The 70,441-nt window shown below is 41.4% G+C and overlaps 1 protein-coding gene across 1 annotated transcript; it reads right to left on the reverse strand.

Annotated features, from left to right (window-relative positions):
- Positions 1-10,659: 10,659 nt before the first annotated feature.
- Positions 10,660-34,537, reverse strand: LOC100716426 (melanoma-associated antigen 8-like). The gene is made up of 3 exons (XM_003464380.1): positions 34,362-34,537; positions 16,738-16,851; positions 10,660-11,716 (listed from the first exon to the last, which is right to left on the reverse strand). The coding sequence occupies exons 1-3, from the start codon at positions 34,535-34,537 to the stop codon at positions 10,660-10,662; spliced, it is 1,347 nt and encodes a 448-aa protein (XP_003464428.1).
- Positions 34,538-70,441: the final 35,904 nt, after the last annotated feature.

Raw genomic sequence — 70,441 nt, forward strand, 5'->3', positions numbered from 1 at the left:
TGCTTGCTTGGAACTCTGCAGTTCTCGGAGCGCAAGCAGAACAAGGAGGCGGATGTAGGAGCCTCGGACCCCCAGCCACTTCGCTACACCTGGAAGGCTCGAGGGTCCTGAACAGGCTGGACTTGGGGGAGAGTGCGCGGGGCACTTACCCTAGGCAGTGGGGCCTCTGGAACTGGTGATGCTTGCCTGCTTGTATAGAAATCCACCAATAGTATTATTCTCTGTTCAGAGTGATATTAGCTTGCTTGGGTTTGTTCAATCTCAACATAATTGAAGATATGGATAACTGCATGTATGTTTAAGTGTATAGGATTGATAACCATATTTCTAAGTTTTTGTTGAATAGTTGAACAGAAGTGGTTGCAGTCTCCCTGTTTGAATCCCACCTTATTTGCTCCACTTTAGTATCTTGAATAACTATTTGTAAGAGGACAATCTATAATCATCAACTAGTGATTTCTTATTGTTTATTTTTTCTTTGAATGTATGTATTATTTCCACCTGTTTTCTGTTTTGTTTAGTCTTTCTTTAAATAAAATAAAAAAAAGAAAAAAAGAACAATCCAAATCCAAAGCTAGTATGAGAAATGAAATTATGAAGATCACAGCAGAAATAAATGAGAGATTGAGACTAAAAAACAAAACAAGACTCAATGAATCAGAGATGTTTCTTTGAAAGAATAAACAAAATAGAAAAAATCCTAGCCAATTTGACCTAAAAAGAAAAGATCAAATTCTGTGCAAATATAAATGAAAAAAGAGAACTCACAACAGATTCTGCTAAAATACTGAAGATCATTGTTAAATACTATGAGAACCTGTTTCTCATAAAATTAACAATTCAAAGCTGTATATACATTCCTAGACATATGAACTACGAAAGGTGAACCAAGAACATATAAAAATTCTGAATAATATCATATCAGCCAATGAAACTTAAGAAGTAATATAACATTACCAACTAAAAAAAGCCCAGGTACTGATGACTTCTTTACAAAATTATACAAGAACTTTACAGAGATCCAACATTAACACGCCTCAAATTCTTTAATAAAATTGAGAGGAAGTTGAATTCCCAAAGTCTTTCATGGATGCAAGCACTAGCCTGATCCCAAAAGCAAACCAAAATGCATAATAGATACGGTGAAATAGGAAGAAATCGTTCAAAAAGGAAGAGCAACTTAGAAGGGGGAGAGAGAAAAGAAGAAAGGGAAAACAAAAGCTTAGAAAAAAGTATAAAATGGAAACAAACTGTAAATTAAGGAAAAGAAAGGGGTTGAAGGAAGGCGAGGAGAATGGGGAAAAAAGAAGAATCAAGATAGGTCATGTCCAAGTACAAATTCCCTATGATGAATGTAATTGTTATGTATACCTAAGATATACTGCTAAACCTATAAAAAAATGAGACATAGTAAATGCTATCTTTTGGCTTTGAATTTGAATTACTATAATATTAACCTAGTAATATTAACACTGCATAAGTAACTTGGTAATTAAGGAAAAACTCAATGTTTTTTCACATTTAAAAATCTCAATTGGAATTATTTTGTATATCACTAACTTTAATTTAATTATTTTTTATATCCATATTTTAATTCTATATATACTAGTGTAAGTAATGATTCAAATATATAAAAGTATGTGGTAATCATGATTCCCCATTATGTGGCCTTGAAGCCTTATAGAGTTTTCACTTATTAATTGGAATGGCTTTATTCTGGGCTGCTTGATATTATTGCCTGTGATGAAATAAACAGCTATTTTGAAGAAAATAAGTCATCATAATAGCTAGTGCTGATTTACTATCATCTTGTTTTGAAGCCCCACCAAACTATGGCTCTTCTGTCTCCAGTGGTTTTATCATGATATATCTTGCTGGATTTTATTAGATGTGATAGTGACAAAAATTGTTATAGGCAAAGTGATAATATAGAAACCATTGTTCATTTTCTGTTAGCTGGTTCTAAATACCCTACAATGCTTTCATCCACTTGAATGGTTTTACACTGTCTTGATATGTTTTAAGCTATAGTATATGAAGTTATATTCAAATATTTCAAGGAAAAAGACACTATGGTAACTACTATTAAGTCGGGTTATTTGGTGGTGAAGCACTAGGTTGCCGAAACTGTCATGCTTTGACGTGTATTTTTATGTTGTTATGTCCTCTTTTATCTCAATCTCTCCCTTATTCATTAAAAAATTATTTTTTATGATTTTTTTAATTAAGGGGAAAAAATTAGCCAGATATATTATAGTAACTTTTTTGATTTCCTATTAACTTGATTTGAAGTCCTGTATTACCCCTACTATCTTGTTTTGACTGATTAGACTCTGTTCGTTCTGTATGATAGTATCAAGTTTGAGGGTATAGGCAACTACTTTGAAGGCAATAAGATTCACTATGATGCCCATTCTGGTTTAACTATTATCTTCTTTGGAAGTCCTGTAATGTTTACGATGTTTAGGTTTTATTGGTCTTGTTCTCTACTGTTTTGTTCAACTTTATAATACCTAATGAGATAGACAATTCTTTTTAAGAAAGCAAGAGGCATTATGGTAACCATTGTTGATAACCTTGTACTCTGTTTTTACATCATGTGCTATGTCTATCCTTGATTTTGACTAACAGCTTTGTTTTGCCATATTTGATTTTATTCTCTTCCAAAAAAAAGAGTAATAAGAACTATGGGAGTAATAAAACCCAAAATGTGTAAATTCCATTGTAAAAAAGAGAGAGAAAAAAAGTGCTCTAAAGGATACAACTGCAAGTGTGATTATGGTGTTAAAGGTAGATGACCATATTAATGTTTTTGGTTGGATCACTGAACACAACTGTTTGCAGTCTCACTGTTTGAATGTCCACTTTGTATGCTCTGATCCTGTGACTTGAGCAACTATCTCTATGATGATAATGTGCAATCTATTAACTGGTGATTTCTTACTGAGTTTTTTGTAGTTCTGTATTACTTGTACCCTTACACCACTTTGTTTTGTTTTGTTTTTTTCTCTTTTTCCTTTTAAATAAAATTTTAAAAATAATCAAGAATTACATATGATTTTATTTGGCATCACTGACTTTTATTAACTAAATAACTAGTTGATAAATAAATTCCTAAAATTTATAGAGGGAATATGCAAGGAAAAGACACGGTATCATATAAAATTTTGCATGAAAGTAAAAAAAAAAGTAAAGAACGTAACAAAAAAGAGAAAATAAAGCCAAAATCTTTAAGAAATGCGGATAGAAAAGCCTTCAATAAGATACTGGCAAATATAAAGCAAGAAATCATCAAAAAGATCATACATCATGACCAATCAGGATTCATCCCAGGGAAATAGGGATGTTTCAACATGTGCATATCAATAAATATAATATAACATATAAACAGATGCATTGACAAAAATCACATGATAATACCACCAGATACAGAAGAAACATTTAACAAAATTCAACCTTCATTCATGATGTAAACCATGAAGAGAATAGGCAGAGAATAAACTTATCTAAATTTGATAAAAGTCATCTGTGACAAAGCAATGGAAAACATCATAATGAATGGTGCAAGCTGAAAGCTGTTCCTTTGAATTCAGCAAGAAGGCAAGGACATTCATTATCACCACTCGTACCCAATATAGGTTTCAAAGCGTTAGCCAACACAGTCAGGCAGATGACAGAAATGAACAGTAACTGCATAGAGAAGGGAAGAAGTAAAATCATCATTACTTGCAGATGACATGATCATATACATAGAACATTCTCAAAACTGTACTATAATTCTCCTAAAACTAATAACCAAATTTAAGAGCATAGCAAGGTAGAAAGTCCACATACAAAAATCAAAGATGTTACTATATAACAATAACAAACACACCATGGAAGAAATTAGGTGGCTGATACTTTTGAAGAAAAATTCAATTCATAGGAATTAACCTACAAGAAAGTGAAAAACCTGTACAATGAAAACTAGAATATTCTTTAAAAAGAAAAAAAGGAGAGATTGAAAAGGATATCAGGAAATGAAAAAATATCCCAGCTTCCTGGATATGCAGAATGAAAATAGTCAAAATGGCCACAATCCCAAAACAGTTCTACAGATTTAAAGCAATCCTTTTGAAAATATCAATAACTTTCCTCACAATGAGCTACAGAAAAAAAAAAAAAAACAAATTCATATAGAACCAGAAGACAACTAGAACATCAAAACCAATCTCAGACTGCAAGAGCAAGGCAGCACATATCATAGTTTCAGTCTTGAATTATAGTACAAAGCTACAGTGATAAAAAACAGCATGGTACTGGCAAATACACACAATTCCAAAACCAACTAACCAATGAAACATAAAACTCCAGACTACTACAGAAACAAATCGTGGCACACTCACTCAGCTTACCTTTGGCAAGATCATCAGGTAGTTTTGCTAGAGGAAAGACAGCCTTTGTAACAAATAGTGCTGGGAGATATCGGTAGCACATGCCAAGGATTGAGCCTTGATCCATATTTATTACCATGCATTAAAAAATCAAAATAGAAAAAAAGATCTGAGGATTAAAACATAAAAATGTTAATATGCTGAAAGCCAAAATAGTAAAATGTGGGAGACACAGGGTAGGCAATGACTTTCTGAACAGAACTATGCTTACACAAAAAATAGTATCAAGAATCAACAAATGAAACCATATGAAACTAAAAATCTTCTGCACAGCAAAGGAATCCACCAACAGAGTGAAAGAGACAACATATAGAATGGAAAAACGTGTTTTATTTATTTGTTTATTTGAGACTGAGAATTGAATTTAGGGCCTTGTACTTGCAAGACAGGCACTGTGCTGCTAAGCTACATCCCCTGACACTGGAAAAACATTTTGTAGTCTACTCTTCAGACAATGGACTAATATCTAGACTATTAAAAAGTACTCTAAAAACAACCCAGGTGTGGTGATGTACTCCCATAATCCTAGCACTTGAGAGGCTGAGGCAGGTAAACTGCTTGCAATTTCACTACCAGCCTGGACTACAAAGTGGGCTCAAGACCAACCTGAACTGTGTAGCAAGACCCTGACTCAAAAGGCCAAAAAAAAAAAAAAAAAAAAAAAAAAAAAAAAAAAAAAACACTGTAAAAATTAGGCCTCCAAAATTTAAAGACTCAATGAAAAACTGGGCACCAGAAATGAATAGGCACACTTCTCAGATGAAGAAATACAAATAGCTAATAAATACATCAAAAGATGTTCAGGACTGCTTTCCATTCAAGAAATGAAAAAAAGCAACACTAAGATTTCATCTCACTCCATAAAGAATGAATGAAAAAAATTCAAATATTAGCAAGTGCTGATGAGACTGCGAAAAAAATGACTGCTTTTCTGTTGCTGGTGAGAGGTGAACTGGTACAAGCACTGTGGGGGCAGGTGTGGAGACGGCTTCAACCACTAACACTGGGAATTACATTTGACCAGGGAATTACATTTTTCCCTCCAAAGTACCTTCCCTAAATGATTAAAGGCATCACACCACAGCATCCATGTGTACCCAGATTTACAGCAGCACAGTTCCCAGCAGCTAAATCTTGGAAGAAACCTGCATATCCAACATCAGATGAATGTATATAGAAACTGTGCTATATGGAGACAGTGGAGCACTGCTGTGCCATAAAGAAGGACAAACTTAAATTATTGATAGGAAAATAGATGCAAATCAAGACCATCTTGTTAAAAGAAGTAAAGAGACACAAGCTTAAATATTGCCTGGCTTCTTTTAGATGAGAAACTCCAATGTAAAGATCATAAAGTCACTATGAGCATTGCAATCACTATGTTCTACAACAAAACATATATATGTGTATTCACAGACTATATTTATATTTATATTTGTTATTTATCTCCGAGGCAAGGTATCCAACAGATGCTTGGAGTGGGATAAAGAGTGGGGAAAGAGATTAAAAAGCAAGAATTAAAGTATGTCCTGTACATGTAACAACTCTCCTCTTTGAAGGTAAACATTATGTATTACAGCAAAATCCTTTTCAGTCCTCCCCCAAGGCCTGCTGGCAGGGTCTGGCTTCCTCCCTCTGTGGATCAGGCGTGGCTCCTCCTCTGCCCTGGTGACCCTCTGCTCACCAAGGCGAGATCTCCCTGTGCTCAAGCAGACAGACATGAGACGCAGCACTTCCACACCCCTCCATGGGCCTCCCCCAGGGTCTGACCAGAAGGAGGAGGTCACAGAAGCGCTCCTTCCTCTGCAGCGTGCCCAGGGGCCCCCATTCTCCCCTGCTGACCTGTGCATGCATCATGGCACCTACAGCCACCATCTCCGTGACCCCAGAGGTGCAAGCCTGAGGGGAGGTGGCTGTGAGGTCTTCACTGCTTTGGGAGGGTGGTCCCCTTGCTGCTCACTCAGAGATTTCACTTGTCTCCTCTCACCTTGAACCCTAAGTGTGTCTGGATCCTTTCTGCTCCCCTCCCCTGAACCAGGAGCTCAGATAAAGTTCCTCACTCAGCTCTGCTGGGACCATGCCACAGTCAGAAAGAGTCACATCTGGGAATGGGTCAGCAGGTGCAGAAAATGGTTCTTTAGGTCCCTTTCATCCTCCCGGGGGTCGTCTTCTTGGTTCCTGGTAGATCCTGGACTCACTTGGCTATGTGCATCAAATTATTCACCTTGGACCAACGACCTGATGCCCCAAGTCCCGTGAGGCTGAAGGAGAGACTCGCCTTAGGTTATGGAATAACTAATACTTCTCTCCATTATTTACTCTTATACTTGCTATTTTGTTTACATTGCATTCTTTATACTTTGTAAAAATAAGAATTGTTTTGAAAACCAAGCCTCACACATTGGGATGGCTTCAGATGGTACTAGTACAGTTTTCAAATCTGTAACAATATTTCCATTTTTCTGCTGTACTGATGTGTACCCTGGACCACTGTTATCTCTGGGTTGAGGTGCTACCTTAGACTATGCAGTTCTGTAGAGTCATGAGTATTAAAAATGTCCCCCAGATCATGCTGTTATGGCTCACCAATGCTTGTCTCAGTCTCCCGCCCACTTAGCCTGCCCTTTCCCAAACACAATTACCACATCAGAAGATTTCACTCTCCCCTGGTTCTTCCTCAGGTTTTGATGCTTACATTTATTTACTTATGTGTGTTTGTAGATTTTGTTTGCTTCACATTCTCTCTTCTGTTGATTCTCAGGATAAATGTAAGATGTAAAATACAGTAGCCTAAAATTATTTATCATTTTTTTACTATATGGAATTTAAGGCAGTTGAGAGATCTTGTTATTCTCTTGCTCATAAATGAATGTGCAATGAGTGTGTATGGCTCTATGTGTAGCAGAGAATCTTGACCTGACAATATAAGTAGAGTTTTATAGTTGAGAGTCAAGAGCAAAGAGCCCAGCAGAATGATTCAAACACGAGTTTGGCTAGAAAGGAATGTCCAGTAAAACTGTGGATTGCAAAGGTAGAGACGAGACCTTGATTTCTGAGAAATAACAGGAGAATAGAAAAGGTAGCCTGAGGATATCACAATAAGCAGCAGGACTCCACATTTTGCACTCTCAAAATTGGAAAAGTCAAAGACTTTGCTTTGAGAAGAAAACCTCAGAGCACCATGTTCCATAATGGGCCTGACATAGAGGAGTTTTTCCTTAGAATTTGGTTTACAAGCAATGGACTCCTACATCTAAGAGAAGGAAGCCTGGCTACTGTTATGATGGAGCTAGACTTTGGCATCATGCATGTGGTACTGCTTTTAGGTGATGCAGACTGGGAGAGTTGTGGGTTTGGGAAGACTTCCATGCAGATCTCAGCAGACCTGGGAGGCAAGGCAGTTTGTTTCTTAGACTGCAGTGTATATGAAGCTGTTAGTGTGAACTCAAAGGTGCAGTGGAGAACCCAGAAGTTTGGAGAAACAAAAATGTGAATTTTCTGGGGAAAATTGCAAGGAAGGAGTAGAGTTGGCCTCAGATAAAAGCCGCAGCAGTTACATCTGCTGGCAGTGTTGTGGAGGCTAGGCCACTCAAGCCTTTGGAGTTCACAGCTTGTTGCAGATTTTCAGGGACACTGGAAAAGGAACCGTGGAATTTAATGTTTTCCTTGATGGATTCTGGTCTTGCTTAAGTCCCATTCATATGCATCTCTCTGTTTGTAACTTTTGGAATGAGAATGTCTATTTTGTATTGCTGAGTATTGTAAATGTTTAATTTTCTTTTCATTTGTATAGCATCTTGCAGTTAAGAATTTGACACAAATCTCAGAGAAGACTTGGGACTTGAATTTCTCAGCAATGCTGAAACCTTTTGGACACTGGGAACTCTTGGAGATGGTCTAAATGCTTTAATACATAAAGGGATAAGCATGAGTATTTTGCAGGTCAGGGGCAGAATGTTACGGCTTCTATTTAGATATCACCTAAAGCCTCGTGCAATCATAGGTCAGGTTTTTTGGACATGGCTAGATATAGAGTGTGTGATGCAAAATTGATTTATGGGGCAATGTTAGGCTCAAGTGCACTAGAATTAAGGGTGTGAGTGCTACCTGCTCTAAGTAGCCTGGATAACATAAAAAGGGTAGAAAGATGCTACTAAGGTTCCTTGTTGCTTACTATATTCTGCCTAATATGAACTGTTTCTTCATTATGATGCCTGCTTTCTGTGCCACTGTACATTTGATCTAACCAATCATGAACAGAAATGTCAAAATGTGAGTTAAATAACCTTTCTCCCTTTACCCTTGGGTGTTGAGTATTTTTTCTTAGCAATGAGAAAAGTAGCTGAGACACTGAGAGTCTAACAATTTTTTTTTTCTGCAAAATTAGTGTGTGTTTCCCAGGGAAGTTAGGTCATTAAGAAACTCATTAGGAAAGCAAGCAAAAATGCTACCCAGTAAACATTCCTCCAGTATGTTCTCTCCAAAAATAAGTATTAGTTGATTAGATGATGGGGAATCTGTCCCTGTTGGGGCCACTAAACTACAGAAAATGGCGCAGCATTTGGGTAAAGAACCATATTCTCCTCCCTTCCTGCTTCCCTTCCAATGGAACAACTATTTTCTTTCATAACATCTTCAACAGAATTCTGGCCTTGGTATTCATGAGGCCTCTGTGACAATGCGACATAATATCCTGGCCAACTCAGTGACAAGGCCACTTGAGCACAAATGCAGTTCCAAGAAACTTCAAGCAAAATCACATGCACTGAAAAAACTAGCGGAAAGTTCTTTCAGAAAGAAAGTATTGAAAACTGGCCCAGTTGAGTCCTACCATAAGATAGGTAAGACATTTGAGAACACTGAGAAGGGAAAAGCACTTGGGCAGGCAGTCATCTTGCCATTTGTATAACTGGTCAGATCTTCCTGGATAACATGTGAGAGTGTTGAATCAAACTAGACTCACAAGTAGAAGTTGTGCCCAGCAAAGCAGTCAAGTGATTACTATAAGACTCTGGAAAGTGGACACCTCCAGCAGAGGGCAAAGCACCTGGTCAAGGACTGTAGGGCCTCACTTCACCTGAAAGTCATCCTTATCTCTCAGGAAATCATTGCAGAGGCTGGGCATAATTCCTGTGGTCCCTGTCCTGTGTCGGACTACTTTTGTTATAGTTGTCTCACTTGAACATCCTCTCAGTGCTGCTCAGAAGTCTTCTGTCCTTCAGATTTAATCTCAGGACCAACACACCTAGTCTGAGGGTATGGCCTGGACCACCATGCAGCTGCATTACAATCAGTGTGCAGAAGGAACTGTAGTTACCCAAACCCAAAACTTTCCTAGATCTGCACTCACTCATGGCTGTTCTGCTTGACTCCACCCCTCAGGGCTCTGCTACCTTCCCTTTAGTGCTGAGGCCCTTTGAGGCCATCTCTATGTCATGACACTGGGGGTAGTCCTGGACTCCAGCATCCCATGGGGTAGTTTTGATCTTTCTCACTCTGGTGTACACATATCTCCACCACAGACACAGGGCCTTCTAAAGAAGCACACAATGCAATTCAGGTTTGGCAGTCAGTGTGGTGCTGAGCATATGGAGTCCTTTATTGACAGTAAATTTCCCTAATGCATTTAAAGAAATCAAGTACATTCAGGTATACATATTTTTTAATTCTATGGATCAACATGGGAAAAGACGTAAGAAGCCATAAATTGAGCCTCTTTTTGGAGTCCATCTAATTTGACATAAAAATCTTTCATATTTGCAAGGAGATTCCTAATCCAACCTTATATTTTCATAAATCAAATGAAATTTTTTCTTATTTTTTCACAAAATGAGGAAAGCTTATACAATTGGTGTAAAAGTCAAAATTTACATGTGATTAATGTAACACAGAATCACCTTCACATAGAAAGCATAATCAAATGTTAATCACAGAACACTAAAATATATGTGATATTAATACCATGTTTCAAATAAAAAATTGCTAGCTATTTCAAAGTTACAAAACAGAAACAAGACTTCAAAGGATCATAAGCTAAACGCATATCCATTTCCTAGTAGGCCAAATAGAAGAGATATCAAGATCGCATGCATGATATTTTGCCCCCTCTCTTGTCCCTTCACTGCTTAGAATACTACCTGCTTTCCAGAAACAAACACAAACTGGACCTCGTTTCACACGGAGTGAAAATTAAACCTCTGGTCTGGTTGTGGAATTCTTGTCCTTGTCACACCTCTTGCCCCTCAATAACCCTGTTTATACTTTGCTCCTCTCTTGAAGCCTCCACATATAGATATGGGTAAGACCTGGGAGACGCCCTTTCAAGCTGGGCCACATGCTCTAGGACTTTCATCTTGCTGGTTTCAGCATGAGCCCTTGGTCCCCACAGGAACTCATAGCATGCAGGATCGCTGTTAGGAATCTGCCGATACTCCAAGTACCCTTCCCGTACCAAATCCTCAGTGATGAATTTCCAGGGCTCTTCAGTAAAAATGCACTTCCTCTCAGCTATTACCTTCCTTCTTCTCAGTAGTTCCTTTAGGTCTTCTTCACTAACATGGTTGCCTTTTATGAATATTACACTCAGGATGAATATCAGGAGGTCGATTTTGGGAATGATCTGATCATCATTATCATCCAGTATGCCATTAAAAGTGAGTCCCAAGATGGGAACAAGGACATATGTGTGGCCAAGGGGATCCACTTCCCTCACTTCAATGCCAAAGCCAGGGCAAATACAGTAACAGAGTTTCCTGAAGATCAGAAGGAAATGCTCACGACAATCCTCTTCCACATTACGCAGCATTTCTTCCTTGGTGATCTGCTCTTTCTTTTGATACTTGCGGAGTAAGAATCGTATTAAGTTACCCAACTTGTCATCTAGGAACCTGCGGTTCATGATCTGAGTGACGTTCACCTCCTGTGAGGTGCATGAACCCTCTGGATCTTGCCTGACAGAGCACTCATTAGTTAGGGTCATTTGACCAGAAACCATGGCAGTGGGGGTGGCACAGAGTCCCTGAACATCCTGAGGACAACTTGGTATACCAGCTCCATGCTCTTCTCTTGCTGTGGTTCCAATTACAGTATAGGAGGAAGAGGATACGGAGGACGCAGTGACTGCTGCTTCTTCTCCCTCTTCCTTGAGACCCTGCACACCCATGAAGACCTGTGCACTACTCTGGCCCGGATGGCCTCCCTCTAGCTTGCTGTCTTGGTTCCTCTGACCACGGAGCATCATGATTTTCTGTGCAACAGCAAGACCTTGTTGAATACTTAGATGCCTGGAGGAGAGAGGGAGACTATTAGTGTTCTCAGCTGAGAACAACACACTTGTTGCCTCCCACAAAGGCCCATTATAGGTCTTCTCTTTGGGGGATGCCTTATGACTTTAGAATCCTGTCCTCCTGCATGCAGAGTCCGCAAGATCCTGCGACATTAAATGAAGCTGCTTTTCAGGCTGCAGTTGAACTGCATAGCACAAGGCTCTAGGGAAGACAGTATAGCGTACAGAGCCTGGGGACTATGGAAACCCTGCTCTGAGGCAGGTGAAATCCAAGGTTCACATCAGGACACATATCTCACCTTGACTTCTGACACCGCCAGGGACTAACTTGCTGTGTGAACTGAGGACACTGCTTCCCAAGGAAATGTTCAGCGTCTGGATCCTGCAGTTCCTGTAAGACACACAGAAAGCCCCTCAGCCTGCAGACCCCAAGCACAGTCAGGCTCCTTCCACACTCACAGGAAAGGTGACCTGTACTCTGTGAGCTCTTAATTGTTCTGGGTTGTTGTCCCCTCCCTGCTCACTAATGCCTTGAGCAGGGCCTAGACCCTCATCTTCTGCTGGCCTGAAACAGGTTTTAAGAAAAGGCATTTTCCTCCTTGATAGGGAACTAAAGGCAGGAAGACAACACATCTGACCACAACTGCCTGGGGGCAACAGCTGGAGGTGGAAAACTTCAGTGGTGTCCATGTGCACCCCGAGAGGGAACCTGCTCCATCTTTATCTTGATAAATGGCTAAGTCTGGGACCCTCTCTACAAGGACAGGGTCACCTTCTTTTAACTACATCAGTATTGCTGTGAGACACTCAAAGAGGAAGTGGAAGAAAACTTTTCCACCTATGTTCTCTGGGTCTGCCACAAGGGAAGTGTTAAGGCTATTGTATTGCATATTCAGGTGAGTGTGTGCCCTCTGTCTCATCTAGACCCTTGAAGGATCCTGAGATCCTACTTATGCTCTCCTGGTTCCTGCCCCATTGTACCAAAGTCTTCAACTCACTGGGACCAATGATGTACGACACACACACACACACACACACACACACACACACACACAGAAACAGGGAGAGAGATGAGAGGAGAGTAGGAGAGAGACAGGGAGACAGAGAGGAGCCTCAGCTGAAAAAAACTCATGGGATTCCTATGATGATGAAAGCACAGATTGGATGTCAGAGGAACACCCACCCATGTGTGTCCAGATAAGGACTATCCTAAATTCTCACTCAGGAGTCTCATATTAAATTTTGGCAGATATAGGAACCACAGTGTGTCTCCTCATCAGATGGAAATCCTGTGCCAACCTGCAACACCATCTCAGATCCAGTGTCTCACTTCCCTGAGATCGCCAAGATTCTCAAAAGAAGTGAGAAGCCACTCATCCTGTCACTCAACATTGGGACTTTAGTGCTGACAGCAAGACCTGTGCCCATCACTTCTGTGATTCAGAACCAGTCTTACGGTTTAATCTAGATTTCTCTGGAAAGTTCCATGGGATCATAGGCAGGAGCTTTGGAAGGTGACTGGATTATGGGGGCTCAAATCTGGCTTGCACTGAGAAGTTAGAGCCTTTTCCAAAGAGGAGGATCTCTGCGCGTGTGACGGGGCAGGTGTCATCTCCCTTTCAGGCTTCTCCCTTCACCTTCTGCTTCCTGAAAGACAACTTTGGTGAGTGGGTTTTCTCCTACCAGGCCCTGCCAGTCGCTGTTCTGCTTTGCAGCTTGCTGACTATGGACAGAAATTTCTATAAATTATGAGCGCAAATCAATTTTGCTTTCATTAAACTGCATGTGTCAGATACTGTGTTTCCGTAATAAGCTCTTAAGTAAGGTAATCCCTGTGTGTTTCTGCAGTTTTTCCATCTGTCTCCTGTCAGTGCCTGCTCTTCCTCAGCTGCACTCTCCCCAAGATGAGCTGATTTCTCCCTTTGAGTCCTAGACCTCATCTCACTGATACCTCCCTTCCAGCTCCTGGTGGAAGTGAGCATGCTAATTAGGGCCTCCTGGGGCAGACCTGGGGGACAGGTAGACTCTATTGTTCATGGGCTGCAGGAACTGGCAGTTCCCAGGAAGGAGGTCCTCCGTTTACTAACCATATATATCTCCCTCTACTGACTTGTGGTCACTTCCTGGACCAAAGGTACTCACCTCCCTGAGTTTTCCCACCTGTAACCACTTAGGAGAATTTCAAGCAGTTCACATACAGCCACCCTCACAAGGATCTCCAGACTGATAACAGGGGATACCAGGTTCGGGGAGGGTGTTTAGCTTGTGGGTATGGGTTACCTTCAAATCATCAGTGCTAAAAAAAAAAAAAAATTAGCAGAATGGTGACCAATAGGGATTTGGCCCTTCAAAATTTCTGATTCAGGATGCTAAAAAATAGCATTTGATGGAGGAAAAAAAGTGGGAAAAAAGATAAGGATCCTGTGAGTTCTAAAGTTCAAATATGACATTATTTCTGCTGTATGAGAAACACAATTTTAGATGAGTAAAATTAAGGATAACCTTAAAGAAGTAGAAAGAACCTATTCAGTTAGGAAGGGGTGAGTGGGAGGGAACAAACAGTATTAAAATGTAATATATGTATGAAGAAATTCTCATAATGAATGTAATCATTATGTACTGCAAATATGTACTAATAAAAAAACCTACAAAAATATTAAAGACACAAACTACATTGCAGATAAGGGAAGAATCAGTCTAGGGTTCTTCCTTGGCTCCTGGATCTTGAGAAAAGAATGAAATGTGTAGAAGCAAAATGAAACCTGGAGAGTTCAGGAGGTCCCAGGAAGAAAAAGCAGTGTTTCAATGGACTGGGAGTTGCTCCAATCTTCAGGGACATTGTGGAGTTCTGCTCCCACAGAGTCCTTACAAGGATTCAGCAGGGAACTGAACTCTGTGAGGGTGCCTGCCATATCCATGGAGCGTGCAAGGGCTTAGCTTCCCTTCCAGGAAAGGGTTGCGAAAACCTGGGACTCAGATGAGCCACAGGACCACTTCACTTTGAGGTTGCTACTGTTACACTTCCGCAGTGGCTGGGTGAGAAATAGTTCAGGGAACAGCTGTGGAAGGCAATCACACTAGAAAAAGATGCCAAGAAGATTTGAGTTCAGTTGGGAAGCAAGCGCACAGATCCTGCCCCTGTAGTCAGAGCCTAGGGCAAGGCTGAATTGCTCTGGATTTCAAAATCTAGGCACTGATTTTTCCAGGTGTTGCAGAGATTAAAAAAAAAAAAAACAAATTGAAGAGTTTGTTCTTTGAAAGAATAAACAAAATTGACAAACCTCCAACTATTCCTACAAAAAGAATGAAAAAACAGACCCAAATCAAAGCAATTAGAAATGTAAACGTTGAAGTCTGCCAAAATTCAGATCATTTTAACTACTTTAACAACTTAGTAAAATGGAGAATTCAGAAGAAATGTATAACTTCCTATGCATATATGAACTCCAAAAGCTGAAAAAGTATATAAAATCTGAATAATCAAATATCAGTCAATGAAATTAAAGACTTTTTATAGAAAAGAACTACCCAAAAATCCCAGGCCCTGACAGATTCGTTGGCAAGTTCTGTGAAAACACTAGAGAAGATCCAACGCCAGTACACCTCGAACTCCTTAATGAAATTGAACGGGAAGCAGGATTCCCAAAGTCATTCCTGGAAGCAAGCATGGCCATGGTCCCCAAGCTACAAAGGAATACAAACAGAAAAGAACAACAGGCCAATCATTTTTGTGAATAAAGAGTAAGAATGCAGTAAGTCATCTGGGTGGAATAGGGTTCACTCCACCTATGCAGGAGCAAAAGAGGTAAAACGGGAAGACACGGTCTTAGCAAGGTCTTTATAAACAGAATCACAGGTACATAATAAATCATATCCAGAATCAACAAATATGATCAAATCAGATTAAAAAGCTTCTCAACAGCAAGGTGACACCCAGCATAGTGAAGAGATAATCTACAGAATGACAAATATTTGCCAGCTAATCCTCAGAGAGCGGACAGTATACTTAGAATATATACAACACAAAAAATTTAGGCTCCCAAACTTAAAAGACCCAAACAAGAGTTGGGCTTCTGAAAAGGATGGCACTTCTCAGATGAAAAAGTACATATAGCCAATGAATACCTAGAAAACTGTTCAACACTGCTGGTCATTCAATACGTGAAGGTTAAAATAACACAGATTTCATCTCCCTCCAGAAAAAATGGCTATCCTCAAGAAATCAAATAAGAGCAAGTGCTGGCGAGCCTTTGTGGAGAAAAGGAACACTTCTTCATAATTGGTGGGCATGTAAACTGGTACAATCAAGTGGAATTCAGTATGGCAAGTATTTTAAAAATTAACCCTTGAAAGTATATTCAGCTGAAATGTTTCCCTTCTAAGTTTCTTTCCAAAAGAATTAAAGACATCATAATACAGTGGAACATATATACTCATGTTTTTAGCAGTGGCACCTATAAATCTTGGAAGGAGTCTATATGTTCATCAATAAATGTATGGATAAAGAAAATGTGGCAATTACAATGGAGTACCAGTGTCCTATAAAAAAGGATAAATTCATTATTTGTAGAAAAGTGTATACATCTCAAGATCATAATGTTAAGTGAAATAAATCAGATATACAAACTTCAATATTAAATGGTTTCTTTTATATGAAACATCCCCTGTTTTGAATAAAGTCCAAAAAAATATAGACAGTAGTAAATACTGAGATAGATCTTTATCATATGGGAGGGAATGAAGAGATGGAGGGGGTGGGAAATGGGAGCTATGTCAATAAAAGGGGAAAAGGAGCTGTTTGCCCATGAGGAATATGATCCTTTTGCATTTCAAATATGTATAATATATACATACACATATGCAAATTTTCAAGACTTGCAGGGAGGGGATAGGAAGGACAAGGGAAAAGGATAAAAAGAATGAACATGTGTCATGTACTGTTTTCAACTCCCCTGATGAATGTAATCATTATGTATTATAAACATACAGCAATAAGAAGAAATCACTTTCACTTCTCACCTGGGGTCCTCTCCGTGATTCCCAGCAGACCCTGGCTTGCTCCCTTTGCTGACAGGATACGTCTTGTCCCGTGAGCTGGTGAAGACTGTCACAGCAAGGCCACCTCCCTGAGACCTGGGAGACAAAATGCAGCACATCTAGCACCTCTGTAAGGGTTTCCCCAGGCTGACCGAGGACGAGAATCCAGAGGCCTCCCGTGCCTGGTGCAGACCCAGGTGTTCATGCTTCCCCACTGCTGACCTGCAGATGCATCTTGCAGATCAAGGCCACTGTCTCCCCAGCATAGCAGAGGTGCAAGTATGGGGCAGGGTGACTCTTGTATGCAGCCCTGCCCGAGGCTGTCACAGCCTGCCAGCAGGGCCAGGCTTCCCATGACTTGGATCTGCTGACCTGAGGTCACACTCCTCAGACTGAGGTTCTCATTCATGACACTAAGAGCCAGTCATAAGGGTGCTGACATCTGAGAGAAGGTTACCCCTCTAATGTAGGGTGCAACGTCCCCTCAAGTCACCATGAATCTTTCCTTTGAGTCCTGAATGCAGGCCCACCTTTCCGTGTCCTGAGTTCTCCTCTCTCAGAATCCAGATAGGAATGCAGGACAGCACGGAGGTTGACAGAACAAGCCACCCAGATTCCATCTGTCATGTGTCCTGGGTCTCACAGTCCTGCCTCATTTCTCATCTTGACTGAGAAAGAGCCCATGTCTTCCTTTACCTGAGGCCTTTCTCTTTCGTCAAAGACCCTGAGGTCCATCAGACACTGTTGAAGGGGTCAAGAATCACCCACCTAATAAGCCTGCGTAGGGTTTTGCTAGACTCAAGAGCAGGGGCAGTTTTCTCTGGGGTCCTCTCTGCTCTGGAATGCAAGGCACCTTCATCCAAGAACAAGAGTGCTGCCACTCTCAGGCCTTACCTCTAATCCCCAGGTACCACGCCTAGAGCATGCTGGGCCTGATACCTGGGGTAGTGAAGGCCTCCAGGGCCTATTCCAGTTGGGGGCGGGTGGCCCCCCTCATTCCTTCTTCTGGGTCCTGACCCTGGTTCTTGGCAGTCTGATCCTTATCCTTGTTACATCATCGTCAAAGAATGGAGAGGATTCATTCTTGCAAGCCTGCCTCTGTTGGGTCCAGGACCAATGACAGAGATGGATCTAGATGGATCTTATTGTTCACAGACAGTTTTGCTGGCCTGAGGTTTCCTTACCCCCTTCAGGACCTCACCTGGAGTGGGAACAGGTTCTCTCTGCTCCTGTCACATGAAGGACAGACATCAGAGAGGCCCTCACATCTATCTGATGCCAGAGGCTGACTTGAGTGGTTGTCTCACCCAGACCTTCACAGAGCTGACAGGAAGTTCTAAAAGTAATTATTTCAGGGCCCTCTGTGCTCCCTCAGACCTCAGCTTGGTCTCTGCCAAAGCCTAAATGTCTGACACTCATGGATTACTAAAGCACAAAAGTCACCATGGGCATGGGAAGAGGAAGTGGAGTACCCTGGCAAGTGTGTCCCAAGTACAGGTCTGACAACATAGGCGGGTGTGTATTATTTGGAGACTTGCATCCTGGCTCAGGGCTTACACACTTACCCCACAGCTCCTAAATTTGACCTAGCTCAGTCCAGGTCCTCTCTGCTGCTCTCATCTTAAGCCTGGAACCCAGAACCAGGTTCTAGATTCTGTGAGTACCCTAATGCAAAACAAAGTGTTCACCTGAAAGCTTTCTACTGTATAGTGCAAGGCTGTCAACCGAGGGTTATTTTTTGGCCTCTGAATCTGGAATGGGGCTTTCTCTTTCAACCTCAGCTTTTGAACTAATCCAAGTAATCTGGGATTCTATATTGCCAGCCTACCTGAAGGGTACACTTCAGAAGAAGGCTGTGATATTCGGGGTCCGCTGTGACAGAGGCTCATCCTGACATATCTGTTACTGCGTGCTGCAGGACATATCTACTGTCTGTGTACAGCAGAGGTAGATCTGGATTTCTCTGTGATCTGAGGCTTCAGCAATGACACACAGCCTGTCACCGTGATCTAATTGAGCCCTGTTCTCGCTACTTCCTACACTCAAAGCACACAGGTCTCAGAGTAAGGCTCTGGCGTTCCTCTCTTGGTGCCCTGATACCGGGATGATGTCTTGAAAACTCCTCCCCCCAGGTACTGAGTGGTAACAGAGGTGATCTGGGTTGTTTGCAGATCTTCCCCCTGGCTTGGGGCTTCCTCACTGTGCCCTCAGGGCCTCTTCTTGGCCTAAATTATCCCGGATCTTCTTTGCTCCTCTTAGCTGAAGCACAGTCCTCAGAACTCGGTCCTGACTCTTCTGTGACTGCCCTGAGACATTTTTCCCATAATGCAGGGATCCCTTGAGCCACCTGACCCCAGGCCTGTTGCTCCTCCCACCTCAAGCACAGGCTTTAGTAAAAGGCTCTGATTCTCAGTTCCCACTTGAGGAGAAAAGGGGTTCTCTCCTGAGGATTCTGAACTGTGAGGGGCAAGAACAGCAAGAGAGAGTTTTTTGAACACTCTGAGATCCTCTCACTGGGGTGGAGATTCCGGAGTATCACCAAGAGCCCCTCAACTGGACCTAACTGATCCTAGGTTTTTGTGTTCTTTTTGCCATAGTTTGGTCCTCAGAACAAGGCTCTGATATTATCTAAGGGTCCAGCTAGGAAAAGAGGGCTCTCTTTTGAGAATTCTGTACCTTCTGGGGCAAAGCAGGAAACAGGCTTTACTGCTGCGTTCTGGCACCTCTCTCTGAGGTGAGGCTTCATGAATTTTCCAACAGCATTCAACTTGAATCAACTGACCCCAGGTCCTCCCTACTCCTCCTTCCTGAAGCCAGGCCCTCAGCACAAGACTTTGACTCCGAACTCTGTGTCCCCTGTGGCAAAATCAAGACCTCAAGAGAAGCCTTCCCAGGAGTGTAACGTTTAAGAACAGGGTAAAACAGGGTTGTTCCTGGTCCTGGTTTTTGCTGTGGGCCGTGTTCACTCACCACACAGCCCCTCAATGTGACCCCTAACTGAGCTCAACTCTCTCTAATCTCCTCAAGTAAAACACACAGCTCAGAGCAGGACCTCTTGTTGCTCTAATCCAAAACAGTGCTAGTGAGTGGATATCATATCTTGTAACACGCACAGGGTCTCAAAGGCTTGACAGCCTGAGACAAAAGGAATTTTGGGGGGCCCTTCCTCCTTAAGGATCAATGTCTTGGTTCCTGGCAGAGCCTATGCCCCAGCTCACTATGGACCTGATTCTGTTCCCCATTGTCCAAGCTCTATCTCATGGGCCTCTGCGGCTGCAGCTCACTGTAATAAATCAGCCCTCTGTGTTCCAGGGCTGACAGGAGAGTGTGGAGACAGCAGCCCATAGTCATGCAAAAAGGATAAAATAGCATTTCACCCAGTTTGATAAAATAAAAAAAAAAAAAACTAACAGGGAATCTTACTAAAGGTTATTTCTCCTTTGCAAATTAGACTCCAGCAATTAGAAAGACAGACAGAGAGAGAGAGAGAGAGAGAGAGAGAGAGAGAGAGAGACAGAGAGACAGAGACAGAGAGACAGAAGACAGAGAGACAGGAGACAGAGACAGAGCGCCAGGTAACACATTATCAAAAAATTTATTAAAAGTGACAGGCTAAGTGGGATGTAGCGAAGAACAGGAAAGCCCTCTGTCTCCTGATAAAACACCAACCTAAGGGCTCTGATTTAAAATATAAACACTCACATTTCTCTTTTACTTAATCATGAACAATAGCTTTACTTTCCATAAGGTGACTCCCACACACTTTCCCATCACAAAAAGACAGGAGGTAATCAGAGAGCCAAAAAGAATACAGATAGAAAGTGCTCAGGTTGGAAGAGCTCAGGCTCAAAGCCAGAGAACAAAAGAAAAGGTGAAAGGTCAAAGGCCTCCCCTCCCCCGCCACCCCTTTCGGGAGGGGAAGTGTTCTCTATGCCTAAAAAAAAAAAAAAAAAAAAAAGCTGAAGACAAATATACACAGGTATTCTACTTTCGATGCCCCCTAATCAGTTCTCCCAAGATAGCTGTCTCCTTCCTTTTCTCTCTTTTTCAATATTGACCCCCTACTTTTATTTTGAACTCTGCCTCTTTATTCATTACTGAAGCTGAGCGTAACATTCCTGGCAATTACGTCTCTTTCTCCACGGAAAGTGCGTGCATCTCACTACACCACAAGAGAAACATCTGGACAGTTTGGGGACCCTCTCTCTAGTTGGGCAATCTCTACTCTCCCCACAGCCCATCACCTTGACCCCCAACTGAGCCCCAAGCTTTCTAGTCCTTTCACCTGAAGCCTGATCTTCCACAGGCCCTCCTGTGGTTCTAATCCAGTGAGACCGTCAGTGGGTGCCGCATCCAGCCCCAGCCCCGTGCCTGGAGTTTGACAGCAGGGTTTTAGGCAGGCCTCTCCACTGGCCCCTCACCCTCCCTGGGAATTCTCACCTTGGTTCCTGGCAGCACCGGGATCCTTGTTTCTGTGGGTCTGAATCTGTTCCTCTTAGACCAAGAATCTGACTCTCGCTCCGCTCCCTTGGGTTACAGACTGATCTGGGTTGAAAATCATTCCTTGCAGCTCAGGAAAGACAAAACAGGATAATCTGGATTGTTCGGTGACACTCTCACTGGGTTGGGATTTTTACACTCTCACCTAGACCCTAACAGAGCTGGAGTTCTCCCTGAAGCAGGAAAAAGGCTATCACAGCTCTCTGACCCCGAGTGCTGGAAGGCAGAGGACATTACATCCCTCAGTGTGCCCAGAGTGTGACCGGAGAGGAATATCTGGAATCCAAGGGTTGCATTTGTCTTTCATAGAGATCATCACTTTGGTTCTTGGCAGAGCCTAGACCCCTGTCCTCCATGAACCTGAGAATGTTCACCTCACAGGAAGGATCTAACTAGGGGTCTGTGGGGCAGGAGGGAAGAGATTCTTATATGATTATAGAGTAACTACTGTTACCATGCAAGCTTCTCAACTACAATTTCTCCCACATTTTTTTGCATTCTTTATGTTCTGTTAACTAGCAATTGTGTTGAAAGTCAGCCCTCACCCACCAGGGTGGTTTCAGGTGCTTATTAGTAGAATCTCTGCAAACAGATTAGCTCAGGTTTCTTGGTGTCCTGCTGTTACAAGTAGGTCACTGGAATCTCTGGTATGAGTGTTGCTTCAGACTTTGTAGAGGCAGGAGTTTTAAAACTTTCTTCCATGCTGTCATGGGCCACCCGTGCGTGCTTCAGTGCAGACCCTCTCCTTCCCTGCCCCTCTCAACCACAGATCCCAGGTCAACAGTCTTCAGGCTCACCCAGGGCTTCTTCATGTTTTGATGTTTTCATTTAGTTGCTCCTGTGCATTTGCTAAGGCTTCATTCCCTCTGTCTTTTGTTTTTCAGGGTTAATTTAGCCACAAGGCTTTAGCCTAACTTGTTTGTTATTTTGGCATCTAAGAATAAGGCACCTATTTATTAAAAAATATGTAAAATCGAAATTTTTAGCACATTATTTCTTTTCAATAAATATGTTTTACTTCTTCGTTTATGTTAGAATACTTTTCTTTGATCCTGCCCGTCATTCATTTACTAATCATGTAGCGCCCTCTACTGACTTGTGGTCACCTCTAAGAACAAAGTCCTCAGCTTGGTGGGTTCTCCAATCTGCAGCCACTTAGAGTTGTGAGCAGTTTTTATACAAACACCATCACCAGAAAATCAGGGCTGAAAGTAGGAGAAGCCAGGCTCTGTGGGGTCCTTTTGGTTAGGGATGTTTGGTTACCTTTAAACCTTCACTACTGGAAAATAGCAGAGCGATGACCAATGGGAATGCAGCCTCTCCAAGATTTACAATGTAGCCTCTGGGAATTCACAACTTGGAGAAAGAGAGAGAGGCCTATACTTTCAAATTTGGTACTACCAAGCAAAACAGAATTGAGGAAAATTAGTCAAAACAAGATGGTGAGAGTAATACAGAGTTTCAAATCAAGTTAATAGGAAATCAAAGTGGGTTACTATAACATATCCTGCTATTTTTTATTTATTTTTCCCGTAATTAAAAGGATAAAAATAAAAAAGTAAATAATAAAATGGAGATTGAGATAAAAGAGGGCATAACAACAAAACAGGTCAAAGTGCAGGTCAAAGCATAACCATTTAAGCAAAATAGTGTTTCACCACAAGATAATCCCGACATAAAAGTAGTTCCCATAGTGTCTCTTTCCGTTAAATCTTGGAGTGTAACTTCGTATACTATAGCATCAAACATATCAAAACAATGTAAAACCATTCAAGGGAATGACAGTACTACAGGGTATTTAGAATCAACTAACAGAAAATGAACAATGGTTTCTGTATAATCTCCTTGTCTATAAAAGTTTTTGTTTATATTATCACATATAATAAAATCCAATAAGATACAACATGTTAAGACCTATGGAGACAGAAGAACAAAAGCTTGATGGGACTTGAAAACAAGATGATATTAAATCAGTACTGGCTATTATGATGTCTTGTTTTTTCCAAAATAGCTGTTCCTACCATCTAACCTTCTCTGCCTCATTTCTGGTGAGCTCTTTTTCTGTCATTAGTTGTCAGTTTGTCTTCATTTCATTTTCTGCTTCATTCATTGTGACCACTATTCATTCATTCATTCTCTGCCACTATTTCTGGAATCTTGGTATTTTTCTTTTTTAGAATATCCTGCAGTATTCTCTGTAGAGTTGAACTGGTGGTTGCAAATTCCCCTAGCTCCTCTTTATCCTTGAAGCACCTTGTTTTCCCATCAATTTCTAGGGGTAGTTGTGCAGGATATATCAATCTTGGCTGGAGGTTATTATCTTTCAAAGCTTGAATTATTTCCCCCCATGCTCTTCGTGATTTGATGGTTTGTGCCGAGAAGTCTGCTGTAATTCTGATGGGTGTTCCCTTGTAAGTGATCTGTTGCTTGTCTCTGATGGCTTTTAAGATTCTGTTCTTATATTGGATTTCTGGAATTTTGATTATTATATGCCTGGGTGTAGCTCTGTTTGGGTTGTAGGTGGCTGGGGTCCTGTATTCCTCATACATCTGAGTATCTTTACTTTTTGCTAAATTAGGGAAATTCTCCTGGATTATTTCTGTGAATAGCTTTTGTAGTCCATTTGTGTCCCTACTTCTTCTTTTATGTTCTTAATTCTTAAGTTATAAATCCTCTTATCTAAGCACTAAGGAGTAATAAAATCCAAGATGTGTAAATTTTGTTGTAAAAAAGAGAGGGAAAAAAAAAAGAAAAAGATCTCTAACGGATATAACAGCAAGTGTGTTTGGGGGTGTTAAATAGCTGACTTTATCAATGTTTTTGGAACATTGAACACAGCTGTTTGCAGTCTCCCTGTTTGAATGTCCACCTTGTGTTCTTTGATACTGTGATTTGAGGAACTATTTTCAAGAAAATAGTGTGTAATCTACTAGCAGGTAATTTCTTACTGTTATGGTTTTTTGTTTTGTTTTGTTTTGTTGTGTTTTGTAGTTCTGTATTGCGTGTACCCTTACGCCGCTTTGGTTTGTTTTGTGTTTTTCTCTTTTTCCTCTTAAATAAAAAAAAATCCTCTTATCATCTTCTAGCCTTTGCATTATTGCTTTTTTTTTTTTGTTATTTTCAAGAAGTTTTTCATTTCATGCTCCCACTTTACAAATCTGTCCTCCAGTTCAGATAATCTATCCTTAGTTTCTTTCAAGCTGTTATGTCAGCTTTCAATAGAGTTTTCAGTTTCCTGGTCATCTCTTTGAATCTGTTTCATGTATTCTGTGTTTTCCCTATTTTCTCCATCAAACAATTCTCCCCTTTTTTTCTGTTCTTCCATTCCACCATCTGTTTTTTTCTTGGGCAGTGCTTAGCATATCTCTAACTATTCTAATTATAGCTTGCTTTATTTCATTAAATACTTCACTTTTGAACTCATTTATGAGGCTCTGGAGATATCGCTTTATGTCTATTGGTGCCGGTCTGATATTGCATGTTTTCTGTCCTCATTCTCCTTTGTATTTACCTTTCCTGTATCAGTGTTCTCAGGATTGGGGGCCAAGGACTCTTTCTTGTTGCTCCCTCTTCCCATATTTTTTGTTTCTTCTATACAAGTGTAAATAGGAGGCCCAGTTTTTTTTTTTTTTTTTTTCTTTGTCGGTTACAGTTTGTTTGAATCCGCCAGCTAGGTGTTCCCACCCACTGCAGTGTACTAGGAAGACACAGATCTGGGCAGCCTCTGCTGGGCCCACCCCTCCAGGTCAACCTACTGAAGGCTTCACTGCTAGGGTGCACCGCCAGGCACTGGGACCTGGTTTGGGCTAGCCTACTGGGTCTTAGTCTGTGGCGTCACCCAGGCCAAGCGCTCCCCATCAATTCCACTTGAGAGGGGAATATGTGACTAAAATCACTGCAGCGACCTGTTCTGGCTAGTCTGCCCGTTCCCAGAATGTTCTCTGTTGGAGCCTCCTAGTCCATGGAAGAGTCCCCATTACCCTCACTCACTGCAGGTCAATGCAGGGCTCCCCACCTGTCCCGCTCTCAAGTCCATTCGCCAACACATCAATTTTGTAGCAGCACAATTTGTGATAGCTAAATCCTGGAAAGTGCCTGTATACATATCAACAGATACTGGATAAAGAAAATGTGGTATCTATGTATAATGGAACACTACTTAGCTATAAAGGATGAAAAATATGAGACATTTGTGTGAAAATTGATGCAACTGAAAAATATAATTTTGAGTAAAATAAACTAGACACACAAGTTTAAATACCTATGGTATAACTCCTTTGAGTGAGGTACAGTAAAAAGAAAAAGAATAATAAAGTATGGATAGACGAAGAAAAGGGAAATGGATCTTTATAATAGAGAAGTGGTCCAAGAGAACAAAGGTGTATTGTAAAGAGGAGAAGAAGAGAAAATGAACAGAATAAAGATATGCAATGTGCAGGAACCTAACAACAACAATGATATTATATGCCACAGTATGAACTAGGATTAATAAAATCAACAAGAATGGAAATATAGATAGAAAAATTAGAAGAAGAAGGAGAGAGAATGGAGGTAAGGTGATTTATTTATTTATTTTTTATTTTAAAGAGAATAAAACAAAAAAGGACAGAACAAATCAAATCAGAACAGAACAATGTAAACAACACAGCATAACAAGACAACCAGATATTAACAGTAGCTACCACCATGTCTCTTTCTTTGAAATAGTTGAGCATACCTTCACACACAATAATATCAAACATAACAAAATAGTATAAAACCATTCAAGAGAATAAAAGTATTACAGGGAATTCAGAACCAAATAACAGAAAATGAACAATGGCTTCTACAATATCTCATGTTCCATAAAATATTTGTTTATGCTATCACACATATTAAAATCCAATAAGACACAATATGATAGAACCAATATGATAGAACCAATGGAAATAGAAGAACAAAAGCATGGTAGGACTTCAAAGCAAGATGATATTAAATCGGCAATGGCTGCATAATGTCTTGTTTTCTTTAAAGTAGCCATTCATACCATCACACATAAGATAATCAAACAAAACAGAATAAAACCATTCTAACCAATGACTATAACCATTATAAGGCTTCAAAACAGTATAACAAAGAACCATGATTACCATGAAATCTTTATGTACTCTCCCATTTCTTATACTAGGGAGACTACAAGGTATTTTAAAAAACTAGTTGTACTATGTACATGCACCGACTTCCAAAGATGACTATAACCTTATATATTACAAAAAATACTAACAATATTTTTAAAATTTTAAAAAGAACATCAAAAAATAGAGAATTCAGAAGAAATTTATAAATCCTTAGACATACATGAACCCTCAACTGAAACAAGTACATATAAAATTAGTCAGTATCAGTCAGTGAAATTGAAGGATTTACATAGAAAAGCTGCCAAATAAGAAACACCAATGTCCCAGTGGACTCACTGACCGATTCTACAAGAACTTCAGAGAAGATCTAATACCAACACTCTTAATACCCTTAAAGAAGTTGAATGGAAAGCAGAATTTCAAAAGCAATTCCTAGAAGCAAATATTACCCTGACAAAACCAGAAAAGAATCCAGTCAAAGGAGATTATTACAGGCCAATCACTTTAATGAACATGAAGACAAAATTCATAGCAAGATATTAGCAAATAGAATGCAACAAATCATCAAAAAGAACACACATAATGATGAAGCAGGTTGTACTCCAGTGATGGTACAGCATGCACAAATCAAAAATTAAATGCATCCCAATAGAGAAGCAAGGACAAAAACACATGATAATATAAATAGGCATAGGAAAGCACTTGATAAAATCTAACATCAACTCAAGATAAAATCCCTGAAGAAAAATTGGTATAGGAAAACCTAATCTTAATCTTATAAGAGCCATCCTTGACAACCTAATCACCAAATTCATACTAAATGGAGAGAAGCCCAAAGCTTTCTTGCTAAAATCAGGAAAAAGACAAGGATGCTCACTCTCACCAGGCCTTTTCAACGTAATTGTCCAAACCATAGGAAGAGCAGGCAACAGAGCACCTGACCAGGGACATTGGTAGTCATTTTGCCTCAGTGTGCTCTTTATCTCTCAGGAAAACTTTGCAGATTCTGGGGATAAGTCCCCTGCTTCTTGCCCTGTGGAGGACCATTTTTCGCATCACTGTCTCAGGTGAGGATTCCTCTCAGCTTCAACTGTCATTTAAAAGTGCTGCTTAGAGGAGTCTTCCATCCTCTCAGGTTTTTATCTCAGGCCCAAGACAACTCACCTGAGGCTCTGATCCTGGGAAATTTGTAGCTTCATTAAGTCTTCCTGCAGAAGAATTGCATTTACAACACTCAAACTGCCATGGGTCCCCACTCGCCCAGGGCTGCTTTCTGCTAGACTCCAACCTGTCAAGCCTCTTTTTTATGACCTTCCACAAAGCCATCTCTCTATCTCTTGACATTGGTAGTATTCCTGAACAACACCATCCTACGCGTGGGTTTGATCCTGCCTGGCCTATTTTACCTCTGTTTCCATCACAGACAGAAATCCTTCCAAAGAGCACACGTGCAATTAAGGCTTGGGGATCATTGTGTCTATGAGCAGATAAGTTTCTTTATTGAAAGGGAATTTCTCTAGCATAATTGAAGAAACCAAGCAGATTCAGGTATACATATATTTTAATACTATCGGATCAACAGGGAAAATAAATAAAAAGCATGAAACCAGTTTTATCTGTGTATTTGTGGACTCTAACTTGATGTACACATCAAGTTTTTCTCACACATTTCTAAGGAAATTTCTACTCCATTTTTATTTTATCACAAGTAAAGTTAAAGGTTTGCCCATTGGTTTGATGAAATCAAAGACTTTTATACGTGGGATTCAAGGTGAATATTCACGTGGAATTAATATCATATCAACTTTTGAGCACTTCTGAGCTGACAATATGTAATGTGCCAACTAGTGATGATTTCTTAATGTTATTTTTTTGAAATTTGGTATCATTTCTACCCTTTTTTCTGTTTTGCTTTTTAAAAATAAATAAAAATACCATATTAACATAAAAATCACAATCAACTATCAATATGATAAACCTAAACATACATGTGAGATCAATATCACTCATCAGCAGATGTGCAAACTACTCCAATATTGCAAAAATGGCACAAAATGTCAACATTATAGAGAAAACTTTGTCAGTTTCCAAGTAGACCAAATAGAGCACCCATTAAGACACTACAACTTCCCTTCCTAATTTTGTTTTTAATTACTTAGAAAATGGCCTGCTCTCCAGAAACACACAGAAGAATGGGCCTTTCAACAAGAAGCAAAAGCAAGATATATGACTGAACAGTCCCTGTCCCTGGCACAGAGCTCCCCCATCAGTGGCCCATTCCTCATGTATGGGCAGCCTCTTGTTTCTCTGTCAAAGACTCTTTATATAGACCTGGGTATGACTGGTGATCTCCCTTATCCATTCTGGCCAAATGCTCTAGGACCTTCCATCTTACTGGTTTCAGCATGGGTCCCTGCATCTCACAAGAACACAGTGAGTGGAATAAGTATTGGTCACTTGCTTGATACATTAAATACCCTTCCTGTCCCAAATCCTCTGTGTTGAATTTCCAAAGCTCTTCAGTAGCAAAGCTCTCCCCCTGCGGTATCATCTCCCTTGTTCTCAGTACTTCCGTTATATCCTCCCCACCAGCACCTTCGTTCCTCAAGAAGACAAGAGGCAGGATGAATATCAGGAGTTTGATTTTTCAACGATCTGGTTCTCTTCTCCCAGCCTCCCATTACAAGTGAGGCTCAAGAAGGGACAAGGACATATGTTTGCCCACGAAAATCTGCTTCCCACACATCAGTGCCAAATCACACAGATGAACTCAAGAAGTTCCCTGAGGATCTGAGAGAAAAATTTGTTGCAATTGGGGTCTACACGGTGTAGAAATTCTGGCATGGTGATCAGTTGCTTCTTTATCAAAAGAAGTAGGATCTGCAGGAATTCCGTGATCATGTCATCAAGTGACATATGGTGCAACATAAGATGGACTAGCACATCCTACAAGGTCCATGGACCCTCCTCGTCTTGCCTCTGTATCCCTCACTGAATTGGATCTTTTGAGGCGAGGCCATGGTAGTGGGGTAGAGAAGACATAGTGAGGATTCGGGGAATATTTTTGTCCCAACCTGAGGAACTTCTCTTGGAGTAGTGTGCAATTGAGAATGGGAGGAAGGGAAGGTTTTATGAAGCAGTAGATGTTATTTTCATTCTCTGAGGTTTGGGAAGCAGCATACGCACCAGGGCCTGGCCTCTCTTTGGGTAGGACACCCCCCCCCCCGCCCATGCTGGCTACACTGGCTCCTCTGGCTATGCAGATATGCTCAGGTTCATTGGGAACAAACCATTTCAGATTTCCTCATGCTGGGAGGAAACTATACATTCTAATCAGAAAGAATTTTTTTCTAATTTTATGTTTTTATCTTATAGTCACCTTTATTTTTCTTTTCCCCTTATTTTATTTTTCATCTTTCTTTGTTTTTATCCTCTATATACTTTATTTTCATTTCTCTCATTTTTATTTCAAATTTCTCATCACTATTTCCCATCACCTTTACCTAATTCTAGAAATGTCCCGATAGTCCTGAATAGGATCTTCTCACCTACTTCTGTCTCTCTTCTTATATCCTATAGTGTAAGCTTCCATATTTTTCTTCATTTATGTCTCCTTTTCCAGCACACTATATCTTCAGTAGCCTCATCACTGAACTTTATTTTCATATAGCTAGTTAATGCTATAAAATTATGGTTGATATTTTTCTGTGATTAACAAAGCAATAACTAATATTTATCCATATTTAGATGTATGTCATAATTGGGTTATAATATTTGCAGTATTCTACTGCTAATAAAAGTAACTATTTTGTTGTGATTGCATGTTAATATGCAGTATTTCTTGGATAATATCACTGTAGCTGATGTGCTTGACATTTGCAGATCACATAATTGTTGATGATAACAACATTCCATTTGCCACTACTCAGGATTTCTTTGGGACATTAACGATACCAGAGTACATTCCCAGACAACACGGTGTTGGCACACCCACATTGCATTCTCCTCTTCAAAACTAACAGAGGTGGTCTGATCTTGGGACAAGGACTACACTTATCTGTTCTCAAAGTATATCCCAAGAAGAAAGTAGACTATCTAAAGAGGTATCTATACTAGCGAAAAAGTCTTACCACTCGAAATGCCATAAATTTCAGCATAAAACAAAGCAAACAAAAAAGAGAAACATGAAAACAGAGCCAAGAAAATTCTTCCTTAAGTCCCAGCTCCCTGAAAGCTCTGCTGGGCATTGTGGAGGAGAGTAGCATAAGCCACAACCAATATTATTTGAAAGGATTATAATAGAGGTTAGAAAGTACATCAGAGTGGTGCTTGGCTGAATAATAGAATATAAAACTGAACAGGAAATGGAAATAATAGCCAAAATGATCAAAGTGCCTTCAGAAGACTGCAACAAAAAGCTAGCCTAGCTAAACAAAACTATACAGAGCATGAATGAATACTGTAGCAAAAAGTTACAGTCTATAATAAGATTTTAGTCAGAAATCCAAGACATTAAAACATGTATTGAAAGCTTTTTCAGCCGAAGTAACTAAGAAGACATGAAAATTCCAAATGATCTAGTCAATGAAGTTGAAACATATATATGAAATATATTATATATATATATATGTATATATATATACACACACATAGGATATATATATATATATATAATTAAGAAAAGCCTAAGTCACGTTAGATTCACTGTCAAACTCATCAAGAACTATAGAGAGGATATAATGATAATGATCCTCGAACTCTTCAATGATATTGAAAGGAAAACAATATTCCCAAAGTCATTCTTGGAACCAAGCATTACCCTCATTTCAAAACCAGAAAATGATATAACCAAAAAGAGAACTATAGGCCAATCATCTTAATTAACATAGATGCAAATATCATCAATAAAACACTGGCAGAAAGAATGTGTCAAATCCTCCTGACGATCACACATCATGCTCCAGTAGAATTCATTTCAGAGTTTCAAGAATGCTTCAAAATGTTTCAATCAAATATGTAGTACACTGCATAAACAGAAGCAAAATAAAGCAGGGTCATTTTAATAGATGCAGAACACATGCTTGGCAAAATGAGATGTTCACTCATGATGGGAAACATGAAAAAATGAGTATAAAAGAATGATATCTCCATCTCATAAATGCCATCTGTGAAAAACCAATGGCCAAATTAACATCAGATGATGAAAAATGGAAAGCTTTCTCTCTACAATTAGGTACAAGACAAAAAAGTCCACTGTAACCATTTCTGCTCAATATACATCTCAACACATTACCCAGAGCAGTCAGAAAAGTGAGAGAAATTAAAGACACATTTATAGGAAAGGAAGAATAAAAATATTGTTATTTGGAGATGACATGAACTTCCTTACAGAAGACCCCCAAAATCCACCAAAAACTCTGAAAATTAGTAATCAAGTTCAGTAGAATCCCAGGTTACAAAGTTAACACACAAAACTCAGTAGTGTTCCTGTATACCAATAATGAACTCATTGAGACAAAAAGAGACAAACAATACCTTTCATGATAGCGTGAATAAAAATGAAATATTTCAGAATTAATCTAACCGAGGAAGTAAAGGATCTCTACAATGAAAACTGTAGTATGTTGAAAAAGAGAGACTGATGAGACTATCAGAAAATGGAAAGATATTGCATTACTGGAGGGACAGAATGAATATAGTCACGATGCTCATCTGTTCAAAACTATTGGTACACAAATATAATGGAACACCAAAGGTTGCCTCAGAGAACTGTCAAAAATAATCCTAACATTCATATGGCACCAGAAGAGATCGAGAGCAACTAAAACAATTCTAGGCAACAAAGGCAAGGCAGGAAGTGTCACAATCCTCGACCTTCAATTGAAGTACAAATGTGGCCTTAAAAAGAGCATGGTACCGGCAAAAAGCAAAAACAAACAAAACCCCCTCAAACAAACAAACAAACAAACACCAGACTTCCGATGTATGGAAACAACACCAAGAAACTTTAGCTACCTTACCCTTGACAAGGGGGCCAAGTGCTTTCCCTGGAGGAGAGGCAGCCTCTTAGACAGCTGGTGCTGGGGAAGCTGTCTATCTCCATACAGAAGGTGGAAGTTAGACCATATCACTCACCATGCGCTACACTAACATCGAAATGCAACAGAGACCCACATCCTCTGGCTCTGATCTAACTGAGCCCAGTTCTCACTGCTGCAGGTCTCAAAGCAAGGCTCTGTCTCTCCTCTCCTGGTGCCCGGAAGTAAAAGAGTGTAATGGCCTGAAAATTCCTATCCCCAGGGTGCTGCGCTGTAACAGAGGCAGATGTGGGTTGTTTATGGACCCTGTCCCTGGCTTGGGGCTTCCTCACTGTGCCTTCAGGGCCTCCTCTTGACCTAACTCAGCTCAGGTCCTCTCTGCTCCTCCCACATGAACCACAGTCCTCAGAGCTCTTTTCTGACTCTCCTCTCCTGGTGTCCTGAGGTGAAAAAGATGCTCCCTAGAGACATTTTCTCCTGATGCAGGGCTCCTCTGAAATATATGACCCTAGGCCTTTTGTTCCTTTCACCTGAAGCACAGTCTTTAGGAAAAGGCTCTGAGTGTCAGTTCTCTTAATGAGAAAAGGGGAACTCTTTTGACAATTCTTCACTGTGAAGTGCAGGTCCAGTGATGGAGTCTTTTCTAGAACTTTCTGAGATGGTCTCATTGAGTTGGGGATTCCTGAGTACCATCAGCAGCCCCTCACCTGGATCTAACTGATCCCAGGCTCTCTGCTCCTCTCACCTGAAGCTCAGTGCCCAGAACAAAGTTCTGTTGTCCTCTCACAGGGAAGCCTGTGAGTCAAGTTCTTGGTCTGAAGGGAACAGATTTGACTCTACAGAGGATGCGAGTTCAGACATTGCCTGGAATCAGGCAATATAATCCCTAGTGACATTGGAGGAACAGGAAGACTCCCCTTTATTCCCTGCTGTCTGACCTCAGACATAGTGTTGGAATAAGGGGCCACTGGACCCCTAACAGAGCTGGAGCCCTCTTCACTCCTGTCACCTAAAACACAAACCTCAGAACGAGGCCATCTCCCTGGCTCACAGTCAGTAGATATGACATCCATCATTGTGCCTAGGGTGTGACAGGTAGGGGAGTAACTGGATCTTGCTTGTCACCTTTGTCCTTCCTAGAGATCTTCACTTTGGTTCTTGGCACAGCATAGAACCCTGTGCTCCATAGATCTGATGTTCACCTCAGTGTAAGACTGACTCCCAGGGTTCCCTGGGGCAGAAGGAAACAGACTCTTATTGGATCATGAAGGAACTATGGCTACTATGCATGACTCACTGCTCTATTTTCTTATTTCTCTTGCATTCTTTATGAATTATTATTTTTCTGGTGGTAATTATTGTTTGTGTAAATTGTAACTGATGGGAATAGGGGTCATTATTAGAAATGAAATACTCCAGGCACATAAGGGCAAGGACAGTGTGCTCTCTCTCATATAATGCTTCAAAGCAGTCGAGCTTAAGGTAAAACAGTGACGACCGGAGGTTGGCAAGCACATGGGGAGAGTGGCTGAACAAGGCCGGGGCCCATTCGTGCGCACTGCACGCCTGTGCTGAGCTGTCCCTCTGAACCTCCCCAGTAACCTGTGTAATTTAGCCAGAGAATTCAAAGTAAGGTAACAGCTTTCAAGAAAAACAAAGAAATGCCGTGTGAGTTTGCAACCTGCTAGTCTGCCCACAGAATTCAAAAGTGACAGGTGACGCAATCACAGGATGCAACTCTTCAAAATGTCCCTGCTACTGTTTCTCTTGCTCTCTGGAGAGATAAACAGTTACACTTCACATCTAAAATGTCCCCAAAAGCCTCCCACTCAGGGAAAGGCCTGGTGAACAGATTGGTTCCCCTGGACCAACACGGGCGGGTGTGTTCTCTCGGGTCTCTGTGCTTCTTGGTTGAAAATTAGGGCTCAGAGTAAGGCTCCCCCCCTTTCACCTGTGGTTGTCAGGTGTTCTGTCCCTGGGATGAGAAGCTAAGGAAGAAATATCTATGTCCACATTAACAGATACGAAGCGCAGGTCGAGGGCCACTCTTTGGGAATGGACGGCCGGTGCTTTCAGAGCTAGTTGTCTCACTGCCCATCCGCTTTCTCGGGCCATCTTCAGGGACATCTTTCCCATCATTATTTGTTTCTGTGTACCGGAATATGTGAATGCTTTCCTGGACCCCACTCAGTTACACTGACGTGTTTCTTGAGTTATGTCAGGGTCTTTTTTGTTTTTAGTTTATAATTCCTGAAATGAGTTAGGGTAACTCTTTCAAATTTGTTCTACTTAAAAAGTTTTCTTTGGTTGTTACTGGTCCTTTGAACTTTTATGAATGTTTGATTTTAGAGTTTCTATTTGGATGTCATTGAATATATCAAGATATTTGGGGAGAATTGGTTATTATTATAATATTAAATTGACAGGGTAAGTTGAATAATAAATAACCAAATCTTTTCCCACTCTGTAAGTTGTCTTTTCACCTGTTGTTGATTTTTATTGCTGTACAGAAAAAATAAGATGAGATACCAGTTGCTGAATATGGGAAACATTTCCCTTGTGATCAGGGTTGGTTTATAAATTCCTTCCCTACATCTATATCTTCAAGACTTCTGACGAGTCTCTCTCCCAGAAGATGTGTGTGTGTGTGTGTGTGTGTGTGTGTGTGTGTGTGTCTGTGTGTAGTATTTAGATCTTTGATGTATTATTTTAGTTCAAATCATGGTGTGAGACAAGGACACATTTAGTCTTCGGCATGTGAAAAGCCAGTTATTCCAGCTCCATTTCCCTTCTTCACTGTTGTTTGGAGTGTAGAGTGCTGTGACTAGGTGGAAAACAGTGTGGACATTCCTCAAAAATCTGGAAATAGAGGCACCATGACCCAGCTATTCCAGTTCATGGCATCTTCCCAAAAGAATTCACAACATCAGAGCACAGCAATATACGCAAGCACAAGCTTACAGCAGCACATTGTGTAAGAGCTGAATCTTGGAAACAGCCCAAGTGTCCATCAACCAAAGAACACGTGAAGAGATATGGGATATTATACAGTGCACTACTACTCAGCCATAAAGAAGCATAAGCTTGGGACATGTCTAGGTAAACGGATTGACCATGAGACCACACTCTTAAGTGAAATTGACTGATTACACATATGCAAATACCACACTGTTTATGTGGCATGAGAAACTGAAAGTGTAAATAAGGATCAAAATATAGACTTAATATTACCAAGTAGGAAGTCAATATTCAAGTAAAAAAGGGATCTACAGAGGGTGGAAGTGGGATGGAAAGAAGGAAAAGAAAAGAAGTCATCAAATGCCCGAAAATATTAACCAAGCTTTGGTAAATAGGGTGGAAATTTGGATCTCAGACAGTGTAGAGGAATAAAAAGTGAAAGTAAAGTTAAGCGCAAATACCTAAGAAGAATGTGACATTATGTCATCTAAAAAGTTCCCGTTAAATTATTCAATAAAGAAGACTTGAAGTCCCATAAAACACGAGTGGCACCAGCCAGTATCCTCAGGACACACAGCAACCCTGCTAACTCGGGCCCTTTACCATGTCTTTCTTTGCCTTGGTTTAATCGTCAAATTCCTTAAATTTTACTTGCCATATTTCAGAGTCTGAGAGATACTAGCAATAACAAGACCATTTCCTAGATCCTGGGGCAGTGCCTCCATGTCTAGCTTAGTCCTCTCATAGCCAAAGTCAGCGCGTTCCTTAAGGAAGACGCTGGGGCACTTCCTTACCACAGCACCAGTGAGCACACCTCGACCACCTGATGTCAGTCAACGTGAAGTGTGAATGATGCTTCATGACCCCCTCTGGGTGACCTCATGCAATTGCAGGGGACCATTCACAGTGGGGTGGTAGCCCATGAGTCACCAAGGCTGTGGTGTCTGCTATTCCAGACCCCAAACTATGCCAGCAACAGCCTTCCTGCCACGGTGCAGTTTTCAGCCACGTAACCACACATGCCTTTGCTCTCTACTGCTCTGACCATCAGGTAACTAGTGTAACCTGAGTTTCAGTGCTCCGCGTGTCATTTTTGCCTTTCATCAGGCTCCCCAGGATCCCAAACGCTTACTAACAGTGATTCAGGGTGTTCATTCTGTGCACATCCAGATGCCTTGCTCCATGTTTGGATGCTGTCATCACTAACAAGTTCAGTCATTCATTCCTGGGGGGTAAAATGAACGTGATTATCTCTTTACAAAGGATAAAAGAGGTTTGAGTCTTCTATTCATCAGTGCCTCGGATTTTACACTGTGTACCACACTATCAGTGTACCTGGGTGGAGGTCTAGAGGATGAGGTCTCTTCACTGTCCTCCCTGTAAGTCCTCCCCTTCAGTCCTCAAGCATGGCACTCCTCCATGGAAATGAGTCATCCTTCCTAGTTTTCAGAGTCAGTATACAGGACACAATTCACTTTGAAACCACAGGCAGACTTGGTCTATCCCTCACGGCCCCATCAGTTTTGTTTCATTTTTCCCTTGACACTGGACACTGCCTGAGACCCTACCTATGGTGATGCCCTTTACTTTTTCTGAGTCCTCTAAGCTCCTTCAGGCCAGGATTGTTCACCATCCAGGAGGCTTTCCAACACTCATGACATGGGCCAACTTCTGTGGAGACTTCCCTGTTCTAGGGACTAAGACACCCACCTCTGTGACCAAGGCTCTCACCTTTCTTGGACCTCACCCATGAAAGTTAGGGGGCTGCACATCCTGCAACTGTGCCTGGGTATAGTACCCAGGACAGAGATGTCATCCAAGGCACTCTTTTTTTTTTTTTTTTTGTCTTTTTCATTTTTATTGGTACCAGGGATCGAACTCACGACCGCCTACTTGCAAGGCAGGCGCTTATGCCACTGAGCTAAATCCCCAGCCCCCCAAGGCACTCCTTTAGAGATATGGGCAGAGATCACTCCCACCTGCTTCTCTCTCCAGGCGTTAGTTCCTGGCAGAAGGAACTCTATGTGAGTGTGCCCTGTCCAACAAGTTTCTGACGTCCAGCTGGCCTCAGCCCCAGGTGGAGATGCTCTCCCTCCTGTACTCCTATCCTTTGGAAAACTCACTCTCTACCTTCAGACCAGAGCTCTGACATTCAGTGTCCACTGAAGACAAAGGAATCCAAACCTGAGAATTTTTCATTGAGTACAAGATTGACAACACAGGGAATTTTGAGTTGTTTTGAGACACTCTCCCTGGGGTGGGGCTTCCTCACACCCATATCCCCTCAGCGTGACCCTTATGTGAGCCAAGAAGTCTGCTCCCATCATTTGAAGCAAGGAACACACGTGCCTCCTCACACCTTTCTGACTCCACGAGGCTGAGTCAGTGGAAGTTTCAACCAGAAACATGCCTAGAATTTCCCAGTGCTGACTGGAGCACAAAGTGGTTCTTGGGACTCCATCCTTCCTCCTCAGGCGTCCTCACATAGGTTCCTGGAAGAGCCACGTTCCTCTTTCTCTATGGACCTGAGTCTTTTCCCCTTGGCCCAAGGTGTTAGCTCCCAAGGTCTCATAATTGTAAAGAGGTCAGATCCAGCTCCTTAGGTGACAGTTTTGGGGCGTTGGGGCCTCCTTACAATAATCATAGCCCATCATCTTGACCCAAGTGAGCTTGGGTCTCCCTGTTAGCCTCACCTGAAGGAAGCTCAAGGTCCTCAGATAGACCTGACCAAGTGGGTCAAAGAGCCAGTGGATGTGACATCCAGTGGTATGCCCCATGTCTGACTGCAGGTGCGCAATGGGGTTCTGCAGGTCTCCTGGGTCCTCCCTGTGGGTCAGCAGCTTGGTTCTCAGCAGAGTATGTCCCTCCTACCTTAGCTCCCCTCAGTCTGCAAGGGTTCCCTGTGGTGGCAGCCATGGGAAGGGAAGGGAGTGGTTAGGCTGACATAGCTGCCTGGGGTCTGCAATGCTGACCTTAGTGTCTAGGCCCAGGAGCCAAGCTCTGTGGTGACCTCATCAAGGACAACCGTCCCCTCCTATGAGGTCTCTTCACCAACCAGAGGCAGATCTCACATGCTTTCCTTCCCAAAGTGTGACGCTGACAGGGAAGCAGGTGAGCAGAGGGTTGGGGTGAGCCCTGCTTATGTGAAGACTTCTAACTATCCAGGGCGTGGATGTCACCTTTCAAAGTGATTTAGAGTCAGGAAGCTCTTTTACATATCAACCAACTACATGTGAGCATTTCACACCAACAGACAGACAAGGTGTATGAAGTGTGTGTCTGGACTACACTTAACACAAGTGTAGATACCAAAGGTGGGCTTCTATTATTTTATGTTCTGTTTTTGTCAAATGCATATGTATTTCATGTATATATTTGTATAAATACATTTTCACAGATGGCTGTAGGAACACTGCATATGCTTACTTGATTAAAGAACATCTACCATTACATGAGTCACTTTTTAATTGCTATTTTATTTCTAGTACAATCTTACATCCCATTAAAATTGTGGTAATTTTCAAAGCCAGTCTTTACCCACTAAGGTGGTTTCAGCTGGTTTCATGCAGAATATCTGGACCCATATTGTCCCTCTCTTTTTTCTTGTCTGGTGATACCTGAATGTCATTGCATCTCCAGTCTGTGGTGCTGCCTCAGCCCGTGCAGCGATTCACAGGCAGGAGTTTCAGAACTGTCCTCCGGCTGATGCTGTCCTGTGCTACCTGTGCAGCCCTCAGCTTCCTGCCCCTATCCGCGCACACACAGGGACCAGCGCTAGAGTTTTCAGTCGCCCCCATGCCTTCCTCGTGTTTTATTGTTTACACTGAGTTACTTTTTTGTGTTTCCTGTGTCTCCTCTCTCTGTATTCTGGTGGTTAATTCCAGAAGCACAAGACAATATCCACAGTTGTTTCTCATTTTGCTGCTACAACAACCACAATGGGGATGAGCATTACTTGGGGGAATGGAATTACTTGGTTCCTATTTTTAGCCTACCATAGGCTGGCTCTAAGGCAGAAAAACCACTGGATGAGGTCCTGGAGGCACAAAGCTATTCAGTTCACGCTAGTTGTGAAGCAGAACTGGGGAACAGTACTGGAGTGGAAGGGGCTAGCGATTGCATATATTACTGGAGGTCAGGTTTCCATAAGTCCCCCACACTTCCAGGAGCACCCTATTTTAAACTGCTAAGTTAACCTGCTTGTTCACTTGTCAAGATTAACAATGAGAATTTGCCCCCTGCGAGTTTTATAAACAAACATATTTTCTTAAACCATATTTAATCTCCAAATATAAACGGTAATACTAGTTTTATAATTCTGCCAAACATGATTTTATAATTAGAAATTAAACAACTGATCCATCCAAACCTGAACAATTCCAACATTTTCTAAAACCAAAGTTGATGAGTCTTCTGATACAGAAGCCAAAGTCTTTAACTTGGAACAGTTGCTTTGAAGTTGTAACCAATATCACCTGCATGTCAATTGCCTGCCACAAAGGAGTAAGGTAATCAGAAGTATTTTACATTGTGTACAAGGTGTACCTTCCCAGATGGCTTTGGTACTCATGAACGTGTATGTCTTGTGATTCACATATGGATTGATTGGTGTGGTGAAACTTTTATCTTGCATGATTCATATCACGGCTTGGAGTCCTATGGACATGGTGTAACTTGTTCTACTTCTGCAGGGCATGCTGCACAGGGCCTCTGGATTATGCCATGGATCCATATATTGAACTGTGGAGGTTGGCTAGGGAGAAGATGACCAAGACATATCTCATGCCCACCTCTCTATAGCTAATCTCTCCCCAAATGTCTGTGAGTGAGGCTCCTTCTGAAGGACCCATTGAAAAACCAAGAAGCACCTTACAGTGTGCCTTCCCCTGTCTCTCGGGCTCGTATGTGGTGACAGTGCTAGAAAAACATCTTGAATTGTCTTTGCCACAACTTGGTATTACAGGACAACCCTACGCAAAGTGATGTTAGCACCATTCTTATTGACAGTTTCATATTCAATGGTCACAAAAAACAACACTAACTTCAATTTCAATTTCAGCGGGTTTTGACAAATGTATTCATGAAGGAACCACAATTACTACTGTTTAGAATAGGTTTCCTGCCCTAAAACTTCCTGCCCACATACTTATCTTCTACAGAGCTTTCCTGATGGATTTTGGTAATTTGAGACTCCTCTTTATTATCTTGCTTAGTCTTACTAAAAAATGTCAATTTTATTCATCCTTTCTAAATTCAAACATACATCAAATTCTCCATGTTTTATTGTTTCTTTCTTTTTACTGTACCTATCATTATTCCTCTGTAACTTATACTTCTTTTGGGTGAGTTTGTTACTTTACTTGCTCTATGCATCAGCTCTGGGGCACAGAGCTGAGACGAGCAGAAAGGTAGGAATGTTTCTGGACCTTACGCCTGGGGTAGGGATTTCTTACTCTGCCCACAGCATCTTTACTCAGCCTAACACCAGCTGTACCCTCTCATCTCCAATACCTGAGGCAAAGCGTCAGAATAAGGCAATGATTACCAGAGTCTCTGACACTAAAGGGGATCCTCATCTAAGATTTCCATGCAAACATGTATAGGTTTAGTCAGAACCATGTCTCAGTTGTTTGCGAGCCCTCTGTCTGGAGTGTGGATTCGTCATTCACCTCAGTGTCTTCCTAGTGACCCCTAAAACAGCCAAGGCCCACTGTGCTACCACACTTGCAGGGTGGACCTTGCAGCCAGACTCCTTTTTTTTTTTTTTTTTTTTTTGTCTTTTTCGTTTTTATTGGTACCAAGGATCGAACTCACGACTGCCTGCTTGCAAGGCAGGCGCTTATGCCGCTGAGTTAGTATTATTTAGGAACCCTCTGCCTGCTGTGAGGCTTCCTCCTTCCACAGAGCCTAAAGCTGACAACTGAGCCCAGGTTGTATCCTCTGCTCCCTGAAACAGACCCTCAGAACAAGGCTCTAACTGTCCAGATTGTTTCCTCTCACCTGAGAAGCCTGCCCTAGGGAGCAGGGGACAGCAGAGGGAGCTCTGGATTATTCTGGGATACCATCAGGATGGGGCTTCTTCAGTCCTGCCAGGGCAGCCCCTCACCATGAGTGCAGGTCCTACACATCTCCCCATAAGGCACAGAGCTGAGGACAGGGCTGTGACTCCCTGGACCCTTGTGCTGACAAGGGACAGGGATTCATTCTCACAAATCTCCCCCAGTGTGGTGCAGCTCTCATAAGAGAGACTGATCTGTGTCATCTGTGGTTCCTCTACCTGGGAGTGGATTGCTTGGTCCCCAGCTCTCCTCATGTTGACTTAACAGAGCCTAGTCTTATATGTTACAGTCACCTGAAACATGGACCTCACAAGGCTGGATTTCCTTTCAGGTCACAGTGGTGTACAAGTGGGTGCTTTTTGGAGAATTTTGCACCTTGTGATGTAGGGCAGGCAGCAGATGCTTTTTTAGAATGTTCTGGGACCCCCTCTGTGCAGTGGGGCTTCCTCAGTTCTTTTTCAGCCCTCATCTTGACTTATCTCATCCCAGGTCTGCCCCATTCTACCTGCCACAAGCCTGGGGCTCAGAGTATGTCTCAGACTATGCAATTTGCATCCCCTGAAGAGAAAATGATTCAGATGTGAGAATTCCTTCCAGGAGTACAGGGATGACAATGTGGTTAAATCTGGATTGTTTTCTGGCCATCATCCTGAGCTAGGTCTTCCACACTCCCCACATCTTCTCAATGTGACCCCTGACTGCAGAAGTCTGCTCCCATCACTTGAAGCTACTTTACTCTAATTTGTCCTCAGAAAAATGAATCAGTGGAGATCACAAACAGCAACATGCCTGGGGTCTGTTGGGGCTGAATTAAGGAGCAGAATGGGATTCTTGCTCCCCTACCTATTCAGTCCACAAGAATTGTCAACTAGGTTCCCACAGGCCTGGGTCCCTCATCCTCTATGGAGCTGAGTCTCTTCCCCTTAGATCAAGGTATCCTAGGTGGAAAGAAGTCTCACTAGAAAATCCTTTTGGAGGATGCAGGGATGACAAGTCAGGGAGATCTGGATTGCTAGGGACACCATATTTGGGTTGCCGTTTTGTTACAACACCCACAGCCCATTGTGTTGACCTAAATGAACTTGGCTTTCCCTGTTACCCCCTCCTGAATGAAAGAATCAGAACAAAGCCCTCTAGTAGATCTGATCCCATGATTCAGGGGGGCAGTGGCCATCACCTCTAGAGATGTGCCCAGGGTCTGACTGCAGGACCAGAATGTGATTCTAAAGCTCCCCTTTGTCCACCCTGTTGTCATCACCTTGGCACCTGACCTGAACTGTGTCCTACCCACCTCAGCTTCCCTCAAGCTCCAAGAATCCCTGTGGTGCAGGCCACAAGAAGGAAGGGGAGTGTTCAGGCTGACTCTGTTGCTGGGGTTTCCAGTGCTGATCTCTGGGGTTAGGCTGAGGCTCACAGGGTTTTGTGACCTCGTCAAGGGCAACCATGCTGTCCTACAAGGTCTCTTTACCAGTCACAGGCCCTTTTCCCACACTTTCCTTTTAACACTTTGATGTTGAATGGGAAGAGGGTTAGCAGTAGAGGCTTTGGGATGAATCTTGTTTATGTGAGTGATCTAACTCTTCAACACCCAGAGTACGATCACAACTTTTAAAACTTATTTGGAGTCAGGAAGCTCTTTTATATCTCTTCTAATTGTCTGTGTGGACTTTGATCAATAGAGAGAATGTATATAAAGTATCCATGTAGAGTATGTGTGTGTGTGAGTGTGTGTGTGTGTGTGTATATATATATATATATATATATATATATAGTATGTGTTCATGTATTAGTGTATATATTATATAGGTCAAATGGATGTGTTTTATGTGCACATTTCTATAAATACATTTGCATACTAATGTAGGTAGACTGCATATGTTTATTTATGAAAGAATGTCTATGGCTATTATGCATGATTCTTATTTTACTTGCTATTCTATTTCCAGTGTGTTCTTTACATTTCAATCAGTAGCAATGGTTTTGAAAGCCAGTCTTCTCCCACTAGGGTGGTTTCAGGTGGTTATTAACTCACCCTCTGAAACCAAATGATCTCCTTTGTCCTGATGGCTGATGTTACCTCAAGGTTACTGGGAGCTCTGGTATGAGACTATGCCTCAGCCCGTGCAGTGATACAGATGCAAGAGTTTAAAAACTTTCCCATGACTGATAGGATCATGTGCTACCTGTGTAGCCTTCAGCTTCCCTGCATTTACCCACACCTAGGGACTAGATCCACAGTCTTCCATTTGCCCCAGGCCTTCCTCATATTTTGGTGTTTACACTGAGTTTTTTTGTGTGTTTGATGGGGACACAGAGCTTTTTTGTTTTTCCATGGTTAATTCCAGAAACAGAAGACAATACCCACACTTGCTTGTCATGTTGCTGCTACAGTAACCACAGCTGCAAGGATCAAAGGGTTAATTGGTCCATGTTTTCTGTCTACGATAGGCTGGATCCAAGGCAGAAACAGCATGGGACGGGGTTCTGGAAGTACAAGGCTGCTAAGTTCATGGTGGCTGGAAAGCAGAACTGAGAAGCAGTACTATAGTGGAAGGGGCCAGGGATCACATGTATTACTGAAGGTCATGCTTCTGTGACTCATCCCCACAGATCTGTGAGCTTGCTTTCTTAAACTGCTAGGTGAACCTGCTTAGTCACCTGTCAGGATTCATAATCAGAACTCACCACCTATGAATTTCCCATCCAACACATTCTTAAATAATGTTTAATCCTGTAATTTACCCCAGCATAATACAGCCATTTCCATCTGACCAAGAACAGAATAATCCATTCTCCAAAATCTGAACAATTCTCACATTTTCAAAAGCCAAAAGTCATATATTTTCTGAGACACAAGACAAACTCTTAGCTTTGAACATTTTACTAGAGTTTGTATTCAATATTGCCATATGTTAAATGTCTATCCCAAGCAAATGAAGCATTCAGAAGTGTCTTTTTAGTGTATGTCCAAGAAATGCTTTGCTTGATTTTTTTAGTATTCATGAATATTACTGTCTTGTTATTCAAGTGTGTGTTCATTGATGTGGTTTTCTTTATCCTTTAAAAATCTCTAATCTTAGGGCCAGGGATTTAGCTCAGTGGTACAAGTGCCTGCCAGGCAAGCATGAGGTTATGAGTTCAATCCCTGGTACAAAAAAAAAAAAAAAAAAAAAAAAGCTCTAGTCTTCTAGGTTTCCTATCATGTCTTGGACTCCCTCAGACATGATATAATTTGTTTTATTTCTTGGTGGGACAATGCTTTTTTGTTTCTCAAACAAGACAGTGATCCATACATTGAGCTGTATATGTTGGCCATGGAGGAGACCAACAATAGGCTCCATGTCCAATTCCTTGCAAGAAAACTCTCCCCCAAACTCAGTGATGGACAATTCTGAAAATCTCCCGCAATTGCCAAGAAACATCTTGCAATATACCTTACCCCACGTCTCCCACATTCATGTTCATGTTTGGCGGGAAACCTAGAGAAAATGCCTACATTGTCTTTGCCACAGCTTGGAATTGCTGGGCAGCCTCACACACAATGATTTCAACACCATTCTTGTTTATACATTAGTTTTTAAGGGTTGAAAAAATCCTACCTTAACATCAATATCAATTTCAAGAGGTTTTGACAAATATGTGTTTGTGATGGAATCACAATTACAGTGTTGCTCAGAGTAGATTTGCTGCCCTTAACTTTCCCTCCTTTCACCTCAACTAGTCAACCTTTCTTCTCTTCCTCCTCCATGAATCACTGTATGTTTGTGATCTTTGATCACCTTTTACATTGTGCTCTCCAGAGTATCTTACAATCATCCACAATAGAGATTCCCAGAATGATTTTGCAAATTTTGAGCTCCTCTTTATTATCTTGCTTATTCTAGCTAAAATTAAGTCAATTTCATTAATCTTTGGAAAATTCAAACTTTCCTTACATGGATATCTCCTCTTATTTGTATTGTCTATTATTTTTTCTATAATAACCCTTTTTTTACCACCCTAATTTATTCTTATTTTGAGTAGATTTGCACATTTCTGCTCCCTTCATGTGTTGTAGGCAAGGCAAGGTCATATTTTGAGACCTTTTTTTTTTTTAAAGTAGGTTACATAACACAGAGTTCTAACTCCAGATGTTTTTGTATTCCTAATTTTTACAATATGCTTTTCTGTTTTCTTTCTTTTCTTTTTTCCACTGTTGGGTCAAACCCAGTTTCTCACGTGTGCTAGGCAAGAGCTCTACCAATGAGCTACAGAGCAAGTGCAAGCAATGCTCAGTTTTGGTTTTGTTCTTTTCAAGGTACTTTGAGTTTCTCTTGTGATATGTTCTGTGCTCCACTGGATATTATTATGGACTGAATTTTATCCTATAGCACCGATTTCATATATTGGTTGCCATGAAGTTCTTCAGAATGTCATTCTGTCTGACCCTAGGTACTTTAAAGTGTCAATGGAGGTAAATGCATTTGTGAAGCTGAGCTTGCATTGCATTTGAAAGGAGTCACATAAATCTAAAGAAAAAGCTACATGACTTCCAGGAAGATGGTGGAGTGGTAAGCAGCAGAGAAATCAGCCTCTCTAAGAGTCATTGTCCAGGCACTGGAATATAGCATCCCAGGAAGGCAAGAAGGGTGGAAGTGGATCTCCTAGACTCAGGAAGAATCTGAAGTGCAAACTGAAACCCAGAGAGAGTGAAAAGGAAAACTTCACAGAAGAAGAAGGTCTTATCTTGGGGTGCCTTCACCCTGAGATGGGACTACTGTGCTAGAGGAGCAGCTTGAGCCTGGGGACATATGGTCACAGTCATGGTCATGGTCATGGTCATGGTGATAGCTCCCTCTGCAGAGAGATGCATCAGTGGAAGGGAGCAGCAGACATGGAGGACTACACTGGTTGGCAGTGAGTGCAGAATACTTAGTCTTCCCGTGGGAGAGGGTGATTAGCCAGGACCATTTTGGAGATGGGTCAGCTGAGCTCAGAATCCAGAAATGCTGCAGGCTGTATCTAATAGCTCCCAGTTGGGCTCAGAATCATGGAAATTTCTTGGGCTGTGGCAAGCCCAATGAGTCTTGTCTCAGGGCAGGCCTGCTGACATTATCTATTACCCTACCCAAAAGCTACTGCTGGACTGCTGAGATAGATCGGCATGATTTAGGACTCTGTCTCCACAGACTGTCTACTAGTGAAATCAGAAAGCATCCTGAAAGTGGTCTTTTTTTCTCTTCTTTCTTTCTTTCTTTCTTTCTTTCTTTCTTTCTTTCTTTCCTTTCTTTCTTTCTCTTTTCTCATTCTCCTTCACTGTTTTTATACATGTAAAAAAGTGGTTCCTAACCTCTTTGTGAGTGTGGTTTTGTTCTGTTTTTCCTTTTATCTCTTTAATCTCGCCTTTCCTTCTGTCTTCTGCACCAGTTTCCCCAAGTTGGCATGACCTTCTTTTGTCTTCCAATCTTACTTCTAATCTCTTTCTCTTCTTCTACTATTTTTTCATTAATTCACTTTAAATTTGAACCCTTGAGGGCAAAATTGACACATTAGGGACTCATACTTTGCATATAATTATCTGGTTTGTTTTACAGTGTGTTGTATAATCACAAATCTAGTTCATGCAGTTAAAAGTTGCAAATTAACAGCTGAATTTGTTGTTTTCTAAGCTCTGATGCTATTGGTACCACTATAGCCAAAATTGACATAATTGTTCTAAACAATTGTTGGTCCTGATAATCCATGTCTGACATTAACTAAGGGTCACAGAAAATACTGTGGCACAGTGCCAAAACAAAAACAAACAAACAAATAACCAAAAAAATCAAAACAGGGACTGGGCCAAGTAAGTAACAGCTTCTCATCTCCAACAAACAGAAGCAATAATATCTTCCAACAGACTCAAAACCCAAAAACCATCTATACATGGAAAATACCTCAGAGAAGTAATCATCACCTATGGGTCCTAAATACTATCAATAAAGCAACTCACCACAGGCAATTCACATGCATTACTCCAGGAATTAAAAAAAGAGGAAAAACAGAAAGACCTAAATATAGCCTATGTGTTCCCTTGATTTTAGTTACTTCTTTTCACTGATTTGAAAGATTACTAATTTTGGAGTTTCTGCAGCTGAGCAATGTTAACATCTGTAGGCCACTAGCATTCCAGTAGATATTTCCTTTGCCATGCATTGCTCGATGGCAATGTTTGCGTAGGTTACTTTTCTGGGACTGAGAGGCTACTGTTATGAAGACCACCCATGCATCACTGAAGCTTAGGCAGGTGTCCTTTGAGAGACATTTTGGTGTCAAAGTTCCAAAAATTCTAATTATTATGCTAATACTTCTGTTCTCAGAACATAGGATCACTGGAGAGTTCTAAAGGGTGACTGTTCACATGAAAACCACTGATTACTTCACTTTCAGCTACCTTTTGCCAGGCCTTACGATATCTTCCTTCTCGGTCCCATCAGTTCCACTAGATGGCAGATTTCAGATAAGGTCTCCTTCATCATGTTTGACCACCTGGACAAAAGTCTTTTCTTGTCCCTAGACGTGTTGCAATGATTAGCACATTGTGCAGTGAAAAGAAAGACCCTGATTCTCTAACATCCTTTTCGGCAGAGGAGCCTGAAACACACACTGGGAGATATCTAAGTCTTGCATGCACAGAAGATGATTACTTAAAGATACAGTGTATATATGGCCACCCGTAAATCAAGGAGATGAGGACAGAAGAATGCATCCTTGTGAATAACTCCATCCTGGTCTTCTAGCCTGCAGGACTATGAGAAAATAAATGTCTGCTTCTTAAAGTCACTAAGCAAGTTAATGTGAATTTACAGCACGTCTGGAAATCACATGTATTTATAGGTATGCATTGGTTTCCTTTACTTTTGTCTTACAAATTCCCCCAATTTCTTTGCTATTGATTTCTAATATCATGTTCTTTTGTTCAGGGGAACATAGCAAATATGAGTTCTAGCCCTTTAAAACCTCTAAATTTATTGAGAATTGTTTATTGTGCCATACTGACTGACCTGAAAGAAGTTCTATGTGGGCATGAGATGTATATTGATCCTTCAACTATTGAGTGAAGTATTCTGAGCTGATTTCTGGAACTAATTATCTTAGAGTAATTTTTTGTTCCAATAGTGGTAGTCTATGTAATTGTTTTGCCTGTTATTGAAAGTGTTATGAATTTATCTCTTTGCACTCTCATAACTAATTACACCTGACTGGGTGTCTTGAAAAACATATGTATCTACACTCAATGCCTTATGCTATCTCAAGCACGTGAAGGTGCCAGAAATCACACTGGTTTCTGGTGAGGCATCTTTTCCTGGTTTGCTCACATTATTTTTCTCCCTGCAGTACTCAGAATTGTCTGCAGGGTCTGCTGCATGCTAAGCCACAACTCTACCACTGAACTCCATCCTCAGCCTTTAAAAACATAGAGAAAAGTTATCACTAAATTGCTCAGACTGCCTTGTAACTTGTGCACTTCCTGCTTGAACATTATCTGTGATAAGAGAGGTAAGTTTGTGTGCCTGCCTAGAGAACACTTTTTTACGGGATCTGTGTGTGGGCTATTTTTGTGTATATCGAGAGAGAGAGAGAGAGAGAGAGAGAGAGAGAGAGAGAGAGAGAGAGAGAGCTGGTGATGGATCTGGGCTCCATAGCCAGTGACGTGACAAAAAACACCAAAAGAAAATAAAAGGAAAACAAAAGTACCTCAACTTCTAAACATAGAAGCATTCCTGGGAACATGACTTGCTCACTCCAATCTTTGTTTTTATGATCACAGTAGCTTTCTATTCTCTATGTGTTTCAATTCTCTATTTCCTCCTTTTTAAGTACTTTTGTAATTATATTCAGCATCACTCACACAGTTCATAAAAATGTCCATATCTTCTTGTCATTGGTCATATCTGCTAAGTCCAAATTACCATTTGAGATCACATTCACAGGTAATAGAGATTACAGTATGGATATGTTTGAGAGGTGAAGAGAGGGTTTCACATGCTGATCCAAAAGGTGAGACCTACACACGCCTGTTTTTTTCTCCATGAAGAAACACACAATTCTCCTAACTGTGTTCCCTTTCAGAATTTCCATAAGACTGAGAATGTTCTTGTGAATTTCTTCTCCCTAGGATTCCCAAATTATCTTGCAGATGATTGTGCTCTTAACAGGGTTATATGATGCTTCATGTAATTATCCCCAATCATGTACACCAGTGTCTTTGTAACTTTTCTTCTTGCTGAGTCAAAGCACCTGATAACCAAAGATGAAAGAGGAAAGGTTTAATGTAGCTCATGGCTTGTGGAGGTTTTAGTTCCTAGTTGACTGGCTCCAAGGCTGTGCAGCATGGCAGAGGGGCATCTCATAGGAGAAACAGTTCTGGCAGACAGAAGGCAGAATGCATCAAGGCAGCAAGCAGCAAACTACAAGCATCAAGTAGCAACCCTTTTTCTATTCCTTACATCTCATCCAGGCTACCTACACTAAGTGTGAGTAGCATTCATACCCAGAGCAGGGCACCCTTAATACTACTCAGAACTATGCTCAGCTGATTAGTGGACTAATTTAGTAATCACATGTCCCAAATCCCAACATAACACATTCCAAATCTAGTCACCTCCAAAAAACCCAACCTATGACCACATGAGAGTTTGAGGGGCTATCTAAACACAAACCATAACAAACAGTTTACCAAGGAAATATGTGCCATTATATGTTTCCACCTACCATGTAAATGTATGCACCTTGGAGCAGCCCTCTAACATGGACAGAATCTGTGGGCAATGTAGGCCCACAATCATAGCTATGACCTCACCAACCATATGCCAAGAATGCAGAGACGTCAAAAGGCCATCAGAGGCAGGAAAACCATCTGGATCATTTCTCAAGCCAAATCTATAACTGGCTATTCATTTGCATAAGCTGAGGTCCTTGATCCATAGCAATTTCCCCCCACTGTCCTCCTCCATGACACTGCCCATTTCTTTCCCTGCTCAGTGGGATTTTTGGCCTGTCTCAGCTGTCAGCCACCAGTCCCCAGCGCACCCCCTCACACAGTGGGGCTCAGAGGGGCTCTACCGAGCACAGTGGATAGAGAACCCATCTCCAGAAGGTGTTAGGGAATCTCCCAGGTCTGCGCAGTGCTCAGAGGGCTCTGGGACACTACGTTGGTCAACAGATTTTTCTTAAGAAGAATCAGTGATATAGATGGCCAGTTTGGCTATCATTGACTGAGACAGAGGGACCCTGTGAGTACGTGGGGTGTCTGATACGGCACTGACCCATGCTTCCAATATATGTATCTACTCAGACATCACTGCCACTTTCAGCTGATGATGCTGGGCCCTGGATATCACGATCAGATCATATTCTACAGTACCGTCTACTCCTGTTCCAGTGCCTTCTGTACTACTGCTGCGTTAACAGCTGTGAGTGACAGCTGCTGGGGGCTCTCTGAACTGGTTTTTCATGTTTTTGGTATGGCTTAGATCTTGAATATCTTTGAAGTGTCATGTGCTCAAAGTCAGGCTTTGGAAAGTCATTGGACTATGGATGTACGCTGTTCATCAGGGCACTGATCCAATAAGGAGTTTCTACTTAAATGTGCTGGTAGACGGGTGAGCCCTGTTGGAAAAAGAGTAACCCTGGGGGAACAACTTCAGAGCTTACATCTTCCTCCAGGGCTTCTCCTTTCCTGCTTCTCTCTCCTCCCTGACTTCCATGGTTATCAGCACTTTCTTCCTCCACCAGACCTTTTTGCCATATGGACCTTTCTGCCAGGGGCTACAGCGACAGGTGTCCAAATTCAGTGGGTGCATGTGCCTTAAAATGAAGGATGGGCTAGCTTGTCACTCTGATGAACAGTAAAATGTGAGACTATTGCTGTAGTGACCTGAAAGCCACTTTCTTTAAATCTCAGCCATGTTGCAGTGAGACACTCAAAAAGGAAGTGAGGAGAACCTGTCCCGCCATGGTTTTTGGGTCCCCCAAAGGGGACAGAAAGCATGGGTTGAGGCCAGTGTCCTGTATTTCCAGATTAACTGTTCCTCTGCCTGTGCATGGACATCTGGCAAGGCCTAGGACTAGTGTGAACCCCGGAATGGTAATAGTGCAGGCCAGGCCCTCAGAAGTTCTTCCTTACTGGGTATGTGAGGTCTCTTCCTGCCTTCAGTGCTCATCAAAATCCCTCACTTGCGTTCCTGGCAGATCCTGTCCTCCCTCTGCTGCCTGGATGTGGTTCCTCCTGTGACCTCATGATGTTCTGCACACAAAGGAATAACTTTCATGAGTCCGTAGAGATACAAGTAAAGATGAAGCATTTCTGCACACCCTGAATGGAGTTTTCCCAGGCTGGCAGAAGGAGCAGGTTCCAAGAGACTCATCCTTGTGTAGAGCAGGTCCAGATAGTCTGCTGGTATGCAGATGGATGTAGCCAATCAAGGCTACCACCAGTGTCCTTCCTGGGGTCACAGTAGCCTGTCAGCAGGTGCAGGGTTCTCATGAGTTGGAACTGTGACCTGAGGTCACACTCCTCAGATGGAAGCCAAATATTCTGAGACACTAAGTGGCAGGGAAAAAGCTTCAGTCTATTAAACAGGGCTGTCAGCAAGGTCAAGGTCACCCTCTATCTTAGAGTGCAAGTTCAGCTCAGTAATCCTCCCCGTACATCCTACACTTCAGTCCCAGAAGGGCCCCCACCCCTCTGTGGATCTGAGTGATCCTCCTTCAGATTCCAGGTCACAATGCAGGACACCTCTCTCTTTGAACAAAGAGGCTGGCTAGGTCCCAGTGTGTCATGAATCGTGGGCCTGTCTCAGTTCTCACTTTGACTGGGGTGAGGGTCTGAGCTCCTCCCCTGCTGGGCCCACACTCCTTTCCTGAGGCCCTTCACGTCCCTCAGTCCTGGATGCAGAAGCAGTAATCCCACTTTGCACGGGGCTTCCCTGGACTGAGCGCTCCTATGGGATACTCCCTGCTCTAGAGTCCAAGGCTCTCTTCTCTGTTTGTGGCAAAGGTTCCCAACATTCTCAGAGCTCCACCTGTTGGAGTTGAGGGGTCCCTGGAAAGTACCTGACAAGGCTGACAGATGGGAAAAGAGGTCCTCTATGGGGCTTCTCTAACATGGCAGGGGGCCCTGCTAATTTCTAACTCTGGGCCATGACTTGATTTCTGGCAGTCTGAATTCCCATCTCCCTTTACCTGAGTGTTCCCTGCGACACTAAGGCTCTGATCTCTAAGTGCCCTGAGGCCCAAATGGGGAGGATATGCATTCTGACAAGCCTGGCCCTGTGTACTCTAGGTCTGATGAAGGACATGGATCTGGACAGTTCAGAGAGCTCTGTCTGGGGTATAGCTAATTCACTCCCCTAATAGCCTGTCACCTTGAGCCCTAACAGCCCACCCACACTATTCCTCCCACCTGCAGAATCCCCCCTCAAAACAGAACCTCAGTTGCTCTAACCAAGGGCAGTAATAGACATTATATTGGTCAATGTGCCTGAGGTCTCCCAAGGCTGACAGCGGGAATGGGACAAAATTCTCCAGGTCACCTCTGCCCTAATTAGTGGATCATCCACTTGGTTCCTGACAGAGTCAGAACCACCATTCTCTATGGACTTGATACTTGTCCTCTCACACCAAGGCTCTATTATCCTGGGTCTAAGGAGCCTGAAGCTCACACAAATCAGCCCTGTACATTCCAGGGCTTACAAGAGTCATAGATCTGGGTAGTCGGCCAACCCTCCCTGTGGGTAGAGCTTCCTTAGTTCCCTGTTTCCTCTCCTCCTGAACCCTACCTGAGCCTGGAACCTTTCTGGTCCCCTTCTCTGACTTTAGGAATCCAAATGAAGACCCTTTCTCAGCTTTGACTGTGCTACTCCACAGTCAGTGGTAGTCACATCTGGGAATGGGTCAGCAGGAGCAGAAAATGATTCTTTACGTCCCTGCTGTCCTCCCAGGGGATGTCATCTTGATTCCTGGTGGATCCTGGACACTCTATTTGGTTTGAACCTCAATCTGTTCAACCTAGAACAAGGACCTGATGCTCAAAGTCCCATGAGGCTGAAGAGGGAGGCGCTTCTTTGATTAGGAATATCTAATGCCACTATACATTATTTATTCTTGTACTTGCTAGCCTGTTTCCACTGCTTTCTTTATACTTTCTCTAATTAGTGGTTATTTTGCAAACCAGTTCTTACTCCTTGGTGTAGGTTATCAACAAAGCCTCCTAAGCTTTAATAATATCTTTATTTTCCTGCTCCTGATGTTTCCCCTGCGGCATTGACATCTCTGGTATGAGGTGTTGCCTCAGGGTGCACAGTGTTGCAGAGCCAGGAGTTTTGAAATTTTCCTCCAACTCGTGTTGCCCTGGGTCACTTATGTAGGTCTTAATCTCCCATTAATTTCCATGCTCCTATCCAAATGCAAGTACCACTTCAGGATTCTCCACTATCCCCAAAGGCTGCCTCTGGTTTCTGATGTTTATACTCATTTAGTTATGTGTGTTGGGCTCTCTCTCTCTCTCTCTCTCTCTCTCTCTATCTCTCTCTCTCTCTCTCTCTCTCTTTCTGTTCCCCTCTCCCTCTCCCTCTTCACCTATCCCTTGTTGATTCCCAGGGTAAATATGGGATGTAATACACTGTGGCCTGCAATTATGTTTCATTCTTGTTGCTACAAGGATGTGAAAAAGATTGAATTTTTGTTGTTATTCTCTTTTTCATAAATGAATATGATATACTGTTCTAACTGTATTAGAATTCTTTGTCATTTTTTTTATTTTGAAGAGATTAAAACCAAATAAAACTAAACAGAATAGAGTCAATCAAAACAAATAGTGAACGCAATACAAGACTTCAAAGCAAGATAATAGAAAATCAACAATGGTTGCCATAATCCCTCTTGTTATCTTCAAAGTAGCTGTCTATAATATCAGGCATAATAAAATCAAAGAAAACAAATCAAATCAAATAAAAAAACAATGAAAGCAATATAGAACTTCAAAACAAGATTATAGGAAATCAACAATGGCTACCATAATATATTTTGTTAGCTTTGAAATAGCTGCCCATGCCATAAGATATAATAAAATCAAACAAGACAAAACAGTATAAGACCAAACAAAAAAACACTGAAAACAATACAGGGCTTTAAAACAAGATAATAGGAAATTAACAATGGCTACTACCATCCCTTTTTAGACTTTTCTGCCCCTTTCATCTTCACAGCATCTATTGCGAATTTTAGATACCACTTTAGTTTTTTATACAAGGGAAACAACACAATGATTGTTGAATGATGAATCTATGTGATTCTGAATCATTTCACCCATGAGCATGATCATACGTTGCATCCATTTACCTCCAAGAGCCTCGAGGTTATCTGTCTTTATAGCTAAATAGTTTTCCATTGTGTAGAAATGCCATAGCTTTCTTATCCACTGTGCAGCTGATGGGAAAGCCACCCCTACTTTTTTTTTGGTTCCTTGTCACATGGAGCATGAGTTTATTTCCTTTGACTTTCAGCCTACGGATTTCCTTTTGAGTTAAATATGTTTCTTGTATAAAGCATGTTGATGGATCTGGTCTCATGATCCACTATGCCTGTGTTGAATGGCATAAAGGCACAGCTAAGGAAAAGTGGTCATGCCATAGCACAAAGAAGTAAAGAGAATTGAGGCCATCTACATTAATGGTTATGGCCACCTGCACTGGCTCATCTCTGCCATGCTATTTTCCTGCCATTGGCTCTCTACTTTTCCCCTACATTCAATTCAAATTTCTTTGTCCTTAAATTGTAAGTAGGGTTTCATAGTTGTCTCTACAAAGACTATATATTTTGTTAAGCTGCTTTTTGCAGTTGGTAGGATTTATCTGATATAAACTAAAACACTAATCTATAAACATTTTTTGTTAGCTTCAGATTCTTGGGCTGGAGCTCATTACATGAACTTAAATAAGCCAGATGCATAATGTGCTCCTTCTTATGTGGAAGCCTAAAAATAGTCAAACTGGATGTACAATAGGGATTCATGGAGATTGGGAAGCTTATATGTGGAAAGGGACAAAGCAAGGGTGGATTAGGTTAGAGTTCACTGTATCCGTGTCAAACTCCATTGATGTGTATAACTTATAAGTGTTAAAAAATTGAAATATAAATCATTGAGACAAATGAAAGTTGTGTTTCCATAGTGCTAGCCTGTCATACAGCTCTCAGATATGTCAATTGCCAAAATCACAAAAAAATTCTGTATAATATGACTTTTATAAATTTTGTATCTTTCTAGAGAGATAGATTGCTGTAGATTAGATCTAAAATGTCCTATTATCTCTCAATTGGAGACAGAGACTGCTTAAAAGAGGGTGTCAGGTGGGTGCATGTGGAGGGTGTGTTCTTTTTTCTCACCCCTCCTTGTCTCTTTTCTTTTTCGTTGCTATGGTATGACCATGTTTCCTTAGCTGTGCCTTTATGTCATTGTATTTATGTCCTTGAGAAGGCTGACCATGGACTGAATTCACTGACTTTGAGAGCGAAATAAAGTATTCCTGCTTTAAGTAGCAAGAGAACAGGAAAGTGATTAATATAAAAAATGGCATTAGAGTTAAGGCTGTTGTATGACCAAGCCTGACTATGTTGTCCAAAAGCTTTGGAAATGGTTTCAGGAGGAATGTTGCAAGGTTTGGACATCCAGGCTAGTGAAGCCCTAAATTCTGTGAACAGAGCTTAATGTGCAAAACTTGTCACTAGTCAGTAAAACTGAAAGTTGACAAGCATATTGACAGTAAGTAAGAGCCAGGCTCAGAAATTTTCACTTGGGAACCGTGATCCACTGGCAGTTTTATTGGATGTCATATATGTTATGCTATGGCAAAAAAATCAGTCTACTTTTTGCCCTTTTCATGAATATTTATATTCATTATATTCATTATATTTATGGAGACGGAGAATAATGGAAGTGGACTAACTAATTTGAGAATGGAAATTATAAGGTCAGGCAGTGTTCAGGTTGTGTCATGTTTATTGATCAATGCCAGTAGCAAAATCTACAGTGAGTTTCATGAGGCAACGGCAGAGGTAAATGATTTGGGAATTCTTGTGTTTCATCAGAAAGAAGGCCCTGAAAATTTGAGGCCAAGGAGATAATGATTGCTGACAAATTAGCATAAAAGCATGGATATTGTATAGGACCATGAGAAAAATGCCTTGAGGGCATACAAAACATCACCAAGTCTTCATCCATTACACAGTCAAGGATATAACACTGTAAATCTTTCATTGAACATAGAGTCCTTGAGGCACTCAAGGGCCACTTCTTCTGAGCTGACTAGGAAGAGTATTCCTGAGTTCAGTCAGCCATGTGACAAGAGGACTTGGCTCTGCACAAAACGATGAACAATCCTTTTGTTATTCACATGGTTCTGGGTTTTTAGGCAGGCAGAAAGTGAGAGATAGGGAGTCTGAGAGGCTTCAACCCAATTTCACAAAAAGGTATGAGAGAGTCACAGTCTCTGGCCAGAGCTCATGAGAGGGCTGTGTATGAAACTCTGAGAGTCAAACAAAAATTATAATCAGGGCCCAAGGAACTTACAGTTGTTAAGTACAGTACATGGATTTTCATCTGAAGGAAGACATAGCACTGAGTGGAGCCAACCCAAACAAATTTCACATGGGTTGCAACCAGAATGAACACAGGACCAGGGCTGACCAAACATTTTGTAAGCTCACATCTCACCACACTTTGCCCTTGCTACTGGTCGGGGACTAATGGAACTTAGAGCAAGATACTGAGCTCAATCCCTGGCCTGAGAGGCTCAGACACTCAAGATGGAAAGAAAACTATAAATAAATGTAAGGAACATTGAACCCTTACACAGGACAAGAGCACAAGGAAAACTAGCGAAAATTCCCTTTCTCAAATCTGTGTAATCACAAGGTGAGTTGACCAACACAAGGGCTTCCTCTTCTTCCCTTGTATCTCCTCTAAGTCTCTTTCCCTGACCTCAGTCCTCACCCTTGCAAAATGAAGCCCCACTGCCATCCTTTCTCCCCCTTCTTCTCCCAATCCACTGGACGCCTGTGGTCGCCTTTTGTTTTTGTTAGGCATTGAACAGAATAAGAAACATCTAAAGAGCACTAAAAGGAAGTCTGGAGAAAATAAACGTCCCCACAGCAATTATCTCTTCAAGAAACCCAGCTTGAATGAGAAAAACTGTCAACATGAATGAGAGCAGGACCAAGAAAGCATGGTGAACTCTTACGAGCTGAAGCAAGAACACAGATAGATAGTAACATGGGACCAGAGATCTTAGGAGTGCATCACGAATCGCCAAAGGCCTGGTCCTTGTGAATTGGGCAATGGTGTCATTGTGAGTTTTATTACAAGTAGTGCACAAGGGTGATGAGAAAAAAATGCAACCTTATTGAGGAGTGTGTGCATTTTCTCTGATCTTGAGGGAGGATGAAGTGTAGAAGCGGGTATGTTAGGGGCATGGTGGTGGGTCCAGTGGAATTGATTTCCAGAGGGATATGTCCTTGGAAGCCAGATGTTGCACACAGGCCTCGGTTAGGCCTGAGTATCAAGGACAATTTCTGCCTGAACATTTGTCTCATAGGCAAAGAAGATGCTGTTTCTCTGTGCCAAGGCACTGATTCCTACCTGGCTGGGGAGAGGTGGTCCTGTGGGAGGGCAGGGTCTCTCCCAGGGAAAGCACAACCTGTCCTTCACTCCACACTTACCTCACAATATATTTGTTCCTAGATTTCATTCTATCCCCCTGACGTATTTCTAGAGCTACCTCACTGTCTTGATTCTTATTAGTTTATAATCCTTGACATAAAATGGGGAAACCTCATCAACTTTGTTGTACATTTAAAAGGTTTCTTTGGTTTTTCAAGGTTCTTTGCATTTTTTTAATGAATGTTATATGTGGTTTCTCAATTTCTGCTTAAAATCCTAGATGTTTGCTTTAGATGACATTGACTTTCTCGAGGTATTTGTGAAGAAGTGACTTGTAACATTATTAACCTGTATGGGTAATAAACAAAGCTTATATCTTTATTTATTTAGATTTTAATTATCTCATCTTTTCAATTTACTATGCTTCTCAGTGTACAGATTTTCAATGTGTTTTGTCCGATTTATCCCTTTAATTCATCCTTTTCAATCTTATTTTAAATCTTACTGCCTTACTTCAATTTCCTTGATTACTAGCTAATGTAGAAATGGGACAAAATGAATTTGTATCTTATGACACTGCTAAACAAGTTATTTGTTTGAAAGCATTTCCTTAGCTTGTAAGATGTTGCTTATAAATATCTGATTATTATAAATATGAAGTTTCATTTCTTTTCCAATCTTGGTTTATGAATTAAAAACCTTGTTATATTATATATAAATTTAATGACAATGTTGAGTAATGTCTTCAACCCAAATCTTCTCTGTGTAACTTTCAAATTGGAGTATATATGAGCCACTGTGCAGACCAGTTTCCTCAAATAAGATTCCTAAAGCAAAGATCCTCTGTAACTTCTGGCACATGAATTACTTGTTCATCTCTCTTAAACTTTCAAACCCAAGCCTCGATACTATACATATTAGAACAAGCAGGTCCTGCAGATTGTGAACAAGACTAGGATACCCACTTCAACATATTTGTTCACTGAAGTGTTGATAGAAGCCAGTGATTTCTCAATCAATCACATAGAACCAGAAGAAACTAAAGGGAACAATGGGAATAGTAGGTGAGATAGAAAACTACTAACAGGCAATAAGTGACATTATGGGATGTAGAGTATTTGAAGGTGAGAACTGGGATGACCCACTTCTCCACATAGATTTAGGTGTGGCAGGGATAGCATGGAGGGATTTCAGGTATGTCACACACAGATGAGGCCCTCCTGGTATGGGTAAAACACTGGATGTGAAACTGAACGGTGTATCTGTGGGAAAGTGGAAGAAATAGAGCCTCTGCCCCATCATCCACTAAAATCGGGTTTGGGAAGATGAGCAGATTTGGCATGTAAATTTGCAAGTTTCTTTAGAAGTGTTAAGACCTTCCTATTCCCTACACAGAACACTCCAAAAACTCCACCAAAAGGCTTATGATCAAATTCAGTAGTGTAATTGATTTAATGATCAAATTAAGTAGTGTAGTTGAATACAAAGTCAATACGCAAAAATCAATAACATTCCTGTACACAATCAACAAATTCACTGAGAGAGAAAATGGGAAACCACACACTTCACAATAGTATCCAAAAAAATTAAATACTCAGGGTTCAATCTGAAAAAGGAAATACTCTGAAAAGTACAATCAATATACATTGAAAATTACAATTCTATGAAAAAAGACATTGAAGAGGATATCAAAAAATAAGCAGACATTACTTGCTCATGAATAGGAAAAACCAACAGTGAAATGGTCATATTCACAAAATTGTTCTACAGTTTTAATGCAGTCCTGATCAAATTATCAATGGCATACTTCACATAACTAGATGACTCACCCCTAAAATTCATTTGGAAACAGAAGGGATCTAGAATAGCAAAAGCAATTTTGGGCAACAAAGACAAGGCTGGGGGCATCACAATCTCTGACTTAAAATTATGCTACAAAGTTACTGATCAATGGAACAGATTAGAAAACACATACACAAATTCAAACTCACTCAATTTATTTTTGATAAAGAGGCCAAACATGTTCATTGGAAGAAAGATAGCCTCTTTAATAAATGAAGTTGGAAAAACTGGCTTTCTACATGCCAAAGACTAAAACTATATCTATGCCTATCACCATGCACTAAACTAAAGTCAACATAGATCAAAGATCTAAATATTAAAATAGAAACCCTAAATCTGCAGGAAGAGAAAGTAGGTAGAAATTGTGAAGACAAAGGTATAGGCAGAGACTTGATGGACAAAACCCAGATTGCATGGAAAATAATCCATAGAATCAACAACTGAGATCTCATCTTACTACAAAGCTTTTGTGCATCAAAAGAAGTCACCAACGAAGTGAATGACTTTCCCCCAGAGTGGGAAAAATATTAGCCACTTGTCCCTCAAAGGACTTATATCTAAAGCATACAAAGAATTCAAATCAAACCCCCCAAACTCAAAGTTTCAATCCAAAAATTGGCCTCTGAGATGAATAAGTACTTCACAGACAAATACAAATGATAATTTTCTTCAGTATCATTGATAATTCAAGAGATGCAAATTATAACAACACTGAGATATCATCTCACTCTAGAAAGAATGGGTATTATCAAGAAATCATCCAATAATAAATGTTGAAGGTGCTTTTGGGAAAAAGGAACCCTTTTCCTACTTTGGTGAGAGTGCAGACTGATGCAATCACTGTGAAAATCATTATGGAGATTCTCCAAAACACTAGGGGTGGAGTTCCCATTGGACTCAGCTATTCCCCTTCCAGGTATCTTTCCAGAGTAATTGAAAACATCAAACCACAGCAATATACTTTCACCCATTTTATAGCAGCACAATTAATAATAGTTAAATCTTGGAAACAACCCAAATGCCCATCAACTGAGAAATGGATAAAAAGACATAGTCTTTTTATAAAATGGAGTACTACTCAGCCATAAATAAGGATAAACTTGAGATTCATAGGTAAATGGATGCAACTAGAGATCATATTCATAAGTGAAAAAGCCAGACTCCTATGTGTAAACATCATATTTTCTCCCTGGTGTGAGGTATGGAAATAGTAAATAAGGTCCAAAATGCACAATAGGTATTGTGAAATAGGAAGCAATTGTTCTAAATTGAGAAAGGAACTAAGATGAGGAACAGGGAAAGGAAAAGAAGGCAAAAGAAAAAGAACAAAATATAAGATAGCTATACTACTAGTTTCTCTTGGTTTATTGTAAATAAATGTGCAAATATTGTTTGGAGAATATTTAAGTCCATATTTTGTACACTGATTAACTACATTAAAGATAACAATATTAAATGTATTAACTATTATTATTCTGCTATTGTTTTTTTATGAAAGTTTGTTTTTTACATAAAATCAAAATTTAAAGTAGATATAATATATGCAGATACAAATTCCCTATATGACCTTTATGAATGGCAAACACAATAGAATTTTTTTTTGTCTTTTTCATTTTTACTGGTACTGGGGATTGAACTCACGACTGCCTGCTTGCAAGACAGGCACTTATGCCACTGAGCTAAATCCCCAGCCCAGAATATTTTAAAGATAAGAATAAAAACAAAGAAATAAACTTCCTCCTTTCTTCGAGCAGAACATCTTCACCTCCCTTAGTAGAACCCATTCCCCAGTGGCATATACTAGGTAAACTATGAGACATAGCCCCTTCTCCAGGACTACATGTGCTGGAGCTGTGGCTTGATGACTGGACTAGTCAGGATTTAGGAGAGAGATAGACATAACATGAGGTATACAAATGTATAAGAAATTACAAAATTAGCTTACAGCAGTCAGCCACAGAGTCAGATGAGGAAGCCTGCAGAGGTTGCCTCCAATCTGGAGGCTGAAGGGTCCAGCGCAAGGGCCAGCTCACTGCAGGGTCCTGTGCAACTCTGTATCAGGAGGCCGATGGGTCTGCCAAGGAACACTGAAGAGTCTACGCCCGAAGGATGAAGAGTCCTAAGGGGAAGCTGAACAGTCTTCACTAGAAGCCGGAGACGATGTCCAAGCTGAAGGCAAAGACTGGAGCTCCTCGGAAGAACTAGCAATCAGACCCTCCTCATTTGCTTTGTACTGTGAGCAGGCTACTCTCCTTGGGTGGGGGTAGCACTCACACCGTCTTCTTGCCCTCCTCTTGCACAGGCTGAGGATGTTACAATGTAAGGGCCCCGGCTCCTTCCGAGTTCCTTAGTTAAATTTATGACCTTCTCAAGTTGACAGAATGTATCAACCATTACAGTGATCCTACAAGAGATGAAAGTAAGGAGTTCAGCAGGACTCTGAGATCACAGGGAGGCTTAGACACTTGTGGGATGGACTGAAAACCACCAGTTAGTGGGATGGACCTTTAGCTATTCTGCAAACTACAAGGAAGTCAGTGAAAGATGCGGCCTTCACTCCTGGCCCACACAGGAGATGCGGAGCCCCACACAAGCCCCATTTCTTCTTCCCCTGGAATCCTCCCTTAATCTCAGACCCTGCCCTACTCATGAAAGCCCTGTTCCCATGTCTTCACCACAGTGTTACCCCAAGCCAGTGCCCTGCTGTGACCTCCCTGTGTCATTTCAGGTTCACGACAGAATAAGGAAGTTCCAAAGACCCCTCCACATGGGGCTGAGGAAAAAGCCTCCCCAGAGCACTCATCTCTGCAAACAAACCTGATGATCAGAGGCTGCCAGCAGGGTTCAGCCATTTCCAGCAGCTGAGGGGAAACAGTCAAGATGACCCAGAACAGGACCAACCCAGTATGGGGAGCTGCACGCTCTAGAGGAAAGACACGGGCAGCTGTGACCTGGGTGGGACCAGAGACCTTAGACCTCTCCGTGGAGTTTCCACAGGTCAGGCTCCTGGGACCCGGCTGGCTGTTCAGAGAAGTGACTTTTATCCTAACTGGTACACAAGTGTGATGCAAGTAAAACCAAGGTCAAGAGACGTCTGTGTGCCTCTTCTCTGATGTGGGCAGTGTGTGTGTGTGTGTGTGTGTGTGTGTGTGTGTGTGTGTGTGTGTTGTATGTATGAAGTGTGAGGCCTACTGTTATGTACTGCAGGCAGTGGTTACAAATTTAAATCTTGTGGACCAAATGTGACAGATAAGGGCTCACTCAGGTGTAATCACTGAAAAGAGATTTTTCCATTGAATTTCGTACCATAGGTAAAAAGAGCCTGCTGTTTCACTCTGTGTAGGCAGTGTTTTCTACCTATTTAGTAAGGAATGGTATATGTGTGGTGGAAGACCCCTCCCAGAAAACACACAAGCTCTAACTAGCCCCACACTTACCTCAGAGTTGTATACAATGTAAGCAACTGAATGCCTTCAAAATAACACAAGCATTCCTGTCAAAGACCCCCCATAGTACTATCAAGCACTTAAATTATGGTGCTGGATCTCACAAATCCAACATTGCTTTGATTACTTTCTTGAAATGGAGAAGTGGGGGGCTGGAGCAGTGGGGCTGAGTCTCCCTATGTAGTCCAGGTTGGCACAGAACTCATTATGTAGATTAGACTGGTCTCAAACCCATAGTGATCCTCCTACCTCAGACTCCAGGGTATCGCGATTACACAGGTGCACCACCACATCCTGCTAATTCTTTATATTTCAGTGCAGATGTAGGAAATCATGCAGTTAGGACTGTACAACCTTTAATCCCAGTATCATGGTAAAATGTCTAAATATCACTGTGGTCTAACTTCTCAGATGGGTATTGACAACTGAGCTGCCAAATCATCTAATAGGGTAACCACCTGTTTCCTTTGTAGAGACGTCACTTCCTTCACACCCACACCCTCCTCATCCCCGCACCCCATTGGTCTCTTACCCATTTATACAATTTCATGTGGTCATTTATGTTATCAAATAGATTTACAAGAATATGCATGATTTGGTATTGCTTTTTTAAACTCTCATAATGATCTGGAGACACATTCAGCTCTATATGTATATGAAGTGTCCAATTCTTTGTAATTCTGAGAACTATTCCAAGGGATGGACTTACCAAGGATTTTTTTTTTTTTACTATTATTCCACGTATGCAAATGAGGGTGCTTATAAATGCTCAGACTGATTTATGGAGACCATAAATTGTTGATTTTCTGGGGTAAATGCATAAGTTCCTATTTGCTGGATTGTACAGTGTGATTGCAGGGTTAATTTCATGTTAAAATCCAGAAATTATTGCTAGAAAAAATACAGAACATTGTGCAGATAATATACAGTATAATATACCCCCATAGTCATGGACAATTGTTTCTAGATAATTAACAACCTGTGTGATTCTGTGATACTTTGTTCAATTTATGATTGCCTTATCATACAGTTAATAAAAGTGACCAATTTCAACATGGACACAATATTTTCTAACATGCAGAGTTTACATTAAGATTCATGCTTCATGTTGTGTGAATTCTATGACTTTTGACAAGTACACAACATGGGTATTTACAACTACAATAATGGGTAGAATTGTAGCAGTGGCTTCCAATTCCCCATGCTTAAACTGTGTATCCCTCTCTTGCAGTTGCCTACGCCACCCACAGGTATTTTCTTCTCTACAGATTCCCGTTTGGGGGATATTATATTGATGCAATCACACAGTATGTAGGCCACTGAGATTCACTTCTTACGTGTGGTTACACACAGCCCTTCTACCACATGATAACCCCTTTCCTTTCATTGAAAATGTTTTGTTTTATGGAAGATCCACACATTGTGAGCACATTCATTTATTTAAGACCACTTGGGCACATTCAGGTAGTGGCAATTATGAAGAAACGCAATTCTTCTATACGAACAGGCTTACTAGAAAGGAGGGATGGTGTTCAGGGGAAAATCATATCACTTTCCAGTTCATGTGGCACTAGAGGCTAGCAAGAATGAGGGTTTGGACAGCAGGGCACTGGGGTGAAGATGAATTTATAGGGTTGTGAGGAGGCACGTGTGTATTCCATGATGATGGACCAAGATCAAGGATCTCTTCAAGGTGGCAATGCTTAGCCAGAGCTCTTAGAAATCCTTCCCACCTCCAGCCCAGTGAGCTTCTGCAAAGCTGCAGGCTCCAAGCTTACACTTCATCTCTCAGGATATGGAAAAGCTATGAAATGCTCTAATGTGCTCATGAGAAATCTGGGGAGTTTGTGATGTTCTTCCTCTTTAACCATTGTGCGCCTCAGAAAAATCCTATTTGTGCAGGAATAAACTAAGTGATTTATGAAATCTTACTTGGACCATCTAGGTATTTCCAATGTATACAAAGTCTTTACCATAAAAGTAAAACTGAACAGACAGCTCAACATTGTCCAGAAGCAAACAGCACTTTGGAAGCCTGTGATGAGGTAGAAAATATAAATACTAATTGATGATGTGTGAGAGACTCAGTGTAGGAAGCTTGAGAGCTAAAAACTGTCTTCCTTTGGACTTGCTTACCTGTCTATGCCAGGTTTGTGATCTATATTTTGAGGTCATATTCAAGAAAGCCTTTGCCAATTTCAATGCCTTACAGAATTTCCCATCTATTTTCTGAAACTGGCTCAATAATTTCTGGTATAATTTCAGGGTTTCATCTATACTGCAATGCTATTACTTAATCTAGCAAGTAGGAGTCTAGGTTCATTCACTTGCATGCAGATACTCAATTATCCCAGGATCATATATTAAAAATCCTGCAGTAATTGCCCTGTTTGCTACGACTGTAACAGGTAGATTTCATTGAATGATGAATATATAAGAAACAAGAGTTCAGCTTAGTTGAAAGTTTCTGTGATTTCAATTCACAGTCATTAGGCATATGTTTGGTACGTGTGTTGAGGCAGTAAATCATGGTGGGGGCGCATTCTGGCTGGCATTCTTCACCTCATTGCAACTAGCATGCTGGGAGGGGGAGAAGATAGCATCATTCATTCCACAGTTCCCTCCCGGGGTGCTGGTCCAATGACCTAAGGCATCCCAGTAGGTTCCACCTCTGAAGTTTCCATGCCCCTCAATGAGCCCATAGGTTGTGCATCAAGTCTTTAACCATTAGCCCTTGGGAGACTCTTATGCAAACCATAGCAGATGAGTTGACTGGAGTTAGGGTGCAAGCTGAAAACAGATTGTTATGACACTGCCTCAGTCAAGTGAGGATGCAAAGACTGGTGGGTAGAAATTCTCCTGGGAGGAAGAGACTGGCACAATGCAAAAGCAATTTCCTTGCCAGGTACCAAGAGAGAAGCTCAGGTTCAGGAAATGCATTGGAAAGTTGCTAAGAGATGGAAAATTAATAATACTGAAATACTGAGACAAGAAGAATTATGGGAAGAAGTTTACTGATGAACTATGGGAAGTCACAAAATGCGAATAAATACATGCCACATTTAAATGTCACAAGAGCAGTCACTACCAGGAGACACTGAACAGTCAAGAAAGAATGAGCTGACTGGTTGGTACCTGCCAGCCTCTGTCACTGACAGCATCAGTGCTAAACAAGGGCCTTCTTTATGAATGGAGTAGCCACGGTGCAAGGGATGCGTGCTCTTGAGTTCACCAGTCATCCGGGCATATATAGCCACTATTGCTGCCACATGTTTAACCTGCCAGAAACAAGGACCAGTGATGAATCCCCAATATGACAGCAATTTTTGTGAAGACAACTCAGCCATGTGTGAATGATTATATCCCTGATGGTGCAGAAATTCTTATTTGCTGCAAATTATACACATGCCGAGTATCTGACTAACTTACTTGTAGTGCTTTGTCGGGTACCACTAACAGAATCCTTTAAGGGAGTTGGATTTATGAATTGAGATTATTTTGTGGGATCACCTGAGCCCCAACACCATATAGAACAAGGCAGACCTTCGGTGGGCATAGGATAAGAGGATTCAAAGTTGCTGCTTCATACTGGGTCACCCAGAACCTGCTTCTGAAACAATGGAATATTTACTTCAAAGAGTAAGTAAGTTGCAAGCAGTAAGTAATGACCTGTAAAGACAGACTGTCATCTTCCACAACAGGAAACAGTCTGCATCTATTATCTTCACTTGCTGGCAATAAGTGAAACACAGTGTCCACTAACCACTAATGATGGCACGGCTTATCATTCCCATGCTTCCCAGGGGCATTGTAATTCCTGTCCCCTGGGTATAGAATCTGAGCTTCACCTGTGCCATCCAATAAAGGTTAGCTACTTATACTTTGATCTACGTAAAATTCAGTTTAAATTGTAGCTCCTAAATATCACTGGTCACATTTCAGTACTAAATGCAACATATGATGGCTGGGTTTTCTGATTATTCAGTGCTGAATAAGTGCATCAATTTTTAAATGTTTTTAAAAAGCAAAAACAGAAAAAAGTATAGAAATAATCCAGAATTTCAAAAAAAAAATAACAGTAAAAAGTAAACACTAGTTAATATTTTACACCTTGATATCTTAGAAGTAGTTGCTCAAGTTACAAAATTAAAGCATAAAAAATGAACAATCAAGCAAAGCAAAGTGTATCAAGTTTTCAAGCTGAATACTGCCCCCAAGAGAATAAATGAGCATCCTAGTCAGCTCTGCTCTTCAGTTTCTGCCCGGGCAGTTGTTTTTTAGTGCTAGGAATAGATGGATCAAAACCTGGATCTTGTATTTGCAACATCAGTGCTACAGGGTGGAGCTACAGTCGCCAACCCTTACCTGTGGTCTTGTGGCCGGCCCTTGTGGCTTGATACTATCAGCCACAGACAGGAGTCACGGTCCTGTCAGGCAAATGACTCTCTTCTTCCTAAGAAGGCAGTGATGCTCCTACGTATGAGGATCAGAGAAGAATCCCATTGATATCTTTGACAACGTGTGGTTGACACCCTGCCCAGTTTCTGTGGTAGCTGGGCACAGTCACAGAGACCAGAATCCCAGGACGGAGGGAGGAAGATCTGTGTTACACTGCCCTTGTGGTACTGATACTACTGGCAATGCCAAATGAAAGTACAAAAATTAGATTTTTTTCTTCTACATGAGCAACTGTTTCAAACTTTTTCCTGCTGAATTTATAATGAATACCCCTGTCTTCAGACCCCCTAAAGTGACAGAATATGTAGGTGTCGTCAGCCCCAGGAGGTGGAGTCTGATTTAGAGCAGGATGAGCAGAAGGCTGCTTGGAAGTGATGAGGCAGGGCTGAAGGTCTGCACTGTCGCCGCGCTTCCCCTCCAATCTGCTCCTACAAAGGTCCTCACCCACTTGGACGTGGTGAGATGGCGACTGGAGTCACTGGGACCCTTCCAAACTCTAGGAGCTCATCTTTTGCCAAAATACATAGCCTCTTGTGATTTCATAATCTGCGGGAAACTAAACATAACCATTTCGATATAATTGGCCTATAACACTACCAAAAAATACACAGGTGCTGGTTGAGACCGAGGACACTGCGGGACATCAACAGACTACTCTTATGGGTCAGGAACCAGTGGCCATAGAAGGCACAGTCCTTACACACCATCCTTTCTCAAGAAGACTGCGTTAGGAAAAGATCAACGAAATTCTTCGAAGGGTACCTCTCAAAGGATGTGATTCTTCTATGAGATGAGGTTTGATCTATTTCTTAGAACTGTCTATTTAAATCAAGGCATCTGTAGTGACCAGCTGTGAAGTACCTGTTCTCAGCTCAGCTTTTAAATCTGAGTCTGGCATAATTGGTCTCCCTTGGAACAAATAACTTGCTCATTGTGTGTTTCTGTACAGGAGGAACTTCTATATATGATGCTTACCAGAAATCTTTGGGTCATGATATTTGTATGTTACTTTAAGCACTAGATCCAGGCTTGGGCTGAGCAAGTGGTAGCAGCGACACAGAGAGCAAAATGCTCCAGCCTGGGCAGGCTGAGGCCAGGTGCAGCAGAGGGTGGGCCAATGGGGCAGAGCGACAGGAGGAGGAAGCACGTCATCACCACCGGGATTTGTGCAGTTTTGCCCACCACCTGCCAATCACACTGGGCAGGACAACACAACTGTTGTGGTGAACTCTGGAGGCTGAATGGTGGTGTGGATCATGAAGGAACCTCCAGGCAGCATTCGTAGGATGGCTCCTGCCCAGGGCCTTCAAGGTGCAGAAGAGTGGAAATGTGCATGGCTGAAAAGCCTTGCCATGCAAACAAAGAGGTCTGTATGTTGTGTGGAAAGAGTGTGAGGATTAATCCAGGGTTCTCACAGCTCCTGTAAAAATTAATGTGATAAGTGATTGGCCTGCTAATATTTCAGTGGCACAGGATCATCTAATGACACTTTCTAAGGACAATGGACTATAATGTTCCTGTGTCTAAAAAAGCTGTGTCAGACTGAAGAGTTGTAGTGTCACCATATGAGATCATATAGTAGATGCTCAACCAAAAGCAACAAATATGATTTCTTAAGAAAAACTCTGTTCCATTCTGTGAGGGGTTGTACAGAGGATTATACATCCTTGGATATTTATCAATCTTTTCAAGTGGCATCTACTCTGGGATAGACAAATGCTTCTGATAAAGAATCAATCTCATTTCCAGATTATTCTAACAATATTAGCAGGTGGGCTACTGGTTCTTCACCATGAGCAGTTGTCTATTTTTTCCTTCACAACAACCTCCAGCCTTAGCAGGCTGAGCATTTTCTCCTGTCGTTGGATTCATGACCAGTCTGCTGACCTGTGAGCTGTTCCTACAGCGCTCATGACTCTCCATGCCTGCACACCAGGACTAGTGCCATTTGGCGTATTAACAACCAAGAGTTGCCTGTGGGATGGGACACAGCACAGACTGGAGGAGGGAATTTTTTTAATTTTTATTTTGATATCAGCAAAGAAGCACTGACCACCTACTCAGAGGACTTGAGAGTTTGGAGGAACTCAGCCCCAGCCGATATTTCTCCTTCCTCCACTGTGGTCAGCATGGTCCTGCCTCACCTGCAGCTTGTCAGGGAGCTGCGCATCTGACCATCTACGTAAGCTCACGCACCTGCACATGAGTCATGTGGACATTTTCTAGTGTCTTGTTTCATTAAAATACTGCAAATCTTCAAGATGTCTCAAAAACTGTCCTGATGTTCCTGCCATGACAAGGCATAGATCATGTTGCATGTCAAACTAGTTATCACCCACTTAGGAAAGTTTGCTTCTCATCCATTTGTGTTAATTTGCTTCTCAGGCACATGGCCAATGGCCTAAACACTGTAGTCCAAGGTTTACCTTTATGTCAAAAAGGCTGTTGCTGTTGGACTGTTTCCAGGGTGAGCAAAGTGACAGGCATGGCCCTCTTGACTCTACAGTACAAGGCAGGGCATTCTGGGTATTTCCCTTGGGAGTAGAGAATACCCATCTCCTGCTCATTTTTACATAATTAATTCAGTCCC

Source organism: Cavia porcellus, unplaced genomic scaffold (genome assembly GCF_034190915.1).
Source record: "Cavia porcellus strain 051 isolate PalLab524CR breed Dunkin Hartley unplaced genomic scaffold, mCavPor4.1 scaffold_3, whole genome shotgun sequence".
NCBI classification, from domain to species: Eukaryota; Metazoa; Chordata; class Mammalia; order Rodentia; family Caviidae; genus Cavia; species Cavia porcellus.

Excerpts from the sequence above, each read along its gene's own strand:
- LOC100716426 (XM_003464380.1), bottom strand. The coding sequence starts at position 34,537 with ATGTCCCTGAAGATGGCCCGAGAAAGCGGATGGGCAGTGAGACAACTA. Across the intron at positions 16,852-34,361 it reads AGAACACCTGACAACCACAG|GTCTCAGGGAGGTGGCCTTG; the intron begins GTGAAAGGGGGG and ends TTTGTCTCCCAG. Across the intron at positions 11,717-16,737 it reads AATCACGGAGAGGACCCCAG|GCATCTAAGTATTCAACAAG; the intron begins GTGAGAAGTGAA and ends TCTCTCCTCCAG.